We start from the raw sequence: 72,089 nt of genomic DNA on the forward strand, positions 1-72,089 counted from the left end.
CTATGATTCTTACTTTAAGATTCTTGGAAAATTGTCTATAATGGGATGCTTTTCAGTATGGCTGAGAACCAGATCGAATCAAGTGGATATTGATTGGTTTCAAAGCCATACAGAAACAGCAAATCAAATAAACTTTACAAAACCAACATTGCATTAATGGATATATTATTACTTGGATGTTACACCACATTATAATATACTCTAATAAAGTGAATTAAGCTGGCTAAATTAACAATATCCCCATTCATTCCCCTTTATCCCATACCCTCCCCTCTTACTGGATGAACGAACTGACCAATGACCAAGTTAGCAACCTAAATTTTCCCCCTGTCATAATATCCAGTTGCATTCTTATATAAATTATTGCATGTTATATGTTACATCTTGTTTCTGACTGAAGTAAGCCAAGAAAAATGTAAAGCAGTATTTCTATAAAATATTTTGAAAAATTGTTAGGTATTTATGAAAATAAAAACGGAAGAAACAAATCTATGGGATCCAAGGCCAATAAATTGATGTACATCCCCAATGATAATACACAAAATTACTTCTTCTGTAGATTAAAATTAGTCGTTGAAACGTTTGGACACATAACTTAATGATGCAACCACCAATCAAGTCCCCAAAGTTGTTTATTTGGCGAATAAGAAAATGATAATATAAAACATTGGGGACTAGTTTAATTAACAGCCCAATCTATCAAAGCCAGCATTTTTTGTTGCATGTTAGCACTCAAAAATCTTGTTTTCAACTGAAGTGGGCCAACAATAATGTAAAGCAGTATTTCTACAAACTCACAAAAAAAGTTATTTGTTCACTGTTTAAAATTAATTCTTTCAATAAAGATGAAAAAAGTTGTAAAAGTAAACAATCACGTTTCTTTTAAAATTTTAAAAAAGTAAGAAACCAAATGATATTTGGATGAGAAGATTTGAAGGGAGGGAAAACTGAGAGAGAGGGGACACTGAGCTGTTTATTATACTAGTCCCCAAAGTTTTGTAATAACATTTTCTTATTTGTTGGCTCTCTGACAACTTTAAGGACTTTTATTGAATTTTGATTAGATGGTTATAAAGGTTATCATTGTTTATCATTATTGGGAAAGTACATATTTATATCGGCCATTGTCTTATCCCTTTAGATCCCTGGAAGGGAAAGCTAAATAAAGTATTAAAGTAACCCTCTAACATTACTAACAGTTAGACAGACGTACACTAAAAGATAAATTTTGCTACTAAAAAAATTATGTTTCTTTTTCAGGATAACTCGTATTTGTATATCTTTAAAACTTTAAGCAAAATCAGCTGGGTTTAAGTGATAAGAAAATATTAACTTATTTAGGGCTTGGCACCCGCGTGTCAGCCGCGACAAAGCTTTAAATTTGGACCATTTTGTATGCTTGATTTATTTCTTGAAAAAATAAATTCAAATACTATAATTGGTTCAGATTTTTAAAATTTTAAAAGGTTGATTTCACTGAGGCTTACAGGCAGAAGACGCGTGGCTGCAGAACCCTGCATGACATTTACGCAAAATAAAGCAAAGCGTTTTAATAACAATAATGTTAAGCTTTTTTATTATTTGTATTAAAAAAGTATATTAATTTATCGGCCATTGTCTTATCTCTTTAGATCCCTGGGAATTTTTACATTTTTTACACAGATGACGACATTTAAAGTAGACATATTTATTTTAGTTGTATTATAGGAAACTATAGAAAACTAGCAGTTATATGCCTCTAGAGGCCTCTAGGGACACTTAAGGTAAGGGATGGAAAGGAAGTCAACCACCCATTCTAAATTTTAAAAAGAAAAATATAAATAGATTTTTTTAAGGTGTGTTGATTTTTCTTCTGAGACGATTTCTCTTTGAAGGGCAAAGGAGATCCATATCTGTTCAGCGGTTATCGAGATCATTTTGCTACAGACAATAAGATATTTTTACTTTATATTATAGGGTACTAGCAGATATGCCCTCCAAGAATATTTCATTGTTGGGGGTGAGGAGTGAGTAAACCACCCACCTATTGCAATTTTATTTATGTTTTAGAACCAAATTAGTTCAGCAGTTAGCGAGATCTTTCAGTACAGACAGACACAGATCCTGTAACTTTTATATTGAGATTGCTAACTTTATGATTAGACCATCTTAAAAAACAATATTAATTTTTCTCGTATTCAAAATCAAAATCAAAAATCAAAATCATTTATTTATCCATAAGATCATACAACCGCCTCGATCTTGGACACTCCGCCATCGAGTAATTTTAATATTTATTTACAATCATAATATCATTAACTAATTATCGGTGGATTTTATATTTTTCCCACCATATCTATTAAATAGAATACATGTTAATATAATAATGATCGATAAAATTACGACATGACATATTTATTTATTAAATGACAGGTGTCGTACATGGATGGCCAGGTGCAATCATAGCCCTCTAGGCTGGAGCGTGACCTGGTGTTGTTGGGCACTATTGTTGGCCGACCACCCGCAAATGACTTTGACTAAATCTGTTATTACTAGTCAAAACAATATTATCTTGTAATTTTGTGACTCAACTATACCCCTAGCTTTCCCATCAGACCTTCCCTTCCAGACTCCCATACCAGCTGTGGATGCCCCCGTGTGCAGCGTCTAAATAATACAGTTAATACTCATGCAAATCTTAAAGATTTGCAATAATGTTATCAGATAGAATCATTTAACCAACGACAGAAATAACAATTCTTAACCCAATTTGTACGTATGTGAGAAACTTAGTTTTCCCGTGAAAATCTCGATTAAACTAAACTCTCAAGATTAAGCTAAATAAAATAAAATAAATTCTTAGTGATGTAATATCAATTTAGTTGAATAATATCTTAACTTGCGATGGAGAACTAACGAAAAATTAATATTAATGAACAAGAAAAACCTTTCCGAAGAAAACAATCCCTGCTATTTAATACAAACCCCAACGGACTAAGTCAGGTTAAGATTAATATTAAATACCAAGTATCAAGCTCCCCGCCATGTTGTATACTAATTATCCTAAGAGAACACCTTAAAAAGAGAACACATTAAAAATAACTCATAAGAAATAACATGTTAATATTTTGATTAAGTTTCTTAAGAAATCCATTCCGAAATTCATTCCGAAATTCATTCCGGAATTTTTTCCGAAATAACTTGTTAGTTTTAATTAAGTTTCCGAAGAAGAGGAATCTGTTCCGAAAATCTATTCCGAAAGCCTGCTTACGCAAAGAATTCATTCCGGAGATGTAATCCTTGGTATTTTAGTTATTACGTACCTTTTTAATAAATATTAAACATTTCAACATTTCTTAGAAAAGAATTTCAAAAAAGAAAAGATTCATTTCGAAAAAAACAATCCCTGCTATTCGATATAAATCGCAACAGGTTAAGATTAATATTTTACTATTTTTGATAGTTGTTAGGATTAATATTTTAATATTTTCGATGGTTTTTATTCGAATCCAGTGGATAGGAACTGGTTCTCATCCATACGAAAAAACTATGTCTAGCATCGTATTATATCCAGCTTTCTACGAATATAGAAATGTACAATCATAAGATTAAAACCAGTTTTTTTAGCCCGTGCCTTCGGCAACTCGGGGCTAAAAAAACTAGTTTTAATCTTATAATTGTACATTCTATATCCGCGGAAAGCCGTTTATAATACGATGCGAGAAATAACTATTATGACTTTATTTTTCTATTATGTTTTCTTTATATAAAGTAGTAAGTTTTTTTCAGTAGTAAAAGATCTCGCTAACCGCTGAACCGTTATAGTTCTCATTTGCAATAAAAATTGGGTTATCAAATTCAACTCCCCCATCCTTGATTGCCCCTAAAGGCAATCAAAGATTAAATTTTATACTTATAAGACCAGATCTAATTTAATAAACTAGTTGGGAGGTTCTTTGCCCAATAAGGCACTTTGAGAAATTTTTCAAGGGAAGGAGTGGACTATGGACTGTTTATTACACTAGTCCAATACTAACGCTTTCTTATTCGTTGATTTAACAACTATGGAGACTTTATTGCATTTTGATTGTTTATTTCATCTAGTTAACTTTGCAAACGTTTCAACCACCAATTATAAGCTACAGAAGAGGTAATTGTGTGTATCATCAAGATATCGGCCATTGTCTTATCCCTTTAAATCCTTATTTTTTTTTATAGTTGATCAAAAACAAACATTGCAAATTGGTTCAATTTTCTTGAGAGCATAAAATTAAATAATGCAGGAATAGTTATTTATAGCATCGTCTTATAAACAGCATTCCGCGGATATTGAAATAGTACTATAAGATTAAAACAAGTTTTGTTTGTTCAACTTCAGAGGGGCCGAATTTTAATAGTAATTTTATGATTTCCATTTCAATGTTCATGGAAAATTGTATTTAATTCGATGTTGTTCATGATTTTTCAGTATGGCTGAAAACCTTCTCTAATCCAGCGGATATGGTTTTGAGACCATACTTGAATATAAAATATACATCAACATTGTTTGTAAACATGAAACTTCCAAAAATCGAAGCTTTTCTACAATTAGGGGTAGTCTAACGTCCCTAGCGGACTTTGAAATCATTTCTATATTTAATAATAGAAATAATAGTATGAAAAGTAGTTTTTTTGTTAATTCGTTAATATCTTGCTAACCACTGAACCGATTGGGAAGCTTCAAATATATATCTGAGTATGGTTTCAGGCTATTTTATATCAAAACTCAAGTCTTTGCAATAAGGTCCTCGTTGGTCTTTGGAAGGAAAAATTGCCAAAAAAAACAGAGACCTCATAGGCGTAGCCGTCAGTCTTGTATAAGTAGTAAGTTTTTATATTTAAAATTCAATTCTTAGGATGGTATTTGACTTTTTTTATACCCTATGAACCCAACTTTAAATATTTTAAATTGCTATGCGTGAAGTCACTAGTTTAAGAAAAAAGTATTGACAGGAATATTATAAAGTTTATTACATCATATAAAATTGAATCACAGATATGTTACAATAATACATAATTACATTTAAATAAATACATGATTTAATTAATAATAGAAACTACGCCCCAAGAGGCAATTAGGGGAAATTAGGGGGGGGGGGGTCTACTTCCCTCCTTTCAATTTTAGTTGTAAAAATAATGGGAAAAATTTTTTCCACGGGCAATTTCTCTTGGGAGTGTGGTGGTACCCTCTTCCAAAGAAGTTAAAAACCATCTTAGAACCTTTTAGAAAGGAAAACCATTTAGGTCCAGCGGTTATATAGACCCTTCGGTGTAGACAAACATACAGACATCCTGTTACTTTTATATATATGGATAAAACAAGGATGATAACATCCACAAGTAGCAAAGCTAAGTGATTTAAAAAGCAATATATGTAAAAAGTGTCATCATGTGGTTTTATATTTTTGTAGCGTGACTGATAGACAGACGGAAGGACCAAGTTATTTACATCCTGGATGCTCATTGGTATGGGGAATCTTCAATAAAACAATTCAGCCGTCTATCTTGAATAGAATCTGAATAGATTATATTTTCCCCCAATAGGACCCATGGACGAACGGACGGTTGGATTGATGTACAGTGAAGTATAGAGTAGCTTCGTTACTTAGAGAGGTGCATTTTTTCACTAAACAAAAATAATAAAACAGACAATTTTGAGAGGTGAGTAGTAGTCATTTGTCGCATCGTACTCTAGACAGCCTTCCTTCTGGGTCAATAAAACAGGTTTTAATATATTGATATTCGTGGAAAATTTTCTGTAATACGATGCTCTACGGTGCAGCAACAGATCTATAGTATAGATGTATATACAGACAACTACCCCCTTCATTTTTCAAAGACCTCTTTCGTCTGCTTCTAGATAATTTTCTGCTACTTAGCTATGTTAATGTTAGCGAATGACCCAATAGGAAGGTTGCACAAGACGATTGCGATAGGGAGATACAGTTATTTAACCCTTTCTCCCTCTAGTGATTTACTATAATTTGTAAAAGTTAACAAATTTATGTATAAAAATAAAAAAATACATTTAAATAGAATAATACTATGTTACTATAATAGATATAGAATATACGTGGATATTATGACAGGGAAAAATTGTTGTCAATTTGGTTTGCTATTGTGTAACTGATATATTGGTCAGTTTGTTCATCCAGTAGGAGAAGAGGGTATTGGGCAGTGGTGGAGGATTGGGGGTATCCTGGGAGTATCATTTTATTAGAGTTCATGAAAATCTGGTGCAACAGTAATAATATATCCATTGTTGTTATCTAATAATGAGAGGGCTAGTTTCTGTAACACTATTTTCTTCAGAGTTATTTCGTTCCACATATTTTTCTAATCTAAAATATAAACAAAAGTTAGTTTATAGACAGCTTTCCGCGGATATTAAGATAAGAAATAAACAATTTTTGTATTCCCGAGATGCTAAAGGCCAGGCCTAACAAAACTGTTATAAATCTTATGATTTTTATTTTAATATTCGTGGGAATTTGCCTGTACATGTTTTTTCAGTATGGTTAATAACTGGTTTTGATCAAAAAGTCGGATGAAATGGGATACAAAAAGTTGTTGCCAAAAAGATATAAAAATCAGCATGTTTGAAAATGAACGTATTGACATTCTTGTAAGGATTATAGAGTTGCTATGCTTCTTAAATCATACCTAACTGTTGTAGGAAACATTATGCAAAGTTTCAAATTAATAAGACAATTCTAAATTAAGGAAAAGAGCTAACCGTTAGGGACAGACATACGGAGTGATCTACCTTTATTATAGAAAAGTTTATCTTTAAAACAATGTAAAACATACCTTGCAACAGAGATAAAGCTAAGAACCAAACAGCCAGCTATAATTGTCCTAAAACAAATAATTTACATATTGTAGATATTTAACATATTAGAGTAAAACACTAGAGACACAAGGGGTAAATAACTGTATTTCCCAATCGCAGTGTAATTGTGCCGTCTCTCAATTGGGTCATTGAAAATCAACCAAATTGGTGTGTATTAATGTGGTATCCGCCGAGGATAAATGGCAGACACCGGAGTTCAATTAGATTACGGCAGTGTGACAGACGTGGACACCTTACTATAGAGAAGCTACGCTTCTCTAGCTTTCACTAGATAATGATCAACATCTATTTTCAGTTGTCACTTTATTGAAGGGTTAAGAGATACTGAAGCTATATACAACAAACAATAATTACATGGATAGGAATAAATAATCATAACATGAAAGCATAAATAATACATATACAATGGTCAGTTTGGGCAATAATGATTCCCCCATCCCTGGAAAGGGTGGGGGAGAATTAAGAATACAGTTAACCATAATAAACATGACAGATTCAAATCATTAATTCTAAGCGTAGGGAGGGGGTCACTAGACCCCTTCCCCAGGACTCGGGGGAGGGCCATTGACCCTCCACCGAACCCCAGATCAGGGGTGCCATAGACATGGCTCACGGTTGCCGAATACCACAACTCTCCCCTCGGAAGGCTGGGAGGTGGTTTCTCTATCAGACTTCCGACAGTGGTTGAGGCCTTCGGCCCGCTCCTTAGGGCTAAAATATATACAAACGATAATGATTCAATGGAATCCTAGTGGTGAGTATCTTCTTAGGGTTGATGGGCTCCCAATGTGGGATAGAAGGCAGAGGCTGACTTGGGTTGGATACGTTGGTCAGCGCCGGCAGGTATCAGGTTTGCTGGGGGCACAGTTGTTGCTGGAACGGTCAGCAGTGGGGCCTGCGGGTTGTTGTTGGCAGCGGCTGGGGCACTGGCTGCCAGGTTGATTGTCTGAGCAGCGGCCTGTCCTCCTGAGGGGCCGCGGGGTCTGCCAGAGGGCGGTCCTGGCCTACCTGGGCGGTCATGCCCGCTGTCAGTTGATTTCATAGACACCATTTCCTCGGCTGCTTCCCTGCCGATGGGAATGGCATCCCAGTCCACTGAAAAGTCCCGGGACTTGGCATGGTTGAGCCTGGCTCTAGCCAGCGCTTTCCTATATAAAGCTGGATGGTACAGGAACACTTGTGATATCGCATTCAGGGCTGCCCGGACTCCTCCTTGTGCTGCTGCCAGAGAAATGATGGTTAGGTCCCCCAGCAGTTTGAGGATCAGCAACAGCAAGCACAGTATGGCGGCGCCATCTCCCCACTCGTGGATGGCTTGTCTAAATCCTGCCCAGACATCCAGGGCTGCCTCTCCTTCCTCCGCCAGTCGGTCAATGTTGTAGGACACTATCCCATGGTCTCCTGTGGCCGAACAGCTGCCTTGCTGAACGCAGGAGCCATAGGATAGGCCGGTCAGCATGGCACTCTTGTATGCTGGGAACGCCAGCAGTTGTTGCCAGTCGTTCAACTCAGCCTGCGAATACAAACCACCTGAACTGAAGTCATCTAAGGGTTCTGTCAACAACTGCTTAGGCGTATCCAGCGGGGGTGGCCTCTTCTTGGGAGCAGGGGTTAACTCTATCCAGCCTTCCTCCGCGTGCACAGTCAGGGGGTAGGTGGAGGAGCAGGGAATCTTGGTGGCGTGCTCACTGTATACCCGTGTCACAGCGTCTACAAAACCTGTGGGCTCCACTGGCACTTTGTCCCAACACTCCTTGTGTTCGCGGACAACATACTTGTGCCTTTGGCAGGTCAGCTGCAGCAGGATGTCTCCCCTCAGTACCGAGAACGTGCTTCCCTGGACACGCACCGGGTGGGCCGGATCTAGTTGCTGGAGCTTCCAGCAGTTGGCCGCTACTTCTTCCGCTGCAGTGCTTTTCATGCGCGTTTCCAGGGTAAACCCAATATAACCTGCATGGATCTGTGCTTGAAGGGGAACGTCAACATCCCTGGCCGACACTCTGGGCAGCGCAGCCGCGGCTGGGTCAGCTGCCACGAACAACGCTGGATGGTTGGTGGCATGGGCCTCGAAGTCGCAGTTCACAATTGAGGTGGGGTTGGTCATGTTGATGAAAAACTGGGCCTGATGGTCAACCAGATATGCATCCCTCACCAGGCTGGGCTGGAGGCTGCGGATCAGCCTCAAGGGGCAATCTCGTCCCAGGTGGTCCCACACGTAGGTTGCTTCCCCAGTGATACAGGACAGCTCAGAATGGGGACACTCGAGGGTCAGGTGGTCAGACTGGGACTCCACCCGTCCATCCTCCACCACATAGGTCTCCTCCTTGACCAGCAGCCGCCGCTCCTGGAGCACTAATTCATTGCGGTATAGCTGGCCCTCAAAGTGGACGTCCTCCCCCTCGCAACCCACCCCCTCGGGGCTGTTGACGAGGGCGCCCACCATGTCGATGGTGAAGAACAGGGGGTGGTTCAGCTGGAACGTCAGTGGCTGGGTCTTGCCTGGCAACGTGTATACTCGGTTCCTGGCCAGGTCTCGGCACGCTTCTGGGTCTATCTTGGTTGGCCTCATGAGGGTGGGGACCGAGGTCACCTTGAGGTGACCCCATACCCCACACCTGAATGTCCACTGGGACACGGTGAGCTGACAGCTGAACCCAGTGGTTTCCCTCACCTTGACTTGCTGCAGGACGTGTATTTCATGGCCCAGGGGCACCTCCTGGTGTAGGGGCTCCGTGTCACACATCTTTTCTTTATTGTAAGACGTGACATGGGTGGGGTTGGCACAGTCCCACCCCACCAGGACGTAGCTGGTTGTAGGCCACACGGCTGCCAGCAGGAGGCCCCACAGGACCATCCACCAATGGGAGAGGCTTCCAGGTAACCATCTTCCTCGTACACGCGGCTGGGGATCTCCGGCTCTGGTCACGGCTGCTTCTTGGGGCTGGACACGGCTGGGCTGCTCCTGGCTAGACACAAATTTCCATTGAGCGTTATCTGTATGCGGCCGAGGCACCCCGATACCCTCCCCAATGACAGACTGGCAAGCGACTGGCACTTGCCTGGGTGTCGGCTCCCCTAGCCCTAAGTGCTCCCTTCCCTGGTCCAAGGCATGCCCAGTGGCATGGGGCTGAAGTGCATGTGGCACAGGCTCGCCCTTACTTTCCCAAATTTCAATCTCCCCAGCCTCAGGTGCAGGGGGCACAGGCAAGGCTGGGTGTTTACAATATTTTGGATACAACACATTTAACAAATTCAACTTATCCTGATGGTGAGCAGCTGGGTTCCCTTGGCTGGTAGAGGGCTCTGGATGGCATGTAGCTGGACTCTCCCTGCAGGCTGGTGGCGCTGGCTGGCATGTAGCTGGGCTCTCCCTGCAGACTGGTGGCGCTGGCTGGCTGGGGGTGACGGGTGTCACCCCTTCCTCCGGGACCGCTGGCTCGTTCCAGGACTCAGGTCTCTCGGTGGCGGCGACGGTTGTCGCCCCAGACATCAGGTTGGAGGCTGGCTCGTTCCAGGATCCAGGTATCTCGGTGGCGGCGACGGTTGTCGCCCCAGGCACCAGGTGGGAGGCGCTGGATAGCACCCCCCCATCATCCCAGGTGGCGACGCCGGGTGGCGTCCCATACATCGATGCAGAGGTGCTGGCTAGCACCTCCTGCCTCTCTCGTTCAGCGGCTGCCAGGGCCTCCCCATACACCGTCTCAGGGACGCTGGGCAGCGCCCCTCCACTCTTGCTGGGTAGGCTCAGTCGGGCAGGTTCCATCATGTTGAGGCTGAAAGGCTGGGGCCTCAGCACCTCTGGCTCGGCTATGTTGTTGGGCTGTATCAGCTCTGGCCCCAGATGGTTAAGACTGAAGCCTAGGCCAACCCGGTTGGGTTCAGCCGCGCCGCCCAGTACGTTGATCCTAGCTGGGACAGTCCCGAACTGCGGCATCCCATCGGCTCGGTCCGCAGCTCTGGGGGCGGCTGCTTGCGGTGGTGGTGCTGGGGGCGCGCTCCCTTCCATATGGGCCACTCTGCTGGGCTTCCCTGGAGGGGCACCCTTGTCGGCGGTGCGCCTGCGGCTGGCTACCTGGGCCCAGTCAGCTCTACAATCGGCCGCCGTGTGACCGTCATAGTGGCAACGCTCACACTTGGCAGAACGGTCACGGCGTGGCTGGGTGCGTCTCTCCTCTAGGCTAACTTCCACAGGCGTTGGACAGTCTCGAGCTCGGTGGCCTCTCCCCTGGCAGCGGTAGCAGCGGCCTGGAACCTTGTCATCTGGAGCGACCTTCCCCATCTGGTGGAGACCCGGAGCCAAGGAGCCAATCTCCATTGGCTCCGACTCGTCATATTGGGGCAACTGGATGCAGGCAGATCCAGTCAGCCCGTCGGTCGAGTCCACTAAGCACACACCTTCCTTCAGCTGCTTAGTAACCATGGTCACGGTGAACATGGCCTTGCGAGTGTACTCAGGTACACTCGCAATTTCATGGTTCATCATGAGGCGTTTTACATTGGCGTTACGAATTCCACGATTTAATTCGTCCACCAACAACTCAAGATCCTCATGGTTGTAGGCGTCCCTATACAAGGCGCACTTAGTTGATATGTACGCTTGTATAGGTTCTGTTGAGTGTTGCTTGTAATCCCTAAACGCTTGTTTAAGCGTTTGGGATTCAAAAGCAGGGCGAAATAGCAATTCACACTCGGTCTTGACCTGTTCGTAGGTCAAGGCTTGGCCTGCCTCGCCAAACAGATGGGACGCCATTTCCGCCGCTTGCCCTACCAATGACAGTAGTAGGGCGTTGCGGCGGTTGAGGGAATCATGAGGTGGCACGCGGTAAGCCGCCCATGACATCTCAAGTCGGCGGATATGTGCCGACCAGGATTGCTTGGGCGGCCCTCTAAACTCCGGCAGATTGCTCAGCATCAGCTTGCGGTACTCGGCTGGGGCCGGCTGAGGGTCATCCTGGAGCCATCCTGGGGCTTGGTCACCTCCTGGGACTTGATGCTGGTCCATTGGGTCAACGGTGAAACGGCGGGCACAAAGTTATACAGTACTACAATGAATGGTTTGTCACTTGAGGCTTCCTAGCCTAACAGCCAACACTGTTTGTATCACTAGGTTGGGAGTTTAGTTGCAAAGATATAACTTAGCTGTACTTATCAATAGTTAGGTGTTGAGGTAGATAGATGTTGAGGGTCTGAACTGCTGTCAGGAACTGATTGGGTTTTCCCTTATCACACTAGAGCTAGGAGGAAAGAAACTTGCAATTCTTTATTTGCTAAAAATACCCCTGTTAAATGCTATGGAGTAGCTCCGCTCTGGTGTGAGAGTGTGTGTGTGTGTGTGTGTGCGTGGAATCTTCTGTCCTTGTAACGCGCGTTCGTGCCGTCAAATCCGCGCACACGGGGAAAACGCGCTCTCACCCCTCAGCTCGCTCTCTCATTGGTCCGCTTCGTCCGTTGGATTTATGATATTTTCCGCACTCTGTTGCGCTACCCGTGAATGGCGCTCTGTGTATCCGATCGCTAGCTCCACACTACAAACGGACTTAGTCTAGTGTGGGTAGGAAGGGGGAAGCGCGTGAGGGGACGGGGGTAACTCCGTCCGTTCCCCCTGTGAGGGAGGGGGGTAACTGTGTGCTGGTGTAATAGGGCCTTTTCTTCTTAATCTTAGGCTTATCTGTTATATCACCCTGATTGTATTTGCCTTCAATGGAGAGGGGCCCCTCCCCTTCCCTTGGAATAAGGGGTGTATTGTTGTTGTGCTGTGGGCTTGAGATTGTTTTGATTATATTACATCTAGCTTCTATTTTTGTTCTTATCACAATTGCATAACAGATTTGTTGACCAACTCTGTTCTATTTTTAGCTGTTATCACAATACACAGTAATCCAAGCCTGTTCTATTCTTAGATTTATCACAACACAACAATTTGTTTGCCAAGCTTTGCTCATAAATCTATTGTTTGGCCATCACACTAGGGTGGTAATCCCTGCAAATGTGATATAATATCTGTTTTCTAGATGGGTGGCTGCGTTGTAGCTTCTCAGGAGACTCGGGGTTGACGTAGTTTTTCTCTGTTCTGGTGCACTACACCCGTATGTTAGCTCGCAGCTTGCAGCTATGTGGCATGTTTCAGCCTATCGGCGGCAGGGAATGTCCCGTCCTGCTAGCGCCGCTGATCCAAATCCGGCTGATGGCGGCAGGGAATGTCCCGTCCTGCTAGCGCCACTGGTTCGGATCCTGCTATTTCTTGCAGTAAAGCTGGCCTATTTTCAGCCGTCTACACGTATTTGGCTTGTTTCAGCCTGTCCGCAGGCCTGTTTCAGCCCTTTTGGCGCTCAATTCTCCGTTAGATATCAGCGCTGCTCGCGGTTATTCGTCAGATTTCGCTGTTTCGCTTCCACAACTGCCGGATGCAGAGTTAAACTTTGCTGTCCAGGGTGGGTAATTCAGGTTGCTTGCGTCAGTTTTGCCAGATTCACTGCTGGGAGTACCTTAGCCTCAGATGCGCGTCTGCTCTACACTTGTGGTTCGCCGTAATCTCACACAGCTGTCACCAAAGTTGTGGTATCCGCCGAGGATAAATGGCAGACACCGGAGTTCAATTAGATTACGGCAGTGTGACAGACGTGGACACCTTACTATAGAGAAGCTACGCTTCTCTAGCTTTCACTAGATAATGATCAACATCTATTTTCAGTTGTCACTTTATTGAAGGGTTAAGAGATACTGAAGCTATATACAACAAACAATAATTACATGGATAGGAATAAATAATCATAACATGAAAGCATAAATAATACATATACAATGGTCAGTTTGGGCAATAATGATTCCCCCATCCCTGGAAAGGGTGGGGGAGAATTAAGAATACAGTTAACCATAATAAACATGACAGATTCAAATCATTAATTCTAAGCGTAGGGAGGGGGTCACTAGACCCCTTCCCCAGGACTCGGGGGAGGGCCATTGACCCTCCACCGAACCCCAGATCAGGGGTGCCATAGACATGGCTCACGGTTGCCGAATACCACATTAACACAGTCAAGTAGCAGGGAATAATTTAGTAGCAGACAAATAAGGTCATTGAAAAAGGAAGGGAGGTAGTTATCTCATACTATAGATATGGAAAAGGTATTATTACTTTTATTGAAGCCATAAAATCGACATAAACCTTTTGAAATTGCATATCCATAGAATGGCATCCGTTTTAATAGGGAAACTGAAGTGAAATAAAAATATTAATACTACCCCCCCCCCCCACTTCCACATATTATTTTCAATATATTTCAAATATTTGGGACGGGGGGTTTCTTCTTCCCTCAACAAGACTTTTTAAGTAAAACTGCCAATAAGTGTCTTACACTAAGAAAAAAAATGACAATCTAAAGAGACTTTTGAAAGATGATCTCTCATTTGTTGGCATAGAATCTTTAGGTATAGAAGGAGTATTTTCATCATTAATGGGGATGCACATCAATTTATCTTTCACTAGCGGATACGCCCCTAGAGGCCTCTAGGGGCACTTGAGGAGGAGAGAGTCAAATTTAATAACCCAATTTCTTACTTTAAATTTTTAAAGAAAAAGTGAAAAAAATTTGGGGGGGGGCAAAAAAAAAATTTTTTGATTTGGGTGCCCCCCCCCTCCTCATTTTTAATTTTAGTTTAAAAAATTAAAAAAAAAATTTTTTTTTGGGGCGGGGGATTTTTTATTTTTTGGGGGGTTGGGGGTGTCCCACCCCCCCCCCCCAAAAAAAAAAAATAGTTATAAACCTTCCTTGGACCTATGAGAAGCTACCCTGTTAAGGAGAACCCGATCGGTTCAGCGGTTAGCGAAATCCTTCGGCACAGACACACAGATACACAGACACACAGACATCCTGTTACTTTAGTGTAAGGATTGTGTCATCCCTCAAGATCCCTGAGTGGTATACAACAGGTAGGGAGGGGACATGGGTTGCTTATTACACTAGTACCCTAAGTTTTATAACAACGTTTTCTTATTTGTTGGCTAAACAACTTTGAGAACTATTATTGAATTTTGATTGATTAGTTCATTTTCATCAGTGTCCAAACCACTCAATTTAATATACAGAAGGGGTTATTTTGTGTATCATCATTGTATCATAACTGTGAACAATGGGTTTATTCTGGTACCCAAGGTTTATACTGGTACTCAAAGTTTATTCTAGTACCCACAGTTGATTGGGAAGTGCTATACATACCTTAGATAGTAGACAGTGCTGGGGTATATGCATCCACAGTAGAGTTGTAGATAACTGTGAACAATGGGTTAGATATATAGATAGATAGATAGATGTCATACATACCTTAGGTAGTAGACAGTACTCGGGTATGCATCCACAGTAGAGTTGTAGATCACAGTGAACAAGGGATTGGTCATCATGGGGATAAGGTTCTCCAAACACCCCTGGATACTGTACAGCTGTCCAAGTTCAGTCTAAATAACAAAAATAGATAGATATATGGATAGATATATAGACAGATGGATAGATGGATAGATAGATAGATAGATTTTCCAGACACCCCTGGATACTGTACAGTTGTCCGAGTTCAGTCTAAATGACAAAAAAAGTATAATTACTTTGCCCCTAGAGGCCTCTTGGGGCACTTGAGGAGGAGAGGGTAATTTTTTAATGGCGATTTCTCTTGGGAGGGTGGGTGTAACCTCCCCCAAAAAAGTTATAAACCTTCCTGGGACTTATGAGAAGCTACCCTGTTAAGGAGAACACAATCGTTTCAGCGGTTAGCGAGATCCCTCGGTACAAACAAACAAACAGATAGACAGACATATAGATAGTCAGACAGATAGACAGACATATAGACAGATAGACTGACATCGTTCTACTTTGTATTATAGGATTCTAATTTTCCCTCTCTTCATAATGATATCATTTTGGCCTATATGATATGTGTTTTCCTAACAACTTTGGGGACTTTTATTTATTTTGATTGATTGTTTGGTTGAGTCTCTAAACGTTTCAACCACTAATTTTAATCTACAGAAGGTGTATTTTTGTGTATCATCATTGGAAATAAACATCAATTTATCGGCCATTGCCCCTGAATTTATATATTAACTGCACTAGTCAAAAAGTGCTAACCTGATCAACTTGTTTTGATAGGATAGATTTACTTGTGACTAGAAACATGTTACTCACTCCCCCTAACATCAATCCAGTCACATATACACCAGCTGACCTAAATAGATAGATAGATAGATAGATATGTGAATAGATAGATAGATGGATGGATAGATTTACTGGTGACTAGAAACATATTACTCACACCTCCTAACATCAATCCAGTTACATATACACCAGCTGACCTTAATAGATAGATAGATGGATAGTTAGATAGATAGATAGATATATAGATAGATGGATGGATAGATTTACTGGTGACTAGAAACATATTACTTATTCCTCCAAACATCAATCCAGTTACATATACACCAGCTGACCTAAATAGATGGATAGATAAATATTTACCTAGCTAAAGCAATTGTCAACTGACTACACATCAAATATACAATTTTTAAAGTTCAACATTATGATATCATAGATTATATAAGGATTAAGGATAGATAGATAGATATGGATGGATAGATTATAAATTATCATAAAGAAGAAAAGATAGACAGATAGTTACATACCTAGCTAAGGCAATTGTCAACTGGCTACCCATTAAAGAGACAACTGCCAATAGTCCAACATTACAGTCTGCTATACCAAAATAGGAACTTAGGATTGGTAGAATCAGGACAGAACTAAAATTAAGAATTATATAGATTATCATTATCATTAGCATTGAATGGTAGATTCTTTTATTAAAATAGCCGAGATATTAAAACATTTTAACACTCCACTTGAAGTCCTCAAAATTGTTAAGCCGACGAATAAGAAAACACTATTATAAAACTTTATGGACTAATGTAATGAACAGCCCAGAGTACCCTCCCTCCATCACTTTGAATGGTAGATTCTTTTACTAATATGCTATGAGTTCAAAAGGTTTTATTAGAAACTTGTAAATTGGATGATGACCTCCTGGGGGTTAGATATTACTTTGGGTAGGTCCTTTGTCTGGAGTTCCTAACTGTCTTAACAGGCAAGTTTTCCCCTTTATGGGCTATGGCATTCCCTCTACTCTGACTATTGCGCATCTTTGATTTATATGATAGTAAGTTCATTTTGTTTGTTAATCACTTAACTGATTTAAAGGTTTGGTGTAGTTCTGTTCAATATACTGGTACCCAAAGTTAATACTGGTGTTCCCAAAGTTTATACTGATACCCAAAGTTTGTACTGGTACCTAAAGTTTTTACTGGTACCCAAAGTTAATACTGGTACCCAAAGTTTATAATGGTACTCAAAGTTTGTTAATAATACCTAACACATTTAAGAACTGTGGCTGCACTGGAAGCTTTAATGTAGTTCTGTTCATTATACTGGTACCCAAAGTTTATACTGGTACCCAAAGTTTTATACTAGTACCCAAAGTTTATACTGGTACCCAAAGTTTATACTGGTAACCAAAGTTTATTACTAATACCTAACACATTTAAGAACTGTGGCTTCACTGGAAGCTTTGGTGTAGTTCTGTTCATTATACTGATACACAAAGTTTATACTGGTACCCAAGTTTATACTGATACTCGAAGTTTATTAATAATACCTAACACATTTAAGAACTGTGGCTGCACTGGAAGCTTTGGTGTAGTTCTGTTCATTCCAACTCAGAACCTGAAAAATAAAAAAAATATAAAATCTTGAAAGAAGGTGCATTAACTTTTTTGCTTTTTATTTAAGCTAGCTAGCCGGTGCTTTTAGTAAGTAGTAGATGTAAAATTTTTCATAGAATTCAGATATGCAATCGGTTTTTTTGTAGACCTCTTATTTTTTAAGTAATTTAAGTTTTTTTTAAAAATAATTAATTCGGTTTTGAGGTACTAAAACGCAACAAAATAAAAGAAGAAAATGGCCAGTATGAAAAAAAATAGTAAGATCTTTAATTTGACACCTTACTTTTAAAATTCTGTTGAGTAATTATTGAAAAAATCTATTTTTTTAACCTCGGTTTAATAAAAACTTTAAACCTTAATATTTACTCAAACAGACATAAAAACATGGGTTCATATATACCTTTAGAATCAGAAAAATATTACGAATCCATTCAAAGCAAAATTGAAAAAAAATAAAAACTTAAAAAAATAAAAATGGCCTAAAATATTATATTTTTACAGGCAACACTTAATTGTAACTATTAAACTAGCCAATCAAAAATCTCTAAAATTGACGAATCAAGAAGCTTCTTCTCAAAACTTAACCAATACAATTGACAAAAAAAAGGATAATGTTCAAACAATATATACAATAGATACTACAATAAAAATAGTGATACTTACATAACATGTAAAGAATGAAAAATTATGAACAAGTATGCTTCAGTCTGTTTATAAACTTCAAAAAAATGCAGTTAAAAATGCATTATTGTTTCTTGTGTTTAAAAAATATCTGTTACAATGTATGTACATTTGTTTAGGTTTTGTTCAGGTTTTGTTCAAGTCAACCATTTAAAGCCGAAAATTATGTGTCTTAAAATAAACTTATTTTTTTTATTATAGTTTTATAAAACTTTTTCAATTTTGCTGAGAATAGATTCGTAATATTTTTCTGATTCTAAAGGTATATATGAACCCATATTTTTTATGTCTGTTTGAGAAAATATTTAGGTTTAAAATTTTTATTAAACCGAGGTTAAAAAAATAGATTTTTTCAATAATTACTCAACAGAATTCTAAAAGTAAGGTGTCAAATTAAAGATCTTACTATTTTTGTTCATACTGGACATTTTCTTCTTTTATTTTGTTGCGTTTTAGTACCTTAAAACCGACTTAATTATTTTTTTAAAAAACTTAAATTACTTAAAAAATAAGAGGTCTACAAAAAAAACGATTACATATCTGAATTCTATGAAAAATTTTACATCTACTACTTACTAAAAGCACCGGCTAGCTATCTTAAATAAAAAGCAAAAAAGTTAATACACCTTCTTTAAACCCTAGATTTTTTAATGTAGATTACTAGGACCGTAATATTAAAGCAAAAGAATAGAAAGGCAGGGATTAAATAATTGTATATACATGGGGTTGTCCGTATTTGTATTTGGGCTTTGAAATCAGCTAATAACCTTAGAAACACAGCTGAGTCCCTACAAATAAACATCAATTATGGTCGGTCCGTCTGAACGTTCGTCCGCCCGTTATGGACAGCTCTTTGGATTAATTTAGAAATTCTAGAATTGTCCTATCAATTTCAAACTCTGCTGATGATTCCTATAACAGTTACAAGAAAGTTCCTATGGCCATTTATATGTTTTTGTATCATATAATTATCCTATTCATCTGAATCTCTAAAATCAAATGAAAGTATGCCATTTGAAACCAACCAAACAAAATTCAATAAAAGTTCCTAAAGCTATTGAGCCAACGTATAATAAGATAATACATGGTTATAAAACTTTGGAAACACGTGTAATTTACAGTCCAATGTCCCCTCCCTCCCTCACTTATTCATATTCTGTATATCCCCCCTCACAAAAAAAATTGAAGCATGGAAATGATAAGACATATTTCATTTTAATCTCTATGTGAATTTGTACAATAAACATTGTAGTATTGAAAAGAAAAAAAAGACAAGAATGACAACATTCATATGTAGCACAAAACCATCATGGATGGGAATACATACAAGGAGATTTAAACAGTTTTTGTTGATCCTATTATATAAAGTGGTAAGCTTTTTTTGTCTGTAGCGAAGGATTTTGCTAAGCACTGAACCGATATGGTTCTTCTTAACAGTGAAGCCTCTTATAGGTCCAGGTAAGTTTTAAAACTATTTTTAACAGACCCCCCCCCCTCATATTTCCCCAGAGGCCTCTAGGGGCTTAGCTGCTAGTATCAAGAATACAAATTTAATTATATCAGAGAAAAATTCACGAAACCTTTCTTATGTATTCTTATATGTACATATTTTGAAAAATGACAGAAAGACCGACAAAGTAAATTACATACTGGATCATCATTGGTATAGTGAATCTTTATAAAAAAAAATCAGCCGCCTATCTTGAATAACAACTGAGAACACATTTTCTCCATAGCGTTAATGCCATCCTATAGGACTTATAAGAAGCTACATTGTAAAGGAACACCACTTCGGTTCAGCGGTTAGCGAGATCCTTTGGTACAAACAGACATACATAGAGCCTGTTACTTTATCATAAGGATAAAAGTCAAATATTAATTTCCAAACTAAAAGTTATTGGTATGCTTCGCTTATAAAGAAGGGAAATTATCTTTTTTTATGATAAAATTTGTAAAGAATTGACCCAAATCTTTAAAACTATTTTTCTTTGTCATTTTTAGTTGAGAATATCAGGGATGGAGGGGACATTGGGCTGTTTGTTAAACTTGTCCCCAAATTTTTATAACTTCGTTTTCTTATTCGTTGGCTTAATAACTTTGGGGACTTTAATTGAAGTTTCATTTGTTTCTTTATTAAAATAAGTGTCTAAACATTTCAACCACTAATTATAATTTAAAGAAACCAATGTTTTATAAACACTTATTGGTGTTAGTTCTTTTATTGATTGATTCCAAACTAGAATGTATTGTTCAAACTTTTAAAGAAACAATTTTACTCACAGAAGGGGTAAATTTGATTATCATCAGTGTGGATTTATTATTGGCCATTGTCTTATCCTTTGCTATCCCTGTACTATATATTCTTATTCTTCAGAGGAAATGAGATTCTAAAAATGTTTAAAATTTGAATGGTAAGATGACCAACTGCGCTATCTCATTTCCTTCTTGTTCTACAATATTATAATAAATGTATAAGTATAGATGTATATTATGAACAACTATCCCCCCCCCCCCTTCTTCATCCTTTTTGCTAGCAGACAACAAAGAAATTTTAAACTTTGCCTTTCTAAATTAAGCCGTTTGAAGTCTTCAGGTGGTTTTTGAAAAAGAAAAGGAAAATTTTATCTTTTCTGTCCAAACGTATTTAAAGTATTTAAACTACCATTATCAATGTCTAAAAATTATGCTCCTGACTATAATATTAGATATTAAAAATGAAGAAAATAAGCCATTAATCATTAAATTCTGATAACTATAAGTGGAGTAAAATTATTTTCAAAAAGTTTTCATAAAAAAAACATACTGAATATATAAAGGCGAATAAAAACATGTAAGATGTATCTTTTGGTTTATGCTTCAAAATAAAATAACATTGAAGACCATTTTAAAGATTAGGTTTTTAATGAAAAACAAATCTTTTTAATGTAAAACTGCCATCTATCTATCTATTCATACATTCATCTATCTATCCATCTATGTATCTATCTATCTATATAACTATCAATCTATATATCTATCTATTCATCTATCTAACCATCCATCCATCTAACTATTTATTCATCAATCTATATATTTTTCATCATTCATTTATCCATCTATTTATCTATCCATCCATCTATTTATCCATCTATCTATCCATATCTATCTATGTATCCAATGTATAAAAGTTTCTTTGTCATTTACATCCAACAATCCATCCATCTATCTATCTATCTAACTATCTATCTATCCATCCATCCATCTATTTATCCATCTATCTATCTATGTATCCGATGTATAAAAGTTTCTTTGTCATTTACGTGCAATTTAACCAAATTGAATGTCTTGCTTAAATTCGGTTTCCCAACAATTCAGCAAAAAATCCAGGAATAAGGTATAGCCAACAAGCGAAATAAGCTAAAATGATATTTAGGGGACCCCCAACGACAGCTGAAAATCCCGAATAGGTTTTGTGATTTTTTCGTTTTTAATTCCGTTGTTGGTATGAGCTTGTGGTTTAATAATATGCGACTGTATTAAAAGGGTGGGGGTAGAAGAGCAGAAAAATAACCTTAACCCTTACAGATCGAGCCCCTATTCCCATCTTATCAGATCGGGGGGGGGGGGGGATCCCCACCCCCCGATCGGTAAGGGTTATACCGCCACCAGACTTTAATTTGGGAATAAACTAGCCTTAACCATAAATGGACATAAAATAAGCTACGCCCTTCCTGGGAGAAGCTACCCTGTTAAGGAGAACCGGATCGGTGCAACGGTTAGCAAGATCCTTTGGTACAAAAAGACATAGAAACAAAACAAAAAACATCCTTTTACTTAATCATAATGATTACAGAGTTGCTACGTTTTCTTAATTGTACCCAACTATTGCAGGAATCTTCTGGGATAAAATTGGTAGGATGTATCTTACTTGCTTATGTTGGACTTATGGACCGGTTCTAATTATATGAAAGCTTCGCTATTTAAAACTAGCTACATTGTACGCCAACCAATTGAATGGCCCTAGCCTAAAGTCGGTCATATATAAAGTTTTAAAAGTTGGCATATAATACAAATAAAATTTATATTTCCTTTTTATAAAAAGAAATGGGTTATTTATCACAACGTATTAAAGACAGCTTTCCGTGGATATTTAAATGAACAAATATATGATTCAAAATAAATATTTTGTTAGCTCCAGGAACAGAATGTCCGAGCAAACAAAACTGGTAATAATTTTATGATTTTTATGTTAATATTCTTGGAAAAATGTCTAAAATATGATGCTATACAGACGTTTTTAGTATAGCTTTGAACTGTTCATAATACACCGGATATTAATCAGTTTCAAAGCCATACTGGAAAAACAGTTTTTATTCATTTTGCAGAACACATAGTAAAAAAAAAGAAATTTAAAAAATAAAATATTGGTTATAAAAAGGAAATGCCGGTAATATCTTACTTTTCAAACATTTTAGTTTTTCATGAGAAAGACTATACAATTCCTTATTGGACAAACTTTTTAGTTTAAACCAGCTGTAACCAACAACTAGACGAATTCTAAAAACATTTGTTAATTTCAGCTGATTTTTAAAAGATTTTGGGGGGCAACAAATTGTAGCTTGTTGGCTATACCTTATTTCTTATTTGAAGCAAAGTTTTTCTGTATATGGTATGAACACTGAGTTCAAAAGTGGGAAAAATAAAAGAAATTACTTGTCTTACTCTAGATACATGTATAGGATATATAATTTAATAGATACAAAGATAGATAGACAGATAGATAGATATATAGATAGATAGATAGAAAGATAGATAGATAGATAGATAGATAGAAAGATAGATAGATAGATAGATAGATAGATAGATAGATAGATAGATAGATAAATAGATAGATAGATAGATAGATAGATAGATAGATAGATAGATAGATAGATAGATAGATAGATAGATAGATAGATAGATAGATAGATAGATAGATAGATAGATAGATAGATAGATAGATAGATAGATAGATAGATAGATAGATAGATAGATAGATAGATAGATAGATAGATAGATAGATAGATAGATAGATAGATAGATAGATAGATAGATAGATAGATAGATAGATAGATAGATAGATAGATAGATAGATAGATAGATAGATAGATACATAGATAGATAGATAGACAGACAGACAGACAGACTGTATATAGTATGGACACTGAGTTCAAAAGTGGAGAAAATAAAAGAAATTGCTTGTCTTACTCTAGATACATGTATAGGATGAAAGATATATAATTTAATATAATAGTTAGATAGACAGACAGATAGACAAACAGACAGACTGTTTATCTATATATATAGTATGGACACTGAGTTCAAAAGTGGGGAAAATAAAAGAAATTACTTGTCTTATCCTAGATACATGTATAGGATAGAAAGATATATAATTTGATAGATAGATACATAAAGACTCAGAGAGACAGACAGAGAGATCAGGGAGGGGTGGAACATTGGACAGTTTATTAAAGAGTAGTGTCCAAAGTTTTATAAAAAAATATTTTTTTTTTGCAACAACTTTGGTTCATTAAGTTGAGTGTCCTAACGTTTTAACCAAAAGTTTTGATACATCAATTTATAAGCCATTGTCTTATACCTTTAGATTCCTGGAAATATATGTATTCTTATCTTTAGTTAGATATATAGCTAAATAAAAATATTTATAGACATCTCCTGGTTTTATTGATAGATAGAAGGCAAATAATATAAAATAAATAAAAACATGATAGATTTTATCTTTAACCAGAGGAATCTACGCCCCCATTGGCCTAAGATGGGGGGGGGGGGGGGTAGATATACCACACTTTTCTGGGATCTTGCTGAGTCAAGTATCAACTGTTGGGAATATCAAAGGATGACTCCATGCAAAATTTGAGCCGGATCCGGCCAAAACCAGCCGTGAATTTTATGAAAAACCGTTTTTTTCCGGTTTTTAGGGGGTATCTGTAAATCGATTCAGCTGGAGCAAAACCGGTTAGAGGTACAAAAAATTTTACTTCACATGAAATTTAGCCAATGCAATTGCCTACAAAAGTTATTAATTAATTAAAATTTCAAATTGTGATTTTTTGATGGATTTCTTTGATGAAATGACAGGCCGGTAAATTTTTAGGCCATTTTTTGCGAATTTTGGGCCGTCGCGCCCAAACGGTTTGAGATAATCTCACGGGACCTTTTGCCCGACCTAAGCCTGGTTATTTGTAAGGTCTAAGAAAAAAAAATCCCGGATTGGATGAACCACGACGTCGCTGCGTGCCGTCAAAAATCGCTGGTCGGCTCATTTTGCCCCCTCAAACCCTCACCTCGTGCCATTTTTCTGTGTAAAGCTCATAATTATAATCTTTTGCGTAAGTCTGTTTTTTTTCCTAGACCTCATAAATAACCAGACTTAGGTTGGGCAAAAGGTCCAGTGAGATTATCTCAAACCGTTTGGGCGTAACGGCCCAAAAACCGCAAAAAATGGCCTAAAAATTGACCGGCCTGTCATTTCATCAAAGAAATCCATCAAAAAATCACAATTTGAAATTTTAATTAATTAATAACTTTTTTCTCATAAGAGATAATGACACAAGACTTTCACTTGGTGAAAATTCAGCATTGTGGGCCGCCTAGACTTTATATTTGGTGACCCTGGGGTGACGGGTTCAGTGCCCCCTACACCCACGAAGTGGGCATACTTTTGAAAATCACGTTTTTTCAGTTTTTCCCCTTAAAAGAGGGGAAGGAGTCGTTTTAGAGACTTCAAGCATCTCTTTGATGTTGAACAACTTTTTGAGGCAGACATTTCTTTATTTATGTTTCATTCGCCTCCGGCTGACCGTTTAGCCGTTATTTGCCGCCGAAGGCGTGATTTTTGGCGATTTTTGCCGTTTCCGAGGTTTTAATGGACATTTAGGAGGGGAAAGAGTTGTCCAATCAAGTTGATGATGAAGTACATTTTTGTAGGCAATTGCATTGGCTAAATTTCATGTGAAGTAAAATTTTTTGTACCTCTAACCGGTTTTGCTCCAGCTGAATCGATTTACAGATACCCCCTAAAAACCGGAAAAAACCGGTTTTTCATAAAATTCACGGCCGGTTTTGGCCGGATCCGGCTCAAATTTTGCATGGAGTCATCCTTTGATATTCCCAACAGTTGATACTTGACTCAGCAAGATCCCAGAAAAGTGTGGTATATCTAGGGGGGGGGGGGGTGTTGTTGACCCTTTCCAAACATTAAGTTAATCAGCTAACAAGATATTTCATAATCTTTACAGACATCATATTGATTCTATTTGAATATTATTTTGATATAGTTTTTAGGTTTGAAAATTAGTCTTTTGAACTAGTTTTGAAAATATTGTATTGTTATCTCCTTTTTTCTTTTAATATTTTTATCTATGGAATGGTTGAGAAATCAGTGCTTACTTTGGAATCTCTTGGGAGACAACAATCTTCCTCTTGAGGCCTTGGACAGTGTTTTGACATTACAGTAAAAAAATTTGAAATTTTTCTTATACCAACAAGCATTAGTTTAGAAAAAGTTTAGTTTAGTAAAAGTGTCTCCAAAAAATGACGTCATACAAAAAAAGCACCAATGATAAGCCAGTATAAATTGTAATTGACCAATGGTAAAATTTATGCTGACCTCTCTTTGGTCGCTTGTATTGTATGACGTCATGTTTTGGCGACACTTTATGCTGTGTTATTAGTTTAGGTTTAGAAAGGACAGTCCTGCAGGCATAGTGCTCCCAATAGGGTTACAAACCCATGCAGGGGCTAGAATAATATTTTTTTTTCAATTATATTAATAACATGAAGTAGATTTTTTAGGCTTTAGTAGCCTGCTAAATGTCATTAAAGCTAGCATTAGACTTAATTTGTAGTATCTATCTTCAGTTTAAAAGTGCAAATTGATAGATATTATATATATTCTGATTTTCAGGCAACTTTTGAGGCGTTGAAGAGCATTTTTGTTTTTTAACTTCAAACTTTCTTTTATATTTTTTTATCAAGATTATGGAAACAGTAAAAAGTCAGGCAGTTTATTTATTAACTTGCGACACAACTAGAATTTAGAATAGTAATAAAAATAGGTTATATAGAGTCAGGAATAAGCTAATGGCCGATAAATTAATTTACATCCCCAAAGATGATACACAAAATTACCCCATCTGTAGATTACGATTAGTGCTTAAAACGTTTGGACACTCAACCAGTCACAATTCAATAAAAGTCCCCAACAAGCCAACAAACAAGAAAACATTGTTATAAAACTTTGGGGACTTAAACAACAAACATCCCAATGTCCCCTCCCTCCCTGTGCAGAGTATGATAAATTTATGTGGAGATAACAATTTAGGAAATGTCCCAGAATTACCTAAAAACCTGCATGGATATAGGGATACATTGATAAAAAAACTTTGAAGATATTCAAATAAAACAAGGATGACAACATCAATAAAAGCAAAGCCCCAAAATCAGAAGAAAGGACAAACAAACAATAATTCTTGCAGAGGGTCAGAACTTAATAAACAGAACATTAATTTGTAAGATTTGTACTCCTATAGTTTTTTGATTGGTAATCATATAGTTGATATCCAAACATTTCAACCACTAATTGTAATCTACAAAAGGGGTAATTTTGTGTAACAGCATCAGGCATGATCATCAATTTATCGTCCATTGTCTTATCCCTTTAGATCTCTGTATGCTACGCTAATCACGGGTATCCGTATTAATAGTTTGATATAAGTATTTCATTTATTTTATTGATTAGATTATCCTTCACTCTGTGTGCAGGGGACAATTTTGTGTATCATCATTAGATATATACATCATTTTATCGGCCATTGTCCCTTTAGATCCCTGTATGATTCGCTAATCACGGGTGTCCGTATAAATAGTTTGGTATAAGTATTTCATTTATTTTAATGATTAGATTATCCTTCACTCTGTGTACAAGGGTAATTTTGTTTATCATTATTATGAATGTACATCAATTTATCGGCCATTGCACACTGGTCTGAAAACGCAGTTTTGGGTCAACAATTCGTTTTCAGCCGTCTTTTGGCCGATTTTAATGCCCAATACAGCAAATTAGGGGTTTTATGGGTCGGGGAGTCCATTTATGAAAAAAAAATACATGACCTCGAAGGTCAAAGACCGTTAAAATGACCTTTAAAGTCTGATTTTTGCCGTTCCCGAGGTTTTATTGGACATTTAGGGCGGGAAGGAGTTGTCCAATCAAGAAGACTCTGAAATACTTTTTTGTAGACAATTGCATTGGCTAAATATCATGTGAAGTAAAAATTTTTGTAAGTATAACCAGTTTTTCACCAGCTGCAAATTTCAAATTTGCGCGTTTTTAATTTTTAATATCTTGATTATTTTATCTAAATTTTCTTGATTTTATCCATTTAGAAAATATTTTAAATCATTGTTATTTCATCTTACTAGAGGCTTATAAAATTATGGCATATTTTTATAAGGATATGCATTTGTTTGTGTGTTTGAATGTGTGTGTGTGTATTCTTGTTTCTCCTCACTCTATGCTACGAAATAACAAGGCGCGAAACACACACACACACACACACACATGAAGAAACATAAAGAGTAGGCTGAAAGAATAATATCAATTATATGAATATAAAACAATAAAATTGACATTTAAAAATTTATTTTAACTAACCTACATGAAATATAACAGATTTTTATACTATTTAGCTATTTTGTATGTTTTCATTTTGTTTATTAGATATTACTCCGCAAAAATAGATCCTTCCCCCCTCTACGTGCGTCGGAATAATTCTAAATTACAACATCGATGAAATTTAATCGATCTATTAGTTTTTAAGATAATGCAAAAAACGAACAAAACCGGATGCCATATATATCGTGAAATATTAAGCTAATTGCAATACCAACAAATTCTCTTTAATAAACATGCGAAAAGCTCAGAGAGTACTCAATAAGAAAATTTTGCCAAACTTACCCTTATCTTAAAAACTGAGGAAAAAAAACACATTTTTGCATTTTGTACCATTTTTTGTGTTATAAATAATTTTTGAACTTATGTAGGACTTATTTTAGTTGGACAATTTCCAACATGCGGATATTTGATTTTATCAGATTTAAGCAAGTATAGCCAATTTAACAATGTCAATAATACGTTCTTAGATTTTAGAGTTCTGCAGCTTTGGCCCCAAATTATTTCAAAAAACATATTATTAACATGGGTTGATATTTAAAATATAGGTGGCCCAGGATGTCTTTGAAGGCTGGCAGGTCAACTTTTGTCTAAATTGATGGGTAGGAAAAATTGAATTGTTGACCCCTCCGGACCAGTGTGCATTGTCTGATCCCTTGAGATCCCTGTATGCTTCGCTAATCACGGGTGTCCATATAAATAGTTTGGTATAAGTATTTCATTTATTTTAATGATTAGATTAACCTTCACTATGTATGAAGGGGTAATTTTGTGTGTCATCATTATGAATGTACATCAATTTATTATCCATTGTCTTATCCCTTTAGATCCCTGTACGCTTCGCTAATCACGGGTGTCCGTATAAATAGTTTGATATAAGTATTTCATTTATTTTAATGATTAGATCATCCTTCACTGAAGAAATAATTTTGTGTATCATCATTAGATATATACATGATTTTATCGGCCATTGTCTTATCCCTTTAGATCCCTGTAAGCTTCGCTAATCACGGGTGTCCGTATAAATAGGTTGGTATAAGTATTTCATTTATTTTAATGATTAGATTATCCTTCTCTCTGTGTACAGGGGACAATGGATGTAATAAATATGTGAATATATTGACAAAAAATATACAGAAAATTTGTCGTCAGTTTAGGTTTCTAATATGGACCTCATTTATTGGTCAGTTCGTTCATCCAGAGGGTAAAGAGGGTGAATGGGGGGGGAATAGTTATTCAGCCAGCTAAGAGTTAAGCTTTATCAGAGTATATGATAATCTGGTGCAATATCAAAATATTCATATATCAATTATTATACTTTACTCTGTAGGGACACATTTAGCATTTGTAAGGGAGGAAGGGAATATTTGACTGGAAATTACACTGGTACCCAAAGTTTTATAACTGTGTTATCTTATTTAGGTTTGTGTAATGAATATATAATACGTGGATATAATTGGCAGGGAAAAATTTGTCGTAAATTTAGGTTGGTAATGTGTACCTCTTTTATTGGTCAGTTTGTTTATCCAGTAGGAGGAGATGGGATGGGGTAAAGAGCATCACTTTATTAGAGTACATGAAAATTTGGTGCAACATCCAAGTATTAACATAAGTCTGATTGGTTAACCCTTATGCTAACAACATTATACATTGTTGTCCTAGGAATCATTAGTCCAAAACATCAGATAATTATAATAATTTGAATCGTCATATCAGATGCTGGCTATATTGGACTACTTGAACATTATACCTTGTTGTCCTAGGAATTATGATACCAAGACTCAAATTGATAGAACACTTCTAACATAACTAAATTATGTACGTCGTTATTTAAAATGAAAATAGTAAGCACTGACCCTTCTGGCGTAGATGTAGTCTAGATCACATGAGAAAATGACCGCATAACCCAAGATAGCGGCTACATTGGACTTGAAAATAACATTATACCTTGTTGTCCTAGGAATCATCATACCATGATTCAAATTGATAGAACAATTCTAACATAACTAAATTATGTACGTCGCTATTTAAAATGAAAATAGTAAGCACTGACCCTTCTAGCATAGATGTAGTCTAGATCACAGGAGAAAATGGCGGCATATCCCAGGATAGCAGCTATCAGGATTAGGATTCGCATCCGTTTGTAGCCAGACCTACGCTTTAATACTGATCTAAAATTAAACAGAGATAAATCCTTGTAATAAAGTAACAGGATGTCTGTTTGTCTGTACCAAAAGATCTTGCTACCTGCTGAACTGATCGGGTTCTCCTTAACAGGGGGTTTCTTAGAGGTCCCGGGAAGGTTTATATTTTGGGGGAGGGTACCACAACCTTCCTAAGAGAAATCGCAAAATATTCTCGCTTTTGCGTAGAGACTTGAAAAAAAACAAAAAACATTTACAATGCCACTAGGAGCCTCAAGAAAAATTACTAGCATCTGCAATAAATATAAGATATACGTGGATATATTAACCCATTAGTGACGAACCGGGTTTTAACGCCCGGTTCCAGAAAATGCCAAAATAAACCGGTTTCCAGTTTTAAGATTGCATCATGCTCGCTTGAGCCTACCCTTTACTGCGCTGTTTTTCAATTCCCCCCAGAGAGAAGCGTTTCTATCTATTATGTCGGCCACAATCTTTCATCGAAAATGTGTGAACCCAGAAAAACAAGGTGATTTAAAATACCCCTCCTAACTTTTTTGTTTATGAAGTAAAGTTAGTGATTTTTTTCGTGAAATTTAAAGTTTATTGGCAACTACATTCATTTGTGAATTCGTTTTATTCAAATTATTATTTTTTATATGATTTTTTTATCGTTTTTTTACGTTCTATATAGGCCCGGTTCGGCGTGAGTAAAAATACCCGAAAGTTTTATTGCCCGGTTCGGCACTAATGGGTTCTTTTCAACCATTAGATATATTAGATATTTTTTATCATTTATTATTCTCTTCAAATGTAAAAATTTCTTTATTTCCCAATGATAAATATCATTGATAGATAGATAAATAAAAGGATTGATAGATAGATAGATAGATAGACAGATCTATAGGGATAAGACAATGGACGATAAATTGATGTTGGTCCTCAATGATATTAAAATTGATAGATAGATAAATAAAAGGATGGATAGATAGATAGATAGACAGATCTATAGGGATAAGACAATGGACAATAAATTGATGTTGGTCCTCAATGATAATACAATAGATAGATAGATAAATAAAAGGATGGATAGATAGATAGATAGACAGATCTATAGGGATAAGACAATAGACGATAAATTGATGTTGGTCCTCAATGATATTACAATTGATAGATAGATAAATAAAAGGATGGATGGATAGATAGATAGACAGATCTACAGGGATAAGACAATGGACGATAAATTGATGTTGGTCCTCAATGATAATACAATAGATAGATAGTTAGTTACATTTTTTTATATATTTGTCAATTACTGATAGTAATAGAATAATTGCTTCTCTATAATTCACTTTGGACGTTCAACAATTACATTATCAATATCCCTCCCATTATTATCAATACAAATATTAGCAAAAGTTTTAAAACTTCCTCGAAATGGGCTTTTTTAACCGAAAACGGCGGCACCTATAGCCAAAATCTTAAATGTGATATAAATCGCTTCGTATATTACTTGTAGCTCTATAGATTACATGAGGTTGTGTAGTTTTCAATTACGGATCGTATCAAAGTTCTAAAAAGTGTTCATCTCACTTTGGGCGTTCAAAAATTACATTTTTAACTTTTCGCGCTAAAAAACCGGGTATTTAGGTCGCAAACGGGCTTTAATGCCGGGGGAAAGCACCAAAAAGGGCCAAAAACGGTTATTAATGCCGCAAGGTTTTTTTACTCACGCCGAACCGGGTTTTATTGCAACTTTCCTGTGCACGCCACTAGAGCAAAACAAAAAAATACGAATTCCGTTTTGACCATTATAAAGCTTCCCTGAAACTTTCAGCTCGATCGGCCCATAAAAGTGGCGCTCGGCACTAATGGGTTAACAGGGAAAATTTGCAGTCAATTTAGCTTGCTTATATAGACCTCATTTATTGGTCAATTAACATCCATAGGGAACAAAGGGATTGGAAGTATCGTAAATGAAAATATGGTGCAACATCCAAGTAATGGGTTGTTTATTACACTAGTCCCCAAAGTTTTATAATAACGTTGTCTTTTTCGTTGGCTTAACAACTTTAGGGATTTTAGTAAATTTTGATTGATTGGTTGAATGTTCGAACAATAAATTTAATCTACAAAGGGAGTAATTTTGTGTATCATCATTGGCGATGTACATCAATTTATCAGCCATTGTCTTATCCCTTTAGATCACTGCATTATATCTGAATTTATAATAAAAACAAGGATGACAACATCCATAAAAGCGAAGCACTTAAACAGTAGGACAAACGGACATTAACACTTATATAGTGTCAGAACTGAATAATCATAATATAAATGTATAAGAGTCAAAGCAAAATTGTAAGTAAAATGTGTTGAAAAACTGCTTGATTCAGGATAATGTTTATGGACATACTTACATTTCTAGGACTTGATTATAGAGTTGCTTCGCTTATTACATTATACTTTGTTGTCCCAGGAATCAATATACCAAAAATCAGATCAATCGGATGATTAGATCATATAAAAATTTGTTGTTAAAAAAGTAAAAAAATCAACATGTTTAAAATGGACGTACGGACATTTTGGTGATGATTATAGAGTTGCTACGCTTTCTAAATCGTACCTAACTATTAAAGGAATCACCATGCAAAATTTTAAATCGATAGGACAATTCTAACATGCCTAAATTAACGAAAAAAGCTATCCGTTACGGACGTACGGACGGACGTACGGACGTACGGACGGACGGACGGACCGACCCTAATTATAGAAAAGCTTCGCTTTTAAAAATACCTGAATGTCTTCACAGGGTTTAAAGCTGCCCAAGGAATAGTAGACGAACTGAAATAAATAAATATAGGATATTTTTCGTATTATAAATACCTCAGGTCTATTCTTTATATATATAAGTAATAGGCTCTGCATATGTCTGTCTATCTGAACCGAGGAATCTCGCTAACCGCTGAACCGATATGGTTCTACTTTACAGTATAGCTTCTCCTAGGTTCTTGACAGATTTATAACTATTTGGGGAGAGGATACCATCACCCTCCTAAGATAAATCACCCTTGAAATAAATGACCCTCTAAATTCTTTTTTTACTTTTTAACTAAACTAAAATAAAAAATGAGCAGAGGTCGACTTCCCCACTTCAAGTTCCCTCTAGAAGCCTCTAGGGACGTAGCCCCTAATCTAAATATAATTGATAGATTGATTTACATAGTTTTCATAAAATCTTAAATATACGTGAATTTAATAAAATGAAATTGCAAATTCACTTTATACCAACCAATCAAAGAAACAATAAATATATCCAAAGATTTTAAGACATGAAAGAAAGAAAAAACATGAAAAAATATGTTTAAAACGACTTGAAATTCATAAACTTAATTTAAAATAAAATCCTCTAAAAAAAAGCAAAGACAGCGTTGCACTAAATTCTGTTTGATATATGTTACAAGTTCTCAGAGATCTGAAGGGATAAGACAATTAACGATAAATTTCAGATGGTAATAAACCAAATTGCCCCTTGTATTGGTTGAAATGTTTGAACTCTACAAATACCCAAAGTTTCTGAGCCAACTAATATGATAAAGTGGTTATAAAACTTTGGGTACTAGTGTAATTTACAGTCCAATGACCCCTCCCTCTCTGACAAATTAAACACTAAACAGGGATATGTTACAACAAGATAAATTTTGTTTCCCAAGAAAAAGGATTGAAAGCCAGGGAGGGGATATTGGACTGTAAATTACACTGGTACCCAAAGTTTTATTACCCTTTTATTACCTATCCTATTCATTAGTTTTGTTATTGAAGTGCCCACTAGTAGTGCCCAAACTTTTCAACCAATAATTTTTAATCTATAGAAGGGGTAATTTTGTATATTATAATTGGAAGATGTATATCAATTTATCATTCATTGTCTTTAATAAAAAGTAAAATTGTTGGTTGAAAAATTTGAACACTGCCAAATTCAACTAACTTATTAAGATTTGATAAATAGTACCCAAAATCAGGCTTATGTAATTTTGGGAACAGGTTTAATTTTCAGCCTAATGTCCCCTCCCTCCCTGTGTTAAAGTTAGGCCATGTGATAAATGCACTTTTCAAACTAAACTTTTCTTCATTTTTACATAAGTATTGTCATTGTACATTTTCTTTGGAAAGTTTTAACATATTTAGGGGTTACCTTCCCCCCTCCATCCCTCCCATTTAATTATTTTTTTCTTTTTTAAAATCAATATATGTATATATCAAAAAATGTTTAAAGCGTTTTCCAGTATGGCTATGAAACCGATTACTATCCGCTGGATTAAAACTGGCATACACAAAAATCGTGCATAGCATCGTATTACAGACATTTTTCACTTATATTGAAATAAAAATTGGAAAAATCTACATCTTAATCTTTAATACTTTCAACTTAATATCCGCGGAAAGCTAAAAACAGAAAAAAACATAGCACTTAAATTTACCTATACTAAATATTACACTTTTAATTTCAATTTTCTTTTTATAATTTTAAGTGTTACCTGTCTACTGGTCTAGGTGTTGAGCTTTTTAAAACAGAATATCTATCTATCTATCTACATACCTATATATCTATTTATCCATCTATCTATCTACATACCTATATATTTATCTATCTATCTATCTATCTATAAGTTTTACCTGTCTACTTGTCTAGGTGTAGAGCTTTTTAAACAGAATATCACAATAAATAAATCTAAAATATAGTTTAAATTATAAATAGGGATGTTTTTGGAAAATAAAAGATTTATAAATACGTATAATATTCTATACTAAAAATCTGGCACTATACGTCAGACAGACAGACACAAACAATTTAGAGTATTTTCGCTAGTAAAGAAATTAAAAATATTTACCTAATACTAAAAATGCAATGGCAGCCGAATAAATTCCATAGTAGCCAGTAGACATTATAGACAGACGGACAGACAGACAGAGACAAACACTTAAAGAGTAGTTTTGCTACTAAAGAAATAAGTATATACCACCTAATACTAAAAATGAAATGGCAGCCGAATAAATTCCATAGTAGCCGGCAGAATTAAACACCGGACCAGAAATATATATTCCAATGCTCATACAGATAGCAACTAAATAGTAATATTAATGGATATATTATACATGGATATATTAACAGAATTAAACACCGGACCAGAAATATATATTCCAATGCTCATACAGATAGCAACTAAATAGAAATAATGGATATATTATACATGGATATATTAACAGAATTAAACACTGGACCAGAAATATATATTCCTATACTCATACAGATAGCAACTAAATAGAAATAATAATGGATATATTATACATGGATATATTAACAGAATTAAACACCGGACCAGAAATATATATTCCAATGCTCATACAGATAGCAACTAAATATAAATAATAATGGATATATTATACAGCATGACCCTCAAAAAAGTATTTTTAAGCATCTGCAGCCCATATTTCTCAATGAATTATCAAAAAAAAGTATATGTCCTTGTTCTCTGTAGATTTCCACATAAGTGGATATAAAAATATTTTTTTTACATCAATTAACAGCTGAGATTTTTAGAGCCAAAGTTTTGAAAAAGTGACTGAGGAAAAAGTAACTTTCAAGAAAAATGTTTTTTTAAAAAGTGAAATGGCGTGTTTTCCTCATAATTTCAATACTTTTTATAAAACTTATATAAAGATGTTTCCAAGAAATTTATTTCATGCTGAAAGCACGTTTTTCACTTGCTCTAAAAGGCATTTTTAGATTAGTGTAAATTGCAAAAACACCCTTACAGAAAGAAATCCTATAAAAAATAGTAGCAAATTGAAAGTTTACATAAACAGAAATCAAACACTTTTTATTTTATCAAAATAAGTTAAAAAACCAAAAAGTTACAGCTACAAACTTTTATTAAACATTTAACAATTTAAATGATTTTTATGTGTCTTAGATTAATTTGATGAGTGGGCGTGAATTTATTGGTAAAGGTGGCGCTAATCCTTCTGGTAATGAGCATAAATTGGAGAGGGGTTTATTTAAGGTCATATTAATAAGTGGGAGATATTATAAGATTTGAGGGAAAATGGTTATAAGAAAAATGTATTCAGTAAAATTTGAAAAGTAGATTTTTATATGTAAAAGTAACGTTTTTTAATGCAATAAAAAATGTATCAATTGTAAACATGTTCTTCTATCTTATTTGTTTTTTAACTGGTTGATAAAAAGTAATATACTAATAAAAAACTAAGAAATATTTAGCAATATCCAGTTTCTCAAGCACTTTTTCCAAACTTTGGCTTTAAAAATCTCGGCTGTTAATTGATGTAAAAAAAAATATTTTGATATCCTTTGATGTAGAAAATTATAGACAACAAGTACATATGAATCTTATAATATTTTATTTAGAAATATAGGCTGCAGATGCTTAAAAATACTTTTTCGAGGGTCATGCTGTACATGGATATATTCACAGAATTAAACACCGGACCAGAAATATATATTCCAATGCTCATACAGATAGCAACTAAATATAAATAATAATGGATATATTATACATGGATATATTAACAGAATTAAACACTGGACCAGAAATATATATTCCAATGCTCATACAGATAGCAACTAAATATAAATAATAATAGATATATTATACATGGATATATTAACAGAAATATATATTCCTATACTCATACAGATAGCAACTAAATAGAAATAATAATGGATATATTATACATGGATATATTAACAGAATTAAACACTGGGCCAGAAATATATATTCCTATGCTCATACAGATAACAACTAAATAGAAATAATGGATATATTATACATGGATATATTCACAGAAATATATATTCCAATACTCATACAGATAGCAACTAAATATAAATAATAATGGATATATTATACATGGATATATTCACAGAATTAAACACTGGACCAGAAATATATATTCCAATGCTCATACAGATAGCAACTAAATAGTAATATTAATGGATATATTATACATGGATATATTCACAAAATTAAACACTGGACCAGAAATATATATTCCAATATTCATACAGATAGCAACTAAATAGTAATATTAATGGATATATTATACATGGATATATTCACAGAATTAAACACTGGACCAGAAATATATATTCCAATACTCATACAGATAGCAACTAAATAGAAATATTAATGGATATATTATACATGGATATATTCACAAAATTAAACACTGGACCAGAAATATATATCCCAACGCTCATACAGATAGCAACTAAATAGAAATAATGGATATATTATACATGGATATATTCATAGAATTGATTACTGTACCAGAAATATATATTCCAATGCTCATACAGATAGCAACTAAATAGAAATAATGGATATATTATACATGGATATATTCACAGAATTAAACACTGGACCAGAAATATATATTCCAATGCTCATACAGATAGCAACTAAATAGTAATATTAATGGATATATTATACATGGATATATTCACAGAATTAAACACCGGACCAGAAATATATATTCCAATGCTCATACAGATAACAACTAAATAGAAATAATGGATATATTATACATGGATATATTCACAGAAATATATATTCCAATGCTCATACAGATAGCAACTAAATAGAAATATTAATGGATATATTATACATGGATATATTCACAGAATTAAACACCGGACCAGAAATATATATTCCTATGCTCATACAAATAGCAATTAAAAATAGATATTAATGGATATATTAAAACCTGGTAAAATGTACGTCAATTTAGGTTGCTAAGTTCGTTTATCCAGTAGTAGGGGAGGGAAAGGGGTGTATCTTTATTTTAGCCAGTTGAGAGTATCACTTTATTAGTGTACAGGAAAATCTGGTGCAACATCCAAGTATTAATGTATCAATTGATTTATTATTTTTTGGCGGTTTTTCTGAAAGAATTTATTCGAGCAAAGAAACATCCCCCTCCACTTAATTTAAATTAAAAGAGGTGTGGTAGTTTTTTGTTTGCGCCGAAACGATCTCGCTACCCTCCAAAGATAAATTGCCTACCCCCCCCCCCTTCCTAAAGTTTTTATTTCTAATACTGAAATCGAAATAAAGGGTGAGAGGTCTCTAGTGGCGTAGTCGGTAGTACTTACATGAAGCGTCAATGAGAGAAAATTTTGTTGTCCTGTTGGCCTCTGACGTCACGTCTCCTGCATATGAATTTATTCCTGAAACAAAAAGATAGATAGATAGATAGACTGTTAGATAGATAGATAGATAGATAGATAGATAGATAGATAGATAGATAGATAGATAGATAGATAGATAGATAGATAGATAGATAGATAGATAGATAGATAGATAGATAGATAGATAGATAGATAGATAGATAGATAGATAGATAGATAGATAGATAGATAGATAGATAGATAGATAGAGTTAGTTGTCCGATTAGCCTCTAATGTCACATCTCCAGCATAGGAATTTATACCAGAAACAAAAAATTGAGTTAAGAAAATTTGGCTGAATGAACTGACCAATAGTGTAAAAATGTCCACATATTGTAACTTTACAAAGTGTCTAAAAAAATCAACCATGTGTCGTTATAAAAATGAGGGAGATGAGAGGAAAAGTAGAAAAAAATGTCTAAAAATGAGATGGATAATCCCTCATTTTTATGACGTCGTATGGCGTTTTTTTGAGACACTTTGTAAAGATTGAAAATTTGTCATCAATTTAGCTTGCTAATATGGTCTTTGTACCCGCAACCGTGGCTCAACATGTAGCGCATCTGCTCGTCGTCGGGAAGGTGATAGGTTCGAATCCCGGACCGACACCGCGTCATAACTAAAGACGTTAAAAATGTTTCCTACTGCTGCTATGTCAGGTGCGCGACATAAATAGTTAGAGTAGGGGGAATGCCTTGGCCCAAAACAGGCGCAACTCACTACCATGCACAGTTAGGACTTCTCAGACAAAGGTCGTGCAATCAAAGGGTTGGTTGTCTGATGGGCAAATGGATGCTTTACACCGCAATCATAGGGCTTAGGGCTGACAACCCTATCCCATATCCATCAAAAAGCCACATTGTTACAGAAACACTGACAAGTTGTCAGCGGCCTATGCTCCCCCTGTGGAGTGAAAAGAGCTTGTTACTGTTTTTTTAATATGGTCTTTGTTGGTCAGTTTATTCATCCAGTAGGAGGAGAGGGGATAAGGTAAAGGGGATGTATAGCGGTTTATCGTAATTTTTGCCAACTGCAAGCATTACTAGAATATATGAAAATCTGGTGCAACATCCAATTAATAATATATTTATTGTTAAGAATCACAGATGAATAAAAAAAATCATATGGCCCATGGAAGGTTTTAAGCCATTTGGGGAGGTGGTAAGATAAGCCCCCCCCCCATTTTTTTCTTATTTTAGTTGTTAAAGACAATTTAGTTTGTTTATGGTTAATTCTTCTCTCCCCAACAAGTTTTAAACCTTCCCTGGACCTAAAAGTAGAGGAGAACTACATTGATCCAGTGGTTAACGAGATCTTTAGGTACAAAATAAATGCAGACAAACATCCTGTTAATTTTTATACAAAAGAATATGATAAAAATTCATTGTAATTCCGTATGAAAATTACTTATTGTATCTTTATGATTATTGCGAGATAGGGATCTAAAGGGATAAGACAATGGCCGATAAATTGATGCACATCCCCAATGATCATACACAAAATTACCGCTTCTGTAAATTACAATTAGTGTTTTTAACCCTATAAACCAACGAATTATATTCAATAACAGTCCATAACGTGTTAACGAATGAGTTATCATAAAACTTTGGGGACTAGTGTAATAAACATCCCAATATCCCCTCCCTCCCTGGTATTGCAGGATCAGAAATAAAAATCATACGCTGAATATATAATAAGGCAGTTAGGGATGAGACAATGGGCTGTTTATTACACTAGTCCCCAAAGTTTTATAACCTTGTTTTCTTATTCGTATGCCTCATAACTTTGGAGACTTTTCTTGAATTGTGATTGGTTTGTTCATTAAGTCGAGTGTTCAAAGTTTTAACCACTAATTGTAATCTACAGAAGGGGTATTTTTTAGAGATATTCATCAATTTATCAGTCATTGGTCTTTCCCTTTAAATCCCTTATAAAAGTCGCAGGGAGGAAGGTGGCATTGGGCTGCTAATTATACTGGTACACTTTATGGAATGGATATATCAATGCGTTGGTTGAAAAACTTTTACAACTTTTTATTGAAGATTGGTTGGTTGGTTTAAAATAGAAGTGTCAAAACTTTCTAAAGTGTGTTACTTTATTTTATGTTTTATTATTATTTGGCCACAACTTGGTAAAAAATGCTCACAAATCAGACCTTTTTCGACCAAAGATACTTAAATGGTTCCTTTACAAGCCCAATCAATCAGTTTTAAGATATATTTATATTTCAAGAAAAATTTATGCAAATACTAAAAAACAGCAAATTTGGGTGTTACCTTTTATATGCACAGATACCATAAAATCAACAGAAAAAATACTTATTTTTACTTTTCTGTCATTTTTAAAGTTTGATTCTGTTAAATTGGCTATTCTTGAAGGGATTTATGCATTGAAATATACTGAAACATAATATTGAGCAGAAATTAATGTATTTCAAAGAATGAAAATTTTAAAAATAAGAAATTCGACCTCTATCACTTCAGAGGACAGCTGCCAACCTCCAGTTGACTGGATATAGTTTAATACTTGTTAGCAATAATAATTAGCCCAAAAAGTAAAACAAAAAGTTTTTAAATATGATATGGTAAAAAAATGATAATCTATATCTTAATTTTGGGGATGATGATCTGAAGGACGCTCTGACTGGTGGTGATGATGACCCAGATCGTATCCAAGTACATGAACATTATGAACTATGGTCCAATTTTGTATTTGTAGCAGCCTCCAATTAAAAGTTGTAACAAGAAATATAACCGTCTTTCAAAAACTACTTTATTTACCTTATGAATTGGAGAATTTAAAAACCATGATTGTATGTTTTTGGATTTCTCTTGATTGTAGAATGCTACAAATACAAAAATCGGACCATAGTTTAATAGATAAGTTGTCATTATGCTCATGTATTTTGATACCATCTGGGTCATCATCACCAACAGCAAGAGCGTCTTTAAGATCATCATCCCCAAAATTAAGATTTAGATTATCATTTTTTTACCATATTAAAAAAAATTTTGTTTTACTTTTTGGGCTAATTATTATTGCTAACAAGTATTTAACTACATCCTGTCAACTGGAGGTTGGCAGCTGTCCTCTGAAGTGATAGAGGTCGAATTTCTTATTTTCCAATAATTTCTTTCTTTGAAATACATTAATTTCTGTCCAATATTATGTTTCAGTATAATCAATGCATAAATCCATTCAAGATTAGCCAATTTAACAGAATCAAACTTTAAAAATGACAGAAGAGTAAAAATAAGTATTTTTTCTGTTGATTTTATGGTATCTGTGCATATAAAAGGTAACACCCAAATTGGCCGTTTTTTAGTATTTGCATAAATTTTTCTTGAAATATAAAGATATCTTAAAACTGATTGATTGGGCTTGTAAAGGAACCATTTGAGCATCTTCGGTCGAAAAAGGTCTGGTTTGTGAGCATTTTTGACCAAGTTGTAACCAAATAATAATAAAACATAAAAAAGGTAACACGCTTTAAATATTCAATAAGGCATATTTTTGTTTACCATTGTTAATAGTTTACTTTTACTTATCGTCCATTGCCTTATCCCTTACAATAGGTTACTTTAAAATCCGAATCTAACAGACGGACGGACGGACGGACATTTCAAATCATAGAGTGGCTTGATAATGGATATACATAAAATACGTGGATATGTATTGACAGGGGAAAATTTGTCATCAATTTATGTTGCTACAATAGTCCTCATTTATTGTTAGTTCATCCAGTAGGATAGGAAGGGATGGGGTATTGTTATAAAAGCCAGCTGCAATTAAGTATCACTTTGTTAGAGTACATAAAAATCTGCTGCAACATCCAAGTAATAATATATCTCTTAAAAAATTCATTACCTACAAAAAAAGTGGAGAAACCGCCAAACAAGGAATACAGCATGCTAAAGAGCGTATACTCAGCTGGTAAATACCACAGGTAAACGTTGAGGAGGGAAATGCCGTGGCCTAGGATCATCCCAACCAGTTGCGGCGCAATCGCCAGCTTTCTGCCGTATCTGAAGAAAAAACAATATCAATTATATGAGATTTTTGGTTTTATGATACTTTAAATATAAGTTTTGGAACATTTAAGTCTATGTAGATAATATAATGAAAAACTGTAAGATTAAAACCAGTTTTGTTATCCATGAGGGGCGAAAGGAACGGACTAACAAAACTCGTATTAGTTTTGTGTTTTTATTTTAACATTCGTTGAAAGTAGATACATTGTCAGTATGAACAAAACAATTCATTTATTTTGTAAAAGTAGTCAAAGTTTTAAGTCTGTGAATGAGAGACCGTGACCATATAAAACTTGCAGTCCCCAATGTCCCCTCCCTCTCTCCCTGTATATTAGTTCCGAGAGGGAGAGGATATTGGGCTGTTTATTGCACTAGTTCCCCCAAAGTCTTATAATAACGGTTTCTTTATCGCTGACTCAACAACTTTGGGGACTTTAGTGTCTAAACGTATCAACCACTCATTGAAAACTATATAGAGTGCAATTTTGTGTATCATCATTGGGAAAGGGCATCAATTTATCTGGCATTGTCTTATCCCTTTATCTACCCTGTATTTTAGTTGGCTCCCAGATTAAAATGTGTAAAATATTGTTATGCTATGGCCTACAGTGTCCACACATTATAGCTTAAAACCATCCCAAGACCTTAATCTGTAAACAAAATAGCCTAAAACCATCACAGAATCTTATGTGAAGCTTTCCTAAAAAAGATAACCTAAACGATTTAGAATTTATTAAGATTTTTAAGAAAAAATAGCCTAAAACCATATCGAAGGATCTATTTGAAGCTTTCCCAAAACAGAGAAGCCATTTGGTAATTATTGGGATCTTTATAAAATCCTAAAACCATCCCTAGACATATGTGAATCTTCTCTAAAATGGAGAACTCATTCAGTTTACTATTCATAAATATCTTTAGCTACAAAGAAAAGAATTAAATAAAATAAAAATTCATAAAATACTTTATAACAGGATTCTGCCCTTGACCCAAGACTTTTATAAAGCTTCTCTGAAAAGTACCACTAATATTTTCCGAGATCTTTAAGTAGCGAAGCACAAAAAAATCATAGATGGGAATACGGATAAAAATATTTAAAGAGCATTTGATAATTTGTTTAAATATCAGCAATACAGACTCACACACGGACGTACAGACGGACCTTTCATAATTATATAAAAGCTTCGCTACTAAAAAAGCTAGCTGGGATGTAGAGACATAAAGTTATGATATTCCATGTGCTTCACTGAACTTAATTCCATTTGTCTCTCCAGGAATCTTAAGGGATAAGACAATGGACAATAAATTGATGTACAACCATATTGATGATGAAAACAAAACTCATTTGGAAATTAAAGCTATTGGTTGCAAAGTTTGGACACTTCTAGTTTAAGCCGAGCAATCAAAACTTTTCAAAAGTACCCAAAATTGGAATCCTATCAAAGAATCGATGTTTATTAAAAAAACTTTGGGTACCAGAATAATTTTCAGTCTAATGTCCCCTCCCTCTGAGTTTCTCTCTGCACTATTCTAGTAATTCTAATTTGGAGCAACTCAATTCATGGACTTATTTCCTCTAGATCTAAAGGGATAATAGTGTCGTCGTGTGGGTGAGTTGCACCTGCACTGAACAGTCAACTTGTCCACTCAAGGCCTTCACCTCATACCTTCACCTCATACCCGTTGTACAGTACATTACAGACAACCAACCCTTTGATTGCACGATCTTTGTCTGGAGATCCTAACTGTGCATGGTAATGAGTTGCGCCTGTTTGGGGCCAAGGCATTCCCCCCTACTCTACTTTTTGATGTCCTGTGCCGAACAAAGCAGTTAGGTACCATTATTAACGTCTTTGGTATGACAATCTAAAGGGATAAGACAATGGCCGAAATCTAGATGTACATTACTAATCATGTACATTACTAAATCTATTTCAAAAACCCTAAAAACCTAGTGACAATGTTTAATATAAAAGAACTCAAGTGTTTAGACTTGACTATATTGTCGCACTGAAACTAAGCATAATTCATATTACAACATTATACAATATAGAAATGTAATCAAGGCATGTAGAGAGAGGATATAGAACTCTTTATTAGTCCCCAATGTTTTATAACACTTATTTGTTGGCCCAACAACTTTTGGAACTGTATTTGAATTATTATTGGTTGTAAAAAAAAGTTGAGTGTCCATCCACTAATTTTAATCTACAGAAGGGTAAATTTGTGCATCAATATTGAAGATGTACCCTTAGATTCCTGTATTTAAGGCCTTATAAGCAAGGCAGATAATAAGGATAAAAACTAGGGTTGGGCCGGATATCCGGTGTGGCCGGATATCCGGTGTGGCCGGATATCCGGCCGGATATCCGGCCATTTTCAATATCCGGCCGGATACCGGATATTGAAACTATCCGGCCGGATATCCGGCAATATAATCTTTTATATTTTACAACAAAAATCTGTTTTTTTTTAATCTTAAATGGCTGTAATTTTTTTATTACTGAAGCTAGAAGAACAATTTTTTTTGAATATGTTTATCTTTATGTAAATTTTATATTAGAAATCTCAAAACATAAATTTTGGTGGTGGCAGCAGTACTTGGCAGCTGCCAGCCGCAAACCGACGGTTGGCAGGTAAACGGCAACGGATTTTATGAAATTGTAATATGTCATGAAAATATATAAAAAGCCTAAGTTTAAAATTTGAAATCTTTAAGTAAAAATATGCAGTCACAGGAACCGTTTAAAGATTTTTGGAGACCTGGAGGTTCAGGACTAGCAGGATTATACCTGGAACCTGAAATCGACTTGAACACCTATATTACATATGAGGATGTACGACTATAGGGTAATTTAGTATTAGATAACATGAAATGCTTTGTTTAAGTAAAAAAAATATTTTTACCTAAATGACCTTACCAGATTTGCTGGCATCCTGTGCCAGCCAGGAAGGAGGTATTAAAAAAATTTCAACTCTCAGTTATGTGTCATACCCATATTTCGAAAGTCACTCAGTTATAGACCTTTACCTTTTATACACAGAAAATGGGATAGAAAAAAACAGAGGGAGGGGGGGGGGGCAGGCATTAGATTTATTTGCTAAGAAGAAAGATCATTTAATAGTTACCTAATTTTTAAGTTTTAACCTTAATTTTATCCTATTTTATAAAGTAGTAAGTTTTTTTGTCTGTAGCGAAGAATATTGCTAACCACTGAACCGATATGGTTCTACTTTAGAGTGAAGCTTCTTATAGGTCCCAGGGTGGTTTTTAGACTGTTTAATTTTTATAAAAAAAGTCGTTGTAAGGTTTTAAGTTATTTTTCTTCACTTTAATGTCCTTTCTAATATCCCTAGATATTAGGGACTCAGCCGCTAGTATAATATAAAACACCAGTTTATGAAGAATTTTTTTTGCGGGTATAGTCCCTTTCGTGGCAACGCCCCTTAAGGAGCGATTATTCGTATATTCACAATAGCTTTCATCCTATTTCTAGCCCCTCGCGGGGGATTCTAACTTTGCGGGGCTTATTGCCTAACCCTGCGGGGCAATCACCTAACCAAATATAACCTAACCTAACCTAAATAACATATTAAAAGCAATTTTAAAAATACAACGAATCGCCCCTTAAGGTGTGTTGCCACGAAAGGGACTATATCCTTTTTTGATACTTTAATATGTAGTAATTTGGCCGGTTATCCGGCCGGATATCCGGTAATTTGGCCGGATAACCGGATATTTGCCGGATACCGGCGTTGGCCGGATATCCGGCCGGATACCGGATATCCGGCATTTGAAATCAGCCAGATATCCGTTATCCGGTATCCGGCCAAAAAAATATCCGGCCCAACCCTAATAAAAACATCCATAAAAATCCAGTAAATTTGTCATTATTTTATTGAATACAGGATGCAAACTAAAGGCATTTTAAAACTTAACTATAGAGATGCTTGCTAAAATCATAATGTCTCATTGTCCATTGAATCAATATCAGATAGAGGTACCACAACTATTGATATAAAGCTGTGAGAATACTGACCTATCAGACAAAGGTACCACAACTATTGATATAAAGATATAAAGAAACTGACCTATCAGATAAAGGTACCTCAACTATTGATATAAAGCTGTGAGAATACTAACCTATCAGACAAAGGTACCACAACTATTGATATAAAGATATAAAGAAACTGACCTATCAGATAAAGGTACCTCAACTATTGATATAAAGCTGTGAGAATACTAACCTATCAGACAAAGGTACCACAACTATTGATATAAAGATATAAAGAAACTGACCTATCAGATAAAGGTACCACAAATATTTATATAAAGCTTTGAAGAAACTAACCTATCAGATAAAGGTACCACAAATATTTATATAAAGCTTTGAAGAAACTAACCTATCAGATAAAGGTACCACAACTATTGATATAAAGCTTTGAAGAAACTAACCTATCATATGAAGGTATCACAACTATTGATATAAAGATATGAAGAATTTGACCTATCAGATAAAGGTGCTACAACTATTGATATAAAGCTTTGAAGAAACTAACCTATCAGATAAAGGTGCCACAACTATTGATATAAAGCTTTGAAGAAACTGACCTATCATATAAAGATACCACAACTATTGATATAAAGCTTTGTGAATACTGACCTATCAGATAAAGATACCACAACTATTGATATAAAGCTTTTTGAATAATGACCCATCAGATAAAGTTACATTATCTATTGATATAAAGCTTTGAAGAAACTGACCTATCAGATAAAGGTACCACAACTATTGATATAAAGCTTTGAAGATACTAGCCTATCAGATAAAGGTACCACAACTATTGATATAAAGCTGTGAAGAAACTGACCTATCAGATAAAGGTACGACAACTTTTGATATAAAGCTTTGAGGATACTGACCTATCAGAAAAAGGTTCCACAACTATTGATATAAAGCTTTATGAATACTGACCTATCAGAAAAAGGTACTACAACTATTAGTTACCTCGTACGGGCGGGATTACAGTCCAGGACCTTTTCGACTTGGTGTACTGTCTAGGTCCTGGTACAGCAATCCAGGAGAACTAAGGATGACTGGTATGCACCCTTCTCTGTCCAAACACCCAAGGATATTAGGTTAACCCTTTACAGTCGGGCCCCTTGCCGCACCTTAATCAGTCGGGGGGGGGGGGGGGGGCGTTCAACGTGCAAGTTCCCTGTGTTATGATGAATTTTCGACCTTAAGTAAGTCAAGGTCAATTTTCGCTTCCTTCACCCTTTTATTTAACAACCTTTGTTTTTAGGTCCTTTTTTACTTAAAAATTTCAAACGGCTGTAATTTTTTTATTTTTGAAGCTAGAAGAAAATTTTTTTTGCAGAAAATGTTTATTTTTATGTAAATTATATGTTTGAAATATCAAAACATAAATTTCAGCGGCCGCAGCTGTACTTGGCAGCTGCCAGCCACCGCAGTCGGCGGTCGGCGGGAAAACGGCGGCGGATCTTTATGAAATTTTAATACATTATGTAGACATGTAAGAAAAGCTTAAGTTTAAAATTTGAAGTCTCTAAGTCAAAAATTGCGGCCACAGGAGCCTTTTAAAGATTTCTGGAGACCTGGAGGATCAGGACCTGCAGGATCATAATTGGAACCTGAAATTGACTTGAACACCTGTATTTAATATGAGGATGTACTACTAGAGGATATTTTAATATTTTGGTAAGATAAAATGCTTTGTTTAAGTCAAAAAAAATATTTTTGATCTTTACCTGGATGACCCTGCCAGGTTTGCTGGCATCCTGTGCCCGCCAGGATGGAGATATTCAAAAAATTCCAACTCTCAGTTATGTGTCATACCCAAACTTAAAAAGTCAAGCAGTTTGGGCTCTTTATCTTTCACACACATAAAATGAGATAGAAAAAACCGGAGGGGGGGGCGTTCAACGCCCCCCCCCCGACCGTTAAGGGTTAAGTAACATCCAACAGACAACCAACTCTCTGTGATGCACGACCTTTTTCTGAGAAGTCCCAACTGTGCATGGTAACGAGTTGCGCCTGTTTTGGGCCAAGGCATTCCCCCTACTCTAACTATTTATGTCGCGCATCTGACATAGCAGCAGTAGGAACCATTTTTAACGTCTTTAGTTATGACGCGGTGTCGGCCCGAGATTACAACTATTGTTATAAAGCTTTGAAGAAAATAACCTATCAAATAAAGGTACGACAACTTTTGACATAAAGCTTTGAGGATACTGACCTATCAGATAAAGGTACCACAACTATCAATATAAAGCATTGAGGAAACTGACCTATCAGATAAAGGTAGCACAAATATTGATATAAAGCTTTTTAGAAACTGACCTATTAAATAAAGGTAGCTCAACTATTGATATAAATCTGTGAGAACACTGACCTATCAGATAAAGGTACCACAACTATTGATATAAAACTTTGTGAATATTGACCTATCAGATAAAGGTACCACAACTATTGATATAAAGCTTTGTAAAGACTGACCTATCAGATAAAGATACCACAACTATTGATATAAAGCTTTGTATAAACTAACCTAACAGATAAAGGTACCACAACTATTGATATTAAGGTTTAAAGAAACTGACATATCAAATAAAGGTACCACAGCTATTGATATAAAGCTTTAAAGAAACTGACCTATCAGATAAAGGTACCACAACTATTGATATAAAGATATGAAGAAACTGACCTATTAGATAAAGTTACCACAACTATTGACATAAAGCTTTGTAAATACTGACCTATCAGATAAAGGTACCACAACTATAGATATAAAGCTCTGAGGAAACTGACCTATCAGATAAAGGTACCACAACTATAGATATAAAGCTCTGAGGAAACTAACCTATTAGATAAAGGTACCACAACTATTAACATAAAGCTTTGTAAATACTGACCTATCAGATAAAGGTACCACAACTATTGACATAAAGCTTTGTAAATACTGACCTATCAGATAAAGGTACCACATCTATTGATATAAAGATATACAGATACTGACCTATCAGATAAAGGTACCACAACTATGAACACAGTAATAGTGTTTAACAGATTATTACGTAACAAACAAAATTAGCCAATGAGAGGCCACTATAAATTTTACCATTGGTCAATAACGGCCTCTCATTGGCTAATTTTTTTTTGTTAAGTCATAATCAGTCAGACACTATTACTGTGTTCCACAACTATTGATATAAAGCTTTAAATAAACTGACCTTTCAGATAAAGGTACCACGACTATTGATATAAGCTTTATGAATACTGACATATCAGATAAAGGTACCACAACTATTGATATAAAGCTTTGAAGAAACTGACCTATCAGATAAAGGTACCACAACTATTGATATAAAGATATGAAGAAACTAACCTATCAGATAAAGGTACCACAACTATTGATATAAAGCTTTAAATAAACTGACCTATCAGATAAAGGTACCACAAATATTGATATAAAGCTTTGGAGAAACTGACCTATCAGATAAAGGTCCCACAACCATGGATATGAAGAATATTGGGGTGCTGGCTATGAGGATCGTATACATTGAGATTTCTGTAACTTTGGTTTGTACCTAAAAATATAAACAAGGATGACAACATTCATAAAAGTGAAACTTAATCATACTGAAAACATTAGGAAATATACTTAATTATATAGGTAGATGCTATGCTTATAATATCAAAAGAACGATTCTAACATGCCTATATTAACGATCAGACCTTAACGTTATGGACGTACGTATTGACCGACCTTAAAAGTAGAAAATGTTTGCTTATAAAACAAGGATGACAACATCTATAAGTAGCAAAGCTTAAAATCATGGACAGACTAACAGATAAAGTGAACTATCAAGTTATTTAAAGAGTAGATGCTGGTATATTATAAGATAAGAAAAATAACGACAGGAAATAAGTCATAGAAAAAAGTTTGAAACTTTTATAGCTTTTGAGGCATTACCGACGGACGAACGTACCAGGTATACCAAGTACTGGATGCACATAGGAACAGGTAATCGTGAGGACGGACAGACAAAGTGAATTATAGAGTAGCTTTGCTCCTTAAAAAAAGGATTATATTACCTTATTTTAATAAACACTGTATTCATCAACTAATAGATTATCACAGATTCAGCCAATAATTCAGATAATATTAGCGATACGGACGGACTGACATACGAACAGTCAATGTTAATTATAGAGTAGCTTCGCTCTTCAAAAAAAGGATTGTATTACCTTATTTTAATAAACACTGTATTCATCAACTAATAGATTATCACAGATTCAGCCAATAATTCAGATAATATTAGCGATACGGACGGACTGACATATGAACAGTCAATGTTAATTATAGAGTAGCTTCGCTCTTTAAAAAAAGGATTATATTACCTTATTTTGATAAACATTGTATTCATCATCTAATAGATTATCACAGATTCAGAGCCAATAATTCAGCTAATAATGCCGATACGGACGGACGGACAGACGGACAGACAAATTGAATTATAGAGTAACTTCGCTACTACAAAAAAGGATTATATTACCTTATTTTGATAAACATTGTATTCATCATCTAACAGATTATCACAGATTCAGAGCCAATAATTCAGCTAATAATGCCGATACAGACGTACTGACATACGGTCAGTCAAAGTGAATTATAGAGTAGCTTCGCTACTTATAAAAGGATTATATTACCTTATTTTGATAAACATTGTATTCATCATCTAATAGATTATCACAGATTCAGCCAATAATTCAGCCAATAATAGCGATACGGACGGACTGACATACGGACAGTCAAAGTGAATTATAGAGTAGCTTGATGAAAAAAAGGATTATATTACCTTATTTTGATAAACATTGTATTCATCATCTAATAGATTATCACAGATTCGGCCAATAATTCAGCTAATAATAGCGATACAGACGGACTGACATACGGTCAGTCAAATTGAACTATAGAGTAGCTTCGCTCTTTAAAAAAAAGGATTATATTACCTTATTTTAATAAACATTGTATTCATCATCTAATAGATTATCACAGATTCAGCCAATAATTCAGCTAATAATAGCGATACAGACGGACTGACATACGGTCAGTCAAAGTGAATTATAGAGTAGCTTCGCTCTTTAAAAAAAAGATTATATTACCTTATTTTGATAAACATTGTATTTATCATCTAACAGATTATCACAGATTGTTGAACTAAAATTAGATAAACAATATCAATTTATAAAAAACTTAAGCTTTTTAAAAAGCGAAGCTTTTCTATGATAAAGGGTGGTCCGTCCGTCCTTCACAGTCAGTTTAAACAGGTTAGAATTGTATATCGATTTATGGTGATTCCTATAACAGTTAGTTACGACTTAGAAAGCGTAGCAACTCTATAATCGTTACCAGAAAGTCAGTATTTCCCTTTAAAACATGATGAATTTTTATTTTTTAGACAACAAATTTTTGTATTTTAAAATTATCCGATTCAACGTTTTTTGTATACAAAGCATATTCACCTTATTCAGTTCTGACACTCTAAAATTGTTAATGTTCGATTGTCCTTCTATTTCAGAGCTTTACTTTTATTGATGATGTCATCCTTGTTTAAAATAAAAACTAACTTCCCATAATATAAAATCAGGAATGATATGGGATAAAACGATGGGCAATAAATTGTTTAATATCTATTTTAGATGCAAAACTTTTGGATACTTTCTAGAATAGTAGTGTTGAAACTTTTCTACAAATGGGGGATATGTATTTCAATTTATTATCCATTGTCTTATACCTTAGCATACCTAGGTAACTTTATAAGAAAAAAACAATTTACCTGAAATTAAAATTTATCCTACATACTTTATCAATGGTAAGATTTAGATTTATAACTGCTACGAGTCCAACTGCAAGTCCTAGTAGGCCAGTTACACATTCTATCCTAGATAGATAGATAGATAGATAGATAGATAGATATATAGATATAAATAGATTGTAATTTTAATTTACAGAAGGAATTTTGTTAATTATCATGGAGGATGTATATCAATTCATCAGCCATTGTCTTATCCCTTTAGATCTCTGATATTTGTGCCATTTAAAAATTCTGACAATTTTGTAACTGTAGCATTGTTTACTATTGGAATTATGCCATATTGGCAGGGATAAGATAAGGCAGATAGATTAATGTACTTCTCCAATTATGGTACACAAAAGAACCCCATCTGTTGATAACAATTAGTTTTTGAAACATTTAAACACTCACTTAATGAATCAACCAATCACAATTCAATAGAAAATTCCCTAAAGTTGTTAAGCCATTGAATAAGAAATAAATAAACAGCCCAAAGTCTCCTTATTCCCTGCTTATTAAGCTATGTACCTAAAAACTCTAGAAATACAGGAACTTTGAATTTGAACATCCACATTAGTAGTATTTCTAACATCATTTGAACTTTCTTCTAAGTTATTGTTTGCCGCATTTTTGGTATCACTAAATTTTTCACTGATATTTGAACTACTACTGGTACTTGGTGTGCTTATTTCACTATAAGGATGAATAAGGTGATTATACAAAACAGCTGGGATAATTATGTTTATAGTAGCGCAGCAATAACAAGCTAATATATTATCCTATCAAATAAATAAGATATATAATTAAGGAAATTTCAGATCCCAATATAGTTTTAGGCTATTTAATTAATTATATTATAGGATGTTTTCAGGCTTTTCTTGGTTGCCCCTCTCTTCGCTTAAAAAAAATAAGATCTTCTAGATACTATACAAACGTTATTCATAATATTAACCCATAACGGTCGGGGGGGGGGGGGGGGAGGGGGCGCCGACCGCCGACTGAAGCGGCTGGAAGCTGCAAAGTACAGCTGCGGTCGCCTAAATTTATGTTTTGATATTTCTAATATAAAATTTACATAAAAATAAAAATTTTCTGCAAAAAAATTTCTTGCGTCAAAAATAAGAAAATTACAGCAGTTTGAAATTTTGAAGTAAAAAAGACCCTAAAAACGAAGGTTGTTAAATAAAAGGGTGAAGGAAGCAAAATTGACTTTGACTCACCTAAATTCATTATCAAACAGGGGACTTGCACAAAAAAAAAATATCCCCTTAGCTCTAATAGGAACTGAGATAATGGGGAGGGGGGGGGGGGGTTGAACGCTCCCCCTCCCCCCCGACCGATAAAGGTGCGGCAAGGGACCCGACCCGAGGGTTAACATTCATTAATAATTTCAGTAGGAATAATAATAATGTATTTCGAAATTCTGATTTGGTACAAAATGTAACCTTATAATTTACTTTTTCTATATGCGTTCGTCAGTCAGTCTTTAATTATCTTCTTTTATAGGTTAAATAGGCATAGGTTAAATAACTCTATATTCACAGGACGAGGACCCTTTTAATTGGATCTTTGAATATCAGCCGATAGCGTCGGAAATATAAAGACTGTCAAGTCGCTAAAAATAGCTGAAAACAATTTGCTAGCAGACAAAACAGGTCCCCACCACTTGGGCCAGATAGTTCTCTTAATTAGGCATGTATTCTTATACTCTCTTTTGTGATCCCTAATTATCATCACTATAACTCACTAATTACGTTTGTCCAGCTATGCTTTTATACTTATTGATGTTGTCATCCTTGCTTTAAAAGCTGTTTTGTATAATGAAAAAAACCTATTAAAAGATGATTGCGTCATTTTTAATTCAATATCCTTTTTTGTTTCTTGTACTTTCAGGAATTCATGTTTCTGTTCACTTTGATATTTTTAATTAAGAATGGATGTAATTAATGTAGGATAGAATTGTCCTATTCATCTTAGACTTGCATATTTATCATCTATAATCTCATTTTTTAATCTGAAAAAAAATTATATATATATATTTCCAGGCTGTCTATAATGGATGTTGTCTTCCTTGTATAATATATCTTACAACAAGATAATTGGTTGAAACTAGTATCAACTTGCATATAGGGATCTAAAGGGATAAGACAATGGCTGATAAATTATTGTACATCCATGAAAATTGATTAATATTATTGGGGAAAAAGTTTGGACACTGCTATCGAGACAATCAAGATTTTTAAAAAGTCCCCAAAGTTATTAATCACACGAATCAAATAACATGTTTAGTTTATAAACTATTGGCACCTGTATAATTCACAGTCCAATGTCCCCTCCCTCCCCGAAATTGCATGATTGCGTTATCATTATGTGCAAAAAAATTGCGAAGCTGTTCATAAATTTACTAGCAAATTTATAATTTAAAAAAAAGGACATATTAACATGGAGGGAGGAGACATTCGGCTGTTTATGACACTAGTCCCCAAAGTTTTATAATAACCTTTTCTTATTCAATCGCTTAATAACTTTGGGCAAATTTATTGGATTTTGATTAGTTGGTTCTTTAAGTTACATGTATCCAAACCACTAATTTTAATCTACAGATGGGATAATTTTGTGTATCATCATTGGGCATGTAATTTATTGGCCCTTTAGATCCCTTAACTTTTGTCCATTTAATAAAATGCACGAGCCAATAATTTCACTTCTGTAGATGAAATTATTGGTTGAAAAGTTTGGACACAATTAGTTAGACAAACCAATGGCAATTTAATTAAACAATGTTTATATGTGGTTAAAAACTTTGGGTACCAGCGTATTTACAGTCAAATTCCCCCTTTCTCTGCTTACTTTTTAGAATATTGTTATCCCTGTTCTGACGTCATTTTCGAGGAACTGTGAGTTTTCTTTTTATTATATATGATTATTTCACATTTAACAACATAAAGTTCTTTGTTGTTTTCAAATGGGTAAGGAAGGGACATTGGAGTATCCTTATAATAAAGTAACAGGAATTATGTTTGTCTGTCTGTCAGTATCTTTATCTGTCTGTGTAAACAAAAAGGATCTTATAAATCATATTACTATCTAAAGTTTTACATACACATTTATGTGAACATTTGTGTGCTTTGAAACTTTGGGAAATTTATCATTTATTGATTGGGTTGTACAAACTGTCAGCATAAAAACTTTTCCACCAATAATTTTGTTAACCACTGAACTGATTTGGTTTTCCATTTAGGAAAGCTTCCACATAGGTCCTATAATATCTTGTGAATATAAGTCAAGACTTTTTTATCCTCATTTTCAGTTTTTATAATATATTTTTTACGTTTAACCTAGTTTTTTTGTATTTAAAATCACTATTATAAGCAAAAAAAAATCTAAAATGATTATTTGAAAGTACATATTCTAAAGCCATTTTTATGCCTTTTACTACAAGGCCTTTATGATTTTTCTGATGAATGAAAAAATCAAAATAATTTCCTTCTTTTAATATATTGATTTTCACTTTTTTTTAATATATTTTTCACATTTCTTTGATAAATCAAAAAAGAAACAAAGTAACCTAATTTCTTTGTTAAACTTTTTTTTAAAATCAATATTCTAAGCAAAAAAATTTCTAAAATGCATAGTTTAAAGTACAAATTCCAAGGCCAGTTTTATGCCTTTTACTACAAGGCCTTGTTATGACAAAATAATATCCTTCATTTATCTTAAATTTTACATTTTTTTAATTTCATTTTTCACATTTCTTTGTCTATTGTTTGTTTCTAAAACTTCATTTTTAAAAATCTTTATTCTAACCAACAAATTTAATCTAAAATGCGTATTTTAAAGTACGCATTTATAAAGCCTTTTACTAGAAGGCCTTTATGCGTATACTGACTTAAAAAGTCAAAATAATATATTGATTTTTCACTTTTTTATATAAAATACTTTTCACGTTTCCTTATTAAATCAAAAAAGCTGCTTAAAACTTCTTTTTTCAATCACTATTTTAAGCAAAAACTATTTTAAAATGCGTATTTTAGAGTACGCATTTTATGCCTTTTACATCAAGGCCTATACGCTTATACTTACTGACTGTCACTGACTAATACTAAAAAAGTCAAAATAATATCCTTATAATCGATTTTTTATTACTTGGATATTGCACCAGATTTTATATACTCTGATAAATTCATTCTTGCAAATGTCTAAAATAAAATTTCCTCCCATCCCCTCCTCTTCTACTGGATGAATGAACTTACCAATAAATAAGGTTCGAATTGGCAACCTAAATTTACGACGAGTTTTCCCCTGTCAATATATCCACGTATACTATATCCATTAACCTTCTATAGCGCTTTTTAATGCACAGTACGGCAGAGTGTTCATTATTTTCAACCAATTTTTTTTATAATAGCAAAATCAATAATGTATAATATTTAAAGTTTCATATAAGTACCCATAGTTTTTAACCCATTATTATAGATATAAAACTTTGGGTACAAGTATATTTTACAGTCCAATGTCCCCTCCGTCACTGATTATAAGATCTTTTTTTTCATTTTAGCAATAGAAAACCTTCCTAGGACCTCTAGAAATCTTCCCTAAAATAGCCCAAAACATTCTCAGTTACTATATAAAGCTTTCATAAAAAGAAACGTAGTGAGCGAGATCTTAAAAGACAAGCAAACACACACACACACACATAAAATTGGCTTTTATAAGTTATTACTGTTTTATAAAAACATGATTTAAAGGGGGAGGGGGAATGTATATACATAGATAGATAAACCATACATATGGTTCAGGGAAAGAGGGGACATTAGGCTGTTTATTACACTAGTTTCCAAAGTTTTATAATAACATTTTCTTATTCATTGTATCAACAACTTTGGGAACTTTTATTTAATTTGATTGGTTGGTTGAGTGTCCAAACGTTTCAACCAGAAGGAGAAAGGGTAATGTACATAAATTTATCGGGCATTGTCTTATCCCTTTATATCCCTGCAGATGGATAGATAGATAAACCAAAAAACGCGCTATAAAACTACGCACTAAGCTACGCAAGGCAGCTAGGGAGGTAGGAAACTTTTTTTTTGATAGTAGTAATGGATATAGTATACATGGATATAATAATGACAGGGGGATATTTGTAGACAATTTAGCCTGCAAACATTGGTCAGTTCGTTTATGCAGTAGGAGGGGAGGGGTTAGGATAAAGGGGGTATCATTATATTTGCCAGCTGTGAGTATCACTTTATTAGAGTACATGAAAATCTGGTACAACATCCAAGTAATAATATATCCATTTTGATAGTACTACTATTTAGGCATGGGTTCATTAGGATTTATAAAAAATTACATTTATTTAATTATTATTAATTAATAAAACTTTTTATTTATATAATGTAGCAAAATAGTATATTAATTTTTAGTATAAATGATAAAAACACGTAGTTTTTATTGTTGTTGAAGTTATCTTCCTTTTTTGTGTGGCAATTTTATCATTTTCAGATTTACAACAAGTCCCAAAGTTTAAACCATCTATAAAACTTTGGGTACCAGTAAAACCTACAGTCCAATGTCCACTCTCTCTCACTTTCAAACAACAACAAAAAAACATTGAAATATTAACAAACTCGCCTTTATTGATTTTTATCGTGTAAATATACTCATAATTTTATTGATCTTTTTTATGTATAATTTATCATGTACATTATTAAATACGAGCGGCTGCGCTCGTAGCTTCTAGGAGCTATAAATTTAATTTAGAAAAGATTAAGAAGAAAATAGCCTAAAACTATCCCTCGACCTTTATAAACCTATCTATAATGGAGTAGGTCCGATGGTTCGAGAGATTAATAGCTCACAAAAAATATTAATTTAATTTTAAGTTCCTAATATATGTAAGTATGTTCTTTAACAGTATCCTGTAAATAAGCCGTTTAGCAACAAATTTACTGACATTTTTTAGACTTTGCAATGACACCCTACAAGAGATATTGTTCGTTTGTACTTCCTTCTGATTTTAGAGCCTCACTTTTGTGGATGTTTAAAAATGTAGTTTATATATTTATGTGTCTCTAAGAATGTGTTTATAATTTTTTTGGAAAGTTGAATACATGTTATTTTTCAGGGATCTTAAAGGATAAGACAATGTTCGATACATTGGTATACAAGGGCGTCCAAGCTTTTTTTTGGGGGGTGGTAAACATTTTTTAAGGGGGGGGTAATTCGTTTTTGGGGGGGGGTAAAATGGCGCGCGAAGCGCGCCGCAAATTTTTTTTACCCCCCCCAAAATTTTTACCCCGGGGGTAAAATTTGCTTGTGGGGGGGGTAATTACCCCCCCTGAAATCTGTTGGCAGGGGTAAATTTAGTTTACCCCCCCCTAAAATTTACCCCCGGGGTAAAATTTTTGGGGGGGGTAATTTAAATTTTATTAAATATATAGTATTAAAAATGCGCGCGAAGCGCGCAAAAATTTTTTTTATTAGAGATTTTTTATTTTGGGGGGGGGGTATTTACCCCCCATAAATTGTTTGGGGGGGGGTAAATACCCCCTCCTAAATGGTTGGGGGTGCCTACGGCACCCCCAGGGTAGGGGTAAATTTTAAATGGGGGGGGGGGGGTAATCGCCCCATTACCCCCCCCCCTTGGACGTCTATGTTGGTATACATCCACAATGATGATGAACAAAATTACTCCTTTAGATTAAACTATTGGTTGAAAAATTTTAACATTACCAGTTTGAAACCAAATAATTCTAATCCTATAAGATCTTGCCAAATTGTTGGCCAATAAATAAGATAACATAGTTATAAAACTTTTGGTACCAGTGTAATTTTAAGACCAATGTCCTCTCCCTCATGGTTATTTTCTCATATCTCAATTGGTTATGGTTACAGATCTGCCTAAATTTGTATAAGGTGTAGAATGTTGTCTTACAGGAAGGGAGATGACATTAAACTGTATATTACACTGGTGACCAAAGGGCCATACAAGAAGTGTCCACACTTTTCAACCAATACTTTTGATCTATAGATTGAGATTAATGTATATAAATTTATCATACATTGTCCCCCAAGCAAAAAAAGGCTTTCCCCCCCCCCCCCTACTCTAACCATTTTCAATGTTATGCCAAATAGACTATAAAAGTTTTAAAGATTTTTAATCAATATAATAGATTTGAAATCTGCATAAAATTTTAAGGATTTTTTATAAAATTCGTTTTTTATATAATTCTTTATTTAAAGGCGCAAATACGATTTAAGTTAATAAATTTTGACCAATAGGATAGCTGGATTGGAAACTACCTACGCTCTAATTGGTTGAATAATGTACGTCACTTAAGCTTCTCCAATCAGAGCGCAGATAGTTTTCAATCCACCAATCACAGATCTCAAAATTATTTAACTTAATTTGTATTTGCGCCTTTAAATAAAGAATTATATAAAAAACTAATTTTATAAAAAATCCTTAAAATTTTATGCAGATTTCAAATCTATTATATTGATTAAAAATCTTTCCAACTTTTATAGTCTAATGCCAAAGTCGCGGGTTCAGGTTCAGATCCACAATTATTGTTGCTATTCAGGGATCTAAATGGATAAGACAATTGAGAAAAATTTAAGTACATACCCAATGATGGTACACAAAGATATTACCCCTTTAGTGGGTTACAATAAGTAGTTGAACCATTAATATTCTTAACTTAATGAACCACCAACTTAAAATTCAATAAAAGTTTCCAAAATTGTGAAGCCAACGAATAAAAGAATGTTATTATAAAACTTTGGGAACCAGTGTAAAAAACAGATCAATGTCTCCTACCACCAAGGTTAGAAACTTGAAAGTCACAATAAGTGGTTGAAATGTGGTATCCGCCGAGGATAAATGGCAGACACCGGAGTTCAATTAGATTACGGCAGTGTGACAGACGTGGACACCTTACTATAGAGAAGCTACGCTTCTCTAGCTTTCACTAGATAATGATCAACATCTATTTTCAGTTGTCACTTTATTGAAGGTTTAAAAGATACTGAAGCTATATACAACAAACAATAATTACATGGATAGGAATAAATAATCATAACATAAAAGCATAAATAATACATATACAATGGTCAGTTTGGGCAATAATGATCCCCCATCCCTGAAAAGGGTGGGGGAGAATTAAGAATACAGTTAACCATAATAAACATGACAGATTCAATCATTAATTCTAAGCGTAGGGAGGGGGTCACTAGACCCCTTCCCCAGGACTCGGGGGAGGGCCATTGACCCTCCACCGAACCCCAGATCAGGGGTGCCATAGGCATGGCTCACGGTTGCCGAATACCACAACTCTCCCCTCGGAAGGCTGGGAGGTGGTTTCCCTACCAGACTTCCGACAGTGGTTGAGGCCTTCGGCCCGCTCCTTAGGGCTAAAATATATACAAACGATAATGATTCAATGGAATCCTAGTGGTGAGTATCTTCTTAGGGTTGATGGGCTCCCAATGTGGGATAGAAGGCAGAGGCTGGCTTGGGTTGGACACGTTGGTCAGCGCCGGCAGGTATCAGGTTTGCTGGTGGCACAGTTGTTGCTGGAACAGTCAGCAGTGGGGCTTGCTGGTTGTTGTTGGCAGCGGCTGGGGCACTGGCTGCCAGGTTGATCGTCTGAGCAGCGGCCTGTCCTCCTGAGGGGCCGCGGGGTCTGCCAGAGGGCGGTCCTGGCCTACCTGGGCGGTCATGCCCGCTGTCAGTTGATTTCATAGACACCATTTCCTCGGCTGCTTCCCTGCCGATGGGAATGGCATCCCAGTCCACTGAAAAGTCCCGGGACTTGGCATGGTTGAGCCTGGCTCTAGCCAGCGCTTTCCTATATAAAGCTGGATGGTACAGGAACACTTGTGATATCGCATTCAGGGCTGCCCGGACTCCTCCCTGTGCTGCTGCCAGGGAAATGATGGTTAGGTCCCCCAGCAGTTTGAGGATCAACAACAGCAAACACAGTATGGCTGCGCCATCTCCCCACTCGTGGATGGCTTGTCTAAATCCAGCCCAGACATCCAGGGCTGCCTCTCCTTCCTCCGCCAGTCGGTCAATGTTGTAGGACACTATCCCATGGTCTCCTGTGGCCGAACAGCTGCCTTGCTGAACGCAGGAGCCATAGGATAGGCCGGTCAGCATGGCACTCTTGTATGCTGGGAACGCCAGCAGTTGTTGCCAGTCGTTCAACTCAGCCTGCGAATACAAGCCACCTGAACTGAAGTCATCTAAGGGTTCTGTCAACAACTGCTTAGGCGTATCCAGCGGGGGTGGCCTCTTCTTGGGAGCGGGGGTTAACTCTATCCAGCCTTCCTCCGCGTGCACAGTCAGGGGGTAGGTGGAGGAGCAGGGAATCTTGGTGGCGTGTTCACTGTATACCCGTGTCACAGCGTCTACAAAACCTGTGGGCTCTACTGGCACTTTGTCCCAACACTCCTTGTGTTCGCGGATAACGTACTTGTGACGTTGGCAGGTCAGCTGCAGCAGGATGTCTCCCCTCAGTACCGAGAACGTGCTCCCCTGGACACGCACCGGGTGGGCCGGGTCTAGTTGCTGGAGCTTCCAGCAGTTGGCCGCTACTTCTTCTGCTGCGGTGCTTTTCATGCGCGTTTCCAGGGTAAACCCAATATAACCTGCATGTATCTGTGCTTGAAGGGGAACGTCAACATCCCTGGCTGACACTCTGGGCAGCGCAGCCGCGGCTGGGTCAGCTGCCACGAACAACGCTGGATGGTTTGTGGCATGGGCCTCGAAGTCGCAGTTCACAATCGAGGTGGGGTTGGTCATGTTGATGAAAAACTGGGCCTGATGGTCAACCAGATATGCATCCATCACCAGGCTGGGCTGGAGGCTGCGGATCAGCCTCAAGGGGCAATCTCTTCCCAGGTGGTCCCACACGTAGGTTGCTTCCCCAGTGATGCAGGACAGCTCAGAATGGGGACACTCTAGGGTCAGGTGGTCAGACTGGGACTCCACCCGTCCATCCTCCACCACATAGGTCTCCTCCTTGACCAGCAGCCGTCGCTCCTGGAGCACTAATTCGTTGCGGTATAGCTGGCCCTCGAAGTGGACGTCCTCCCCCTCACAACCCACCCCCTCGGGGCTGTTGACGAGGGCGCCCACCATGTCGATGGTGAAGAACAGGGGATGGTTCAGCTGGAACGTCAGTGGCTGGGTCTTGCCTGGCAACGTGTAGACTCGGTTCCTGGCCAGGTCTCGGCACGCTTCTGGGTCTATCTTGGTTGGCCTCATGAGGGTGGGGACCGAGGTCACCTTGAGGTGACCCCATACCCCACACCTGAACGTCCACTGGGACACGGTGAGCTGACAACTGTACCCAGTGGTTTCCCTCACCTTGACTTGCTGCAGGACGTGTACTTCATGGCCCAGGGGCACCTCATGGTGTAGGGGCTCCGTGTTACACATCTTTTCTTTATTGTAAGACGTGACATGGGTGGGGTTGGCACAGTCCCACCCCACCAGGACGTAGCTGGTTGTAGGCCACACGGCATCCACCAATGGGAGAGGCTTCCAGGCAACCATCTTCCTCGTACACGCGGCTGGGGATCTTCAGCTCTGGTCACGGCTGCTTCTTGGGACTGGACACGGCTGGGCTGCTCCTGGCTAGATACAAGTTTCCATTGAGCGTTATCTGTATGCGGCCGAGGCACCCCGATACCCTCCCCAATGACAGACTGGCAAGCGACTGGCACTTGCCTGGGTGTCGGCTCCCCTAGCCCTAAGTGCTCCCTTCCCTTGTCCAAAGCATGCCCAGTGGCATGGGGCTGAAGTGCATGTGGCACAGGCTCGCCCTTACTCACTTCCCTCCCCTGCCCTAGGAACTCAGGTGCATGTGGCACAGGCAAGTCCTTATTTTCCCAAATTTCAATCTCCCCAGCCTCTGGTGCAGGGGGCACAGGCAAGACTGGGTTTTTACAATATTTTGGATACAACACATTTAACAAATTCAACTTATCCTGATGTTGAGCAGCTGGGTTCCCTTGGCTGGCAGGGGGCTCTGGATGACAGGTAGCTGGGCTCTCCCTGCAGGCTGGTGGCGCTGGCTGACTGGGGGTGACGGGTGTCACCCCTTCCTCTGGGACCGCTGGCTCGTTCCAGGACTCAGGTCTCTCGGTGGCGGCGACGGTTGTCGCCCCAGACATCAGGTTGGAGGCTGGCTCGTTCCAGGATCCAGGTATCTCGGTGGCGGCGACGGTTGTCGCCCCAGGCACCAGGTGGGAGGCGCTGGATAGCACCCCCCCATCATCCCAGGTGGCGACGCCGGGTGGCGTCCCATACATCGATGCAGAGGCGCTGGCTAGCACCTCCTGCCTCTCTCGTTCGGCGGCTGCCAGGCCCTCCCCATACACCGTCTCGGGGACGCTGGGCAGCGCCCCTCCACTCTTGCTGGGTAGGCTCAGTCGGGCAGGTTCCATCATGTTGAGGCTAAAAGGCTGGGGCCTCAGCACCTCTGGCTCGGCTATGTTGTTGGGCTGTATCAGCTCTGGCCCCAGATGGTTAAGACTGAAGCCTAGGCCAACCCGGTTGGGTTCAGCCGCGCCGCCCAGTACGTTGATCCTAGCTGAGACAGTCCCAAACTGCGGCATCCCATCGGCTCGGTCCGCAGCTCTGGGGGCGGCTGCTTGCGGTGGTGGTGCTGGGGGCGCGCTCCCTTCCATATGGGCCACTCTGCTGGGCTTCCCTGGAGGGGCACCCTTGTCTGCGGTGCGCCTGCGGCTGGCTACCTGGGCCCAGTCAGCTCTACAATCGGCCGCCGTGTGGCCGTCATAGTGGCAACGCTCACACTTGGCAGAACGGTCACGGCGTGGCTGGGTGCGTCTCTCCTCTAGGCTAACTTCCACAGGCGTTGGGCAGTCTCGAGCTCGGTGGCCTCTCCCCTGGCAGCGGTAGCAGCGGCCTGGAACCTTGTCATCTGGAGCGACCTTCCCCATCTGGTGGAGACCCGGAGCCAAGGAGCCAATCTCCAGTGGCTCCGACTCGTCATATTGGGGCAACTGGATGCAGGCAGATCCAGTCAGCCCGTCGGTCGAGTCCACTAAGCACACACCTTCCTTCAGTTGCTTAGTAACCATGGTCACGGTGAACATGGCCTTACGAGTGTACTCAGGTACACTCGTAATTTCATGGTTCATCATGAGGCGTTTTACATTGGCGTTACGAATTCCACGATTTAATTCGTCCACCAACAACTCAAGATCCTCATGGTTGTAGGCGTCCCTATACAAGGCGCACTTAGTTGATATGTACGCTTGTATAGGTTCTGTCGAGTGTTGCTTGTAATCCCTAAACGCTTGTTTAAGCGTTTGGGATTCAAAAGCAGGGCGAAATAGCAATTCACACTCGGTCTTGACCTGTTCGTAGGTCAAGGCTTGGCCTGCCTCGCCAAACAGATGGGACGCCATTTCCGCCGCTTGCCCTACCAGTGACAGTAGGAGGGCGTTGCGGCGGTTGAGGGAATCATGAGGTGGCACGCGGTAAGCCGCCCATGACATCTCGAGTCTGCAGATATGTGCCGACCAGGATTGCTTGGGCGGCCCTCTAAACTCCGGCAGATTGCTCAGCATCAGCTTGCGGTACTCGGCTGGGGCCGGCTGAGGGTCATCCTGGAGCCATCCTGGGGCTTGGTCACCTCCTGGGGCTTGATGCTGGTCCATTGGGTCAACGGTGCAACGGCGGGCACAAAGTTATACAGTACTAAGATGAATGGTTTGTCACTTGAGGCTCCCTAGCCTAACAGCCAACACTGTTTGTATCACTAGGTTGGGAGTTTAGTTGCAAAGATATAACTTAGCTGTACTTATCACTAGTTAGGTGTTGAGGTGGTAGGGTAGGCTGGTAGAGGTAGATAGATGTTGAGGGTCTGAACTGCTGTCAGGAACTGATTGGGTTTTCCTTTATCACACTAGAGCTAGAAGGAAAGAAGCTTGTAATTCTTTATTTGCTAAAAATACCCCTGTTAAATGCTATGGAGTAGCTCCGCTCCGGTGTGAGTGTGTGTGTGTGTGTGTGCGTGGAATCCCCTGTCCTTGTAACGCGCATCCGCGCCGTCAAATCCGCGCACACGGGGAAAACGCGCTCTCACCCCTCAACTCGCTCTCTCATTGGTCCGCTTCGTCCGTTGGATTTATGATATTTTCCGCACTCTGTTGCGCTACCCGTGAATGGCGCTCTGTGTGTCCGATCGCTAGCCCCACACTACAGACGGACTTAGGCTAGTGTGGGTAGGAAGGGGGAAGCGCGTGAGGGGACGGGGGTAACTCCGTCCGTTCCCCCTGTGAGGGAGGGGGGTAACTGTGTGCTGGTGTAATAGGGCCTTTTCTTCTTAATCCTAGGCTTATCTATTATATCACCCTGATTGTATTTGCCTTCAGTGGAGAGGGGCTCCTCCCTTTCCCTTGGAATAAGGGGTGTATTGTTGTTGTGCTGTGGGCTTGAGATTGTTTTGATTGTATATCAGGGTCTTTATTATATTACATCTAGCTTCTATTTTTGTCCTTATCACAATTGCATAACAGATTTGTTTACCAACTCTGTTCTATTTTTAGCTGTTATCACAATACACAATAATCCAAGCCTGTTCTATTCTTAGATTTATCACAACACAACAATTTGTTTGCCAAGCTTTGCTCATAAATCTATTGTTTGGCCATCACACCAGGGTGGTAATCCCTGCAATGTAACATAATATCTGTTTTTCTAGATGGGTGGCTGCGTTGTAGCTTCTCAGGATACTCGGAGTTGACGTAGTTTTTTTCTGTTCTGGTGCACTACACTCGTATGTTAGCTTGCAGCTTGCAGCTATGTGGCATGTTTCAGCCTATCGGCGGCAGGGAATGTCCCGTCCTGCTAGCGCCGCTGATCCAAATCCGGCTGATGGCGGCAGGGAATGTCCCGTCCTGCTAGCGCCACTGGTTCGGATCCTGCTATTTCTTGCAGTAAAGTTGGCCTATTTCCAGCCGTTTACACTTAGTTGGCTTGTTTCAGCCGGTCCGCAGGCCTGTTTCAGCCCTTTTGGCGCTCAATTCTCCGTTAGATATCAGCGCTGCTCGCGGTTATTCGTCAAATTTCGCTGTCTCGCTTCCACAACTGCCGGATGCAGAGTTAAACTTTGCTGTCCAGGGTGGGTAATTCAGGTTGCTTGCGTCAGTTTTGCCAGATTCACTGCTGGGAGTACCTTAGCCTCAGATGCGCGTCTGCTCTACACTTGTGGTTCGCCGTAATCTCACACAGCTGTCACCAAAGTTGTGGTATCCGCCGAGGATAAATGGCAGACACCGGAGTTCAATTAGATTACGGCAGTGTGACAGACGTGGACACCTTACTATAGAGAAGCTACGCTTCTCTAGCTTTCACTAGATAATGATCAACATCTATTTTCAGTTGTCACTTTATTGAAGGTTTAAAAGATACTGAAGCTATATACAACAAACAATAATTACATGGATAGGAATAAATAATCATAACATAAAAGCATAAATAATACATATACAATGGTCAGTTTGGGCAATGATGATCCCCCATCCCTGAAAAGGGTGGGGGAGAATTAAGAATACAGTTAACCATAATAAACATGACAGATTCAATCATTAATTCTAAGCGTAGGGAGGGGGTCACTAGACCCCTTCCCCAGGACTCGGGGGAGGGCCATTGACCCTCCACCGAACCCCAGATCAGGGGTGCCATAGGCATGGCTCACGGTTGCCGAATACCACAGAAACACTATAAACAAAAATTAAATGAAATTCCCCAAAGTTGTTAAGCAAACGAATAAATTATTTTATTATAAATCTTTGGGGACTAATTCCCTCCCACCCTGATTGTTGTTACTAGAACTCATCTCCTTCTCATTTCAACATCAAAGCAGAAACATTTTCTTAGTTGCAGACATCCTCAAATATTATATCTATCTATTTATCTATCTATCTATCTAATATATCCATAAAGCTTATAAGGTATAAGACAATGTACTTTAATGTACAGTACACCCTCAATTAATAGCCGCTACGCTTTAGTTTAAAATAGAAAAAGAAAAAAAATGGGGCAGGGTGGTAATTTTTTCTAGGAGCGATTTCTATAAGTAGGGTGTTGATACTTTTCCGGAAACAAAAGATACAGACCTTTGTAAAGGTATACTGTACAGGAGAGCCACATCGGTTCAGCGGTTACAGATTAGTATAGACAAATAGACACAGTTCCTATTACTTTTATACAAGGATTATAACTATTTAAAAATCACAAAACCTTACTATCTTGATATTTACTATTTTCTAATATCTCAAGATGTAATTTATTCTTATATCGCCAAGAAGTCAGTTAATATTTAAAAATTCAAATGTTACAATGAAAAATCCTTTAATATAAAGTAGTAAGCTTTCGTTTGTCTGAAGCTAAAAATCTCTGATAATATTGTTCTGAATTGGTTGTACTTTCTGGGAAGTTCTATAAATATCTTACAAGAAAGGTTTTAGGCAATTATTTTATTGTAAGATATTGGATAGATTTAGGCTATTTTTTTGTTGATTCTGCTCCTTTGAATAAATAGCCACTAGATGCTTCCTTTCAACCCCTAATTGTTATCTAGAGAAGGGCTAGTTTACTGTATTATCATTGGGGATGTACATCACTGTAGAGCTCTGATCTATCTACCTATATTCTAATATTTAGTAATTTTCTATTCCTACATATATGGTGAAGTGGTATCTTATGTAAAGTATATCAAAACATACTTTTACAATTTATCTCATCTTATGAAATAAAAAACAAACATAATCACTAGTTTGACAACATCCATAAAAGCGAAGCTCTGAAATGGAAGAACACTCGTAGAGTGTCAGAACTTAATAAGCAGAACATTGATTTAAGTTTAAATAAAATTGAACATAAAATAAGCATGTTTTAAATGGACGTACAGACTTTCTGGTAGCGATTATAGAGTTGCTACGCTTTCTAGATTGTACCTAGGTATTATGGGAATTATTCATGCAAAGATAATTCTAACATGTCTAAATGAACAAACAGAGCTAACCGTTATGGAAGGACAGACCGACCATAATTATTAAAAAGCTTCGCTTTTAACAAGGTTGACAAAATCCATAAGTAGCTAAGCACATAGTAAGTTTTTGAGCAGATTTTCAGTAAAATTTGAAATAAATCACAAAACCTTTATATATTAACCCTTTACAGTCGGGCCCCTTGCCGCACCTTAATCGGTCGGGGGGGGGGGGGTTATCTCAGTTCCTATTAGAGCTAGAGGGCTAAATTTTTTTGTGCAAGTCCCCTGTTTGATAATGAGTTTCCGACCTTTTATTAGTCTAAGTCAATTTTCGCTTCCTTCACCCTTTTATTTAACAACCTTTGTTTTTAGGTCTTTTTTTACTTAAAAATTTCAAACGGCTGTAATTTTCTTATTTTTGAAGCTAGAAGAAAATTTTTTTTCCAGAAAATGTTTATCTTTATGTAAATTTTACATTAAAAATATCAAAATGTAAATTTTGCGGCCGCAGCTGTTCTTGGCAGCTGCCAGCCGCCGCAGTCGGCGGTCGGCGGGAAAACGGCGGCGGATCTTCATGAAATTGTAATACGTTATGTAGACATGTAAGAAAAGCTTAAGTTTAAAATTTGAAGTCTCTAAGTCTAAAATTGCGGCTACAGGAGCCTTTTAAAGATTTCTGGAGACCTGGAGGATCAGGACCTGCAGGATCATACCTGGAACCTGAAAGTGACTTGAACACCTGTATTTCATATAAGGATGTACTACTAGAGGATTTTTTAGTATTTTGGTATGATAAAATGCTTTGTTTTAGTCAAAAAAATATTTTTGCTCTTTACCTGGATGACCCTGCCAGGTTTGCTGGCATCCTGTGCCCGCCAGGATGGAGATATTCAAAAAATTCCAACTCTCAGTTATGTGTCATACCCATACTTAAAAAGTCAAGCAGTTTGGGCTCTTTATCTTTCACACACAGAAAATGAGATAGAAAAAACCGGAAGGGGGGGCGTTCAACGGCCCCCCCCCCCCCCCGACCGTTAAGGGTTAACAGACAAACGGCCGGACTGACAAAGATAGTTATAGGATAACTATAAATTATAGAAATTACCCCTTCTGAAGATTACAATTAGTGGTTGAAAAATTTGAACACTTATCTTAATGAGCCAAGCAATTAAAATTTACTACAGTCCCCAAAGCCAACATTATAAGAATACGTAATTATAAAACTTTGGGAACTTGTGTAATAAACAGCCCAATGTCTCCTCCCTCCCTACATAAACAATTAAACATACATACTACATAATATCCTTAGTGCTTTATTAAGTTTTTAAAAATATAAGAAAAACCTGTCAAATACTTTTCAATGCAAATATCGAAGAAAAAAAAGTTTGTCAGAACATTTTGACATATTTAAAGTAACATAGTGTTAGGAAAATATAACACTACTTTTTGTTTTAATTTAATAGCAATATTGTTAAATGTGAAGCTTTTCTATAATTAGGGTAGGTTCGTCCACCCGTCCGCTCGTCCGTAACGGTTAACTCTTTTTGTTAATTTAGCCATGTTAGAATTGTCATATCGATTTAAAACTTTGCATGATGATTTCTATGGCAGTTGAAGGTGCAATTAGAAGCCTAACAACTCAATAATTGCAACCAGAAAGTCCGTACGTCCATTTAAAAAAAGATGCTGATTTTACATCAAATCACAGGCGTTTTTCCACAAATAATAAAATAAAAAACATGCTTAACATAAATAATGAATGTATAAGTATAGATATGTAATCAAGATAACTACCTGGATTTGGTGTTGAGGCCCTTTTTTGTCTGATAGAAAATCGCTTTCTACTCTTTTGTAATGACTTAGCTATGTTAATATTACCGATGTTTTTGGTTGATATTTAAAGTCGGCAAAGGGTCACAGGATTGGGATACGGTTATCCCTCTCCCCCTCTATTGTTTTACATATATTGTAAGAACACTGTAAAAATATTGAATAATTTCTGACATCATAATTAGACAAAACTTTGTAATTATATTTTTGTTGTTGTAAAATATAAGAATTAAAAACTTTATATAAAACTGTTAAATTACATAAAAACATATTTTCTAGATTCTACAAAATATCAAGGACTATTTAAAGATAATATTTTTTTCTCACTATTTTTTTATCTTAAAAACATTAAATAAAATAAAATTAATGAACAAAAATTATAAAAAAATACTAATATACAAAAGTAATGTTGGTATTTTATTGTTTTCCAGTATAGCTTCAAAAACGTTCAATATCCGGTGGATTAGAACCAGTTCTCAGCCATACTGAAAATTTTTATATTGCATTGTATCATATCCAGTTTTCCACGAATATAAAATTGAACAATCATAAGATTAAAACCAATTTTAAAAAAATTGTGCCTTCAGCAATTCGGGGTTAAAGAAACTGGTTTGAATCTTATAATTTTACATTTTTATATCCGCGGAAACCTGTTTATAATACAATGCGATAAATAACTATTCTATCTTATATTTGTTAACAGAGGGCAGTTTTGAAACACCCAGGTAGCCAAAGAGTAATTTTTCCAGATGCATAACAGGTGCTTCAAACATGAGCACAGTGGCCAAACCTTAAAATTAAATATTAAGTGTTCATTAATATTTAATTGTGCTAGAATGGATATATTATTACTTTGATCTTACACCAGAATTTCATATAATAAAGTGAACTTGTAAGCGGGCTAAAATAACAATCTCCCCATTAACCTTTCTTTACCCCAACCCCTCCCCTCCTACTGGATAAACAGCCCGACCAATAAAAGCGAGGAGGAATTGCAACCCAAATTGACGACAATTTTTATGATAATATCCATGTATATTATACCTCTTTTTGTACTAGTCATAAAATAAATAAATAAAGAATTCATATGTAGCCAAGCACAAAATATCAAGGTTTGACAAACAAACAGTAGATGTTCAATGATCATAAATCAAGGATAACTTTTAAGAAAATCACTAAACCTATTATATGCTTAATATATGTTCTAATGATTAATCATGACTGCCAGACCAACAGACCAGGTAAATTATATACTGCTCATATGTTTAGGGCAAAAATCAACTTTCTATCTTAAATAACAGCTACGAAATTCAAATTTTAAATATATTTTTACCTACAGCCATAGAGACTATGACATTAGTGATACTCCAAAACACAATCAAGGTCTGACTCAACTGAATGCTAAGAACAAAAATTAATGGTTATTTCTATCAGTAAGACAACATATCTATAGTATAGATTTATAAACAGAAAACTACCTTCTTTCCTTATTCAATAACATTTTTCGTCTGCTAATAAATTGTTTTCTGCTACCTTAGCTGTGTTAATATTCCCAACACCATTGGTCAATTTTCAATGACCCAATTGAGAGTCGGCACAAGTCCATTTGTGATGGGGAGATACAACTTTATCTAACCCTTTCTTTCTCTAGTGTTTTACTCTAATAGTAAGAGATTGTGAGGTATGAATGTTTTTTAATCTTAGTAAATTATTGTCAAAAAATGTACTTACTTGTAGTTGATTTGAGTATTGTAGAAGGCGATAACAAAGAAATGAATGAGGTAAGCTGAATAAGTCACTTTAGCCAATGGAGCATGTGCACTCCATTCTAAGAAAGCTCCAACAGGACCACCATAACCCTAGAAAAAAGTACAAAACTTTTATCATATTCATGAGAAACGACTA

General features: G+C 36.4%; 2 protein-coding genes across 2 annotated transcripts in view; both read right to left on the reverse strand.

The window, feature by feature from the left end:
* Positions 1 to 5,083: 5,083 nt before the first annotated feature.
* LOC145329143 (lysosomal proton-coupled steroid conjugate and bile acid symporter SLC46A3-like) lies at positions 5,084 to 54,330 on the reverse strand. The gene is made up of 17 exons (XM_080173195.1): positions 54,152 to 54,330; positions 52,849 to 53,013; positions 52,303 to 52,407; positions 51,629 to 51,683; positions 49,952 to 50,049; positions 42,277 to 42,434; positions 38,335 to 38,409; positions 35,183 to 35,284; positions 34,836 to 34,890; positions 32,955 to 33,002; positions 30,071 to 30,188; positions 17,561 to 17,628; positions 16,539 to 16,652; positions 15,988 to 16,084; positions 15,193 to 15,323; positions 6,829 to 6,876; positions 5,084 to 6,359 (listed from the first exon to the last, which is right to left on the reverse strand). The coding sequence occupies exons 1-17, from the start codon at positions 54,172 to 54,174 to the stop codon at positions 6,284 to 6,286; spliced, it is 1,536 nt and encodes a 511-aa protein (XP_080029321.1). The 5' UTR covers positions 54,175 to 54,330; the 3' UTR covers positions 5,084 to 6,283.
* Positions 54,331 to 70,365: 16,035 nt separating this feature from the next.
* LOC145329144 (nose resistant to fluoxetine protein 6-like) overlaps positions 70,366 to 72,089 on the reverse strand; it is a 17,771-nt gene continuing 16,047 nt past the window's right edge. The window contains exons 12-14 of the mRNA XM_080173196.1: positions 71,916 to 72,043; positions 71,518 to 71,585; positions 70,366 to 70,974 (exon numbers count right to left, since the gene is read on the reverse strand). Of these exons, the coding sequence (XP_080029322.1) occupies positions 70,862 to 70,974; positions 71,518 to 71,585; positions 71,916 to 72,043 (309 nt within the window). The 3' untranslated portion in view covers positions 70,366 to 70,861. The remainder of the gene's footprint in view (positions 70,975 to 71,517; positions 71,586 to 71,915; positions 72,044 to 72,089) is intronic.

Source organism: Acartia tonsa, chromosome 9, assembly GCF_053477335.1.
Source record: "Acartia tonsa isolate MP-2025a chromosome 9, ASM5347733v1, whole genome shotgun sequence".
Classification (NCBI taxonomy): domain Eukaryota; kingdom Metazoa; phylum Arthropoda; class Copepoda; order Calanoida; family Acartiidae; genus Acartia; species Acartia tonsa.

Excerpts from the sequence above, each read along its gene's own strand:
- LOC145329143 (XM_080173195.1), bottom strand. The coding sequence starts at position 54,174 with ATGACGCAATCATCTTTTAATAG. Across the intron at positions 50,050-51,628 it reads ACAATGTTTATCAAAATAAG|GTACAAACCAAAGTTACAGA; the intron begins GTAATATAATCT and ends TTATATTTTTAG. Across the intron at positions 33,003-34,835 it reads ACACCTAGACAAGTAGACAG|TTCGTCTACTATTCCTTGGG; the intron begins GTAAAACTTATA and ends TATTTATTTCAG.